Raw genomic sequence first — 72,089 nt, forward strand, 5'->3', positions numbered from 1 at the left:
AGTTCACTTTTCCTTAGCTTCAAGTGGCGGTGATAGCATCAGTATAGGTCCATCTCAGGAATACCAGATTTTGCCGAATAACTCCTTTTCCCATGGAGCATTGGGATGGTTTCCCATGTTGACAATGATGTCTAGATGCAAGTTGTACTGGATTTATATTCTCGTGGTTTCAGTCACATTGCAGCTGAATGAATATAAACCCAATTATCCACATAGAATCCCTACAGTGCAGAAGTAGGCCATTCGGCCCATCGAGCCTGCACTGACAACAATCTCACCCAGGCCCTATCCCCGTAACCCCTGTATTTACCCTTGACACCAAGGGGCAATTTAGCATGGCCAATCCACCTAGCCTGCACATCTTTGGAATGTGGAAGGAAACCGGAGCACCCGGAGGAAACCCATGCAGACATGGGGAGAACGTGCAAACTCCACACGGATAATAACCTGAGGCTGGAATCGAACCCGGGTCCCAGGCACTGTAAGGCAGCAATGCTAAGCACTGTACCACCATGCCGCCCTATCATGGACAATGAAATATACCATACTAAATAAATAGAGAATACAGGTAGATTGCAGCAAATCCAGCTACATATCCGAACACCAGCAGTGTCCAAAACTCCGATATTTTTATAATGGGCTGTACATTCATTTTAAATGAGTAAAATTAAAAAGTAAACTTAACTGGGCAATTTGGCTAGGCACTGCATTAGAATCAGAGAATTATAGAATCCGTACAGTGCAGAAGGAGGCCATTTGGCCCGCTGAGTCTGCACTGACCCTCTGAAAGAGCATCTTACCCAGACCCTATCCCGTGACCCCAAGTACTTACGCCACTAATCCCCCTAACCTACACATCTTGGGATAATCAGATGCAATCTTGGGACAATTTCACATGGCCAATCCACCGAACCTGCGCATATTTGGACTGTGGGAGGAAACCAGAGCACCCAGAGGAAACCCACGCAGACAGGGGGAGAATGTGCAAACGCCAGAAAGACAGTGACGTGAGGGCGGAATTGAACCCGGGTCTCCAGTGCCTTGAGGCAGCAGTGCTAACCACTGTTCCACCGTGCCGCCCGGACTCACAGCGGAGATCACTGTAACTTTCCAATTCTGATCAAATACCTTTTTCTGGATGTGTCACCTTCTTAGCTTTTCTTTTCCCTGATCTTGCAATTCCAAGCACCCCTTCATTTGCCTTATAATCCATAAATAGAATTGTAAATCATGTTGAGAAAGGTAAATAATGAGTTGTGGTTGTGGTGTCCCTGTTCTCTCACTGTTAATATTCTAGATTCCATTGCAATTTTTAACAATAACAGAATGTGCAGAGCATGATTATTCAGTGGAAGAACACACTGACTGAAATGGAGTTTGTGGACACAACGTACCAGCCCAATGCATAAGAAGTATCAAAATATTGGGGCCTGGAATGCGCTGCCAAGTAGGGTGGTGGAGGCAGACACGCTGGCATCGTTTAAGACTTACCTGGATAGTCACATGAGCAGCCTGGGAATGGAGGGATACAGACGAATGGTCTGGTTGGACCAAGGAGCGGCACAGGCTTGGAGGGCCGAAGGGCCTGTTTCCTGTGCTGTACTGTTCTTTGTTCTTTGTTCTATATCAGAAGCCACTAAATAAAAGCAACCTGACCATTCGAGAATGAACTTCACGTGTTGCTCAGTGACAAGACACAAGTGCATTCTGACCGCTCTAAGCAGTGCCGTAATGATTGTTTTACAGGTTGTTGAGGGCCCATTTCTCGAAGAAGCCATGGCACCACAGCTCCAGTCTGCACCCCGGCTCCCTCTGAATGTGGTTCAGGGGGATCTGAACGCACTGAGCTCTGCAGTGAGAGACTTTGTCGAGGAAAGTGCAAAGCTGTGTCAACCAGACAGCATCCACATCTGTGACGGCAGTGAGGAAGAAAACAGGCAGATTCTGTCCCTGATGGAAGAGCAAGGGATGATCAAACGCTTACGCAAGTATGAGAACTGGTGAGTATCTTTCTCCTCTCCACGTTTTGGTAAAGTTTTATTGCGCTTGCCAATTCTAGGCAGCAATGTTTCCGTTTTGCATCAGCAACAAGCACTCCCAGCTCAGGTATCCCAGGGTAACATGCAGAGCACACTCGCTCTACAATGTCCCGCCAACATGCATCAGCAATAGCTTCAGAAGACTATTTGCTGCTCTACCAGTGCAGCGCTTCCATTCACCAAACCTGCTGCTTATATCTCCTGGGTGAGATTGCTGGGTCAGTGTGCAGACAATTCACTGTGCACACATTCATTTCTTTTGCCCTTAATGGCACAAAAGGTGAATGGACGGAGAACCTGGCACCTGCAACACAAGGGAGAGATTTCCTGTGACTGTAAAATGACATGAAGGGCCACACAAATCATTTAACTGTATAACAGTGGATACAAACCAGAAAGAAGCGAATTAATTTAGAAGATTCAAAGCTGCACTATGATTGTAAAATAATTTAAAGCTATAGCAGATTTCTACAGAGACAATCAGAACTAGTCCAGGACAAACACACTGACACACACACTGACACACACACAGACACACGCTCACACACATGCACACACTGACACATACAAACACACTGACACACACACATGCACACACTGATACACTCACACACAAACGCACACACTGACATACACAAACACACTGACACACACACATGTACACACACTGATCCACTCACACATACATGCACACACTGACACACACAAACAAACACACAGACACACAAACACACATACACAAATCCATTACACTCAGTCTCGGTCAGTTTGGACACATGAAGTAACTGGTCTAAGTTCCAGCCTCCAATTCTGAATCACCACACACGGCCTGGATGTATTATTGAATTGTGATGATGACTGACATCTTAAAGCTGGACTCACTGTGACTGAATTGGATTAATTTTTGTTCTTTCCAGCTGGTTAGCTCGCACAGACCCCCGGGATGTTGCTCGTGTGGAGAGTAAAACTGTGATTATAACCCCTGAACAGAGAGACACCATTCCCACAGCAAAGAGTGGAGTTAGCCAGCTCGGACGCTGGCTGTCGGAGAAGGAGTTTGAAAAGGCATTCGATGCCCGATTCCCAGACTGTATGAAAGGTACAGACATTCATTCAATCTGGGTTATTTCTGGGCTATTCTATCTGCACACAGACTTGTGAGTGATTATTTAATAAAGGTGTGGTGATTATATCACAGTTATTGACTCCTCAGTGTGGACCGTATCACACTAAAGTTATCCAACCATTCTGTTCACCTGCTTCTCACGCTGTACAATACCTTAGCCAGGGGTTCCTGAACTATTGAGGAGGAGCCAGGATCTCTGCTGTTAACTGTGACAGCTTCTGACTTAGTTACATTGCAGACAAACCTCCTATCTGCACCATTCAGCTGTCCTAACTACAGTGCTGTGGTTGGCAGACATGCCCATTCCGGGGAGTCGCAGCAGCTGGCATGAACAGTACACAATGCAGATCGTAGAATCATAGAATCCCTACAGTGCAGAAGAGGCCATTCGGCCCATCGAGTCTGCACTGACTCTCTGAAAGAGTGTTGTACCAGGCTCTCTCCCCTGCCCTGTCCCTGTAACCCCACACATTCACCATGGCTAATTCACCTAACCTGCACATCTTTGGACTGTGGGAGGAAACCGGAGCACCCGGAGGAAACCCACACAGACACAGGGAGAACGGGCAAACTCCACACAAACAGTGACCCGAGGATAGAATTGGACTTGGATCCCAGGAGCTGTGAGGCATCAGTGCCAACCACTGTGTCACCGTGTTGCCAGCAACCGAAATCAAAGGAACTTTTATCCCCGTCTCTCTGTCTCAGTACGGGTTGTACAAATGAGAGGTGGAAGGGAGCTTGGTGTTTGGATCATAGGTGGAAATTCTGAACTCCATTCTTATGGTTATATCCTCATCCCAATCCATTGGTGAGATAACTATCTTGGTGTTACTCAGGATATTTGTTATTCCACCTGTATTGCTGTAAATGCTTTAATAGTCAGTGTCTGGGCTGGGTTGATGACAGTATCTGAGTTTAATTTTGAATTTATAAGGATTTAAAGAGCAAGCAAATTCCATCCCAGAATAGTCTCAGCAACAATTTTCTTCCTGTCAATCTTTAGGCCGAACAATGTACCTGATTCCATTCAGCATGGGACCTGTGGGGTCTCCTCTGTCCAAGATCGGGATCCAGCTGACCGATTCACCGTATGTCGTGGCTAGCATGAGAATCATGACCCGCATGGGATCATCTGTACTGGAGACCCTGAGGACTGGCCAGTTTGTCAAATGTCTTCATTCAGTCGGATGCCCCTTACCGCTAAAGAGTGAGTTTGGATTCAGCATTTTGGAATGAATGATAGTTCTGTGCGTGCGATGGGGGGGAGGGAAGGGGAGAGGGGGCTTTTCCTTTGATCCAGCAGATTTTTATCCAGCTTTGGGTGACAATCCATCTCTTGTCCTTAGGGCCACTGGTCAATAACTGGGCCTGCAATCCCGAGCTGACACTGGTCGCCCACATACCTCAGCGCAGGGAGATTATTTCATTCGGGAGTGGTTATGGAGGCAACTCGCTGCTGGGGAAGAAGTGTTTCGCTCTGCGCATCGCCTCCAGGGTTGCTCAGGAAGAGGGTTGGCTGGCTGAGCACATGCTGGTAAGAATACAGGAGTTACTCTTTACTGGATCTTTAACAGCTGCAGTTGTAATAAAGCTCTCGCCCATGAAAGAAGCAAACTTCTGAAATAAGACAAATATCAGATTTAAGCTCTGCATTGAGATGTCAGCCTTGCTGGATTGATAAAGGTAAAGTTTTAAAGTTTATTGTCACAAGTAAGCTGACATTATCATTGCAATGAAGTTACTCTGAAAATCCCCCAGTCGCCACACACCGGCGCGTGGTCAGGTACACTGAGGGAGAATTTACCACGGCCATTGCAACACGTCTTTTGGACTGTGGGAGGAAACTGGAGAACCCGAAGGAAACCCACCCAGACATGGGGAGAACGCGCACTCCACACAGGCAGTGACCCAAGCTGGGAATTGAACCTGGGTAGAAGCAAAAGATGCTGGAATCTGAAACAGAAAAGAAATGGACACTTTTATCACCTCTTTCAGCCATTATTTACATTCCTTTTGTCCTATTACAGCCCCCCTCCCCAAACCTCATAGTATAAATCTTTTTTGATTTTCTTTGCTTTTAGCTCTGACAAAGGGTCATCCAGACTCAAAACGTTGGCTCTATTCTCTCTCCACAGATGCTGTCAGACCTGCTGAGATTTTCCAGTGATTTCTGTTTTTGAGTTGAACCTGGGTCCCTGGCTTTCATGAGGCAGCAGTGCTAACCACTGTGCCATCATGCCATCGCTCTGATACTGATAGAGGTGATAGTTCTCGTACCTCCCATCGGAGGCGAATGATCCAAGTTTCCCCTCCAGATACTTGAGGACATAATCCGGGTTTGACAATCCAGTCAGTACTGTAGGAGTGCTGCATAGTCATGGCTGACATCTTTCAGATGAGATATTAAACTGAAGCTATCTCTGGACTCTCATGTAGGTATAAAAGATTTCACGGCATCATTTTGAAGGATAAAGGATGAATTTTCTCATCCTGTTTATCTGGTAATATTTATCCCTTAACCAATGTCACTAAAACTAGTTGATTTGGCCATTCACTATCTGTTTGTGGGATCTTGCTATGCACTTACTAGGTGCTATGTTTCTGATATCACATCAGTCACTATGCTTCAAAAGTATGCCAGTTTCTGGAATGTTCTTTGGGCCATCCTGAGGTATTTGAAAGGTGCTATATAAATGCAAATTCAGCCACTGACGAGTCGCTAGACAATGATTCATGTTTCTCAGTCTCACACAGAGCTGAATAATGTTTGAACTTTAGGTTAAATGAAGCGTTTCAGGTGCATCATTACTGGAAGAATTTAAATCATTTGGGATCAGCCATGCGAGATAAAGGGTGAGGCAGTGGTGTAGTGATAATGTCACAGTGCTAGTAATCCAGAGACCCAGGGGAGTTCTCTGGGGACCCATGTTCGAATCCCACCACAGCAGATGGTGAAATTTAAATTCAATTAAAAAAAGGAATTAAAAATCTATTGGTGAGCATTGAAACTAGAAACAGGCCTGCTCCACTATTCATTTTGTCATGGCTGATCATCAAATTTAATATCCTGATTCCACCTTCCTCCAAATCCCTTCAGCTCCAAGAGCTATATATGTTTTCTTCTTGAAATCACACAGTCACATTGTCAATTGTCGTAAAACCCCATCCGTTTCACTAATGTCCTTTGGGGAAGGAAATCTGCCATCCATACCAGGTCTGGCCTACATGTGACTCCAGATCCACAGCAATGGCCTACTCTCTGAAATGGCCTAGAACACATTTCAAGGGTATTTAGGGGGTGGCAATAAATGCTGGCCCAGCCAGCAACACCCACATCCCTGAAGGAATAAAGTAAATGGTGCAGAAATACTCAGCAATGCTAGGTTGTTCCTCCTATGTCAGTGTGAACACACACACTGCGTGTCCCATGCTGCACGTATGAGAAATGTAGATTAGACTGTAGGGTCAGCGAATGGACATCATTTGCTCATCAGCTTCTCCTCTCCCTCCCCAGATCCTGGGAGTGACCAATCCCAAAGGTCAGAAGAAGTACATTGCTGCTGCCTTCCCCAGTGCCTGTGGGAAAACAAACATGGCCATGATGAATCCCACATTGCCTGGCTGGAAGGTAGAGTGTGTGGGAGATGACATTGCCTGGATGAAATTCGATGAACAAGGTTTGTTTCTCTCAGCTTCTCTCTATAGTTTAAGGCAGATGTGAAATGATTCAATGAGGAAAGTGATTACTCTGTATTGAAGGTGCATTGCCTGGTGAAAGCCCAGTCACTTTATTAATACCTCCCTTACGGGACCTTCCCACAGGTAACCTGAGAGCAATCAACCCAGAAAATGGCTTCTTTGGTGTGGCGCCCGGAACGTCTGTCAAAACAAACCCAAACGCAATGAAAACCATCAGCAAGAACACCATTTTCACCAACGTAGCAGAGACCAGCGATGGAGGGGTTTACTGGGAAGGAATCGATGACAATCTGCCCCCCGGCGTCACCGTGACTTCATGGAAAAACAAAGCGTGGAGTCCAGAGGATGGAGAGTCATGTTCGCACCCCAACTCCAGGTTCTGTACTCCTGCCAGACAATGTCCGATCATCGACCCAGACTGGGAGTCTCCTGAAGGAGTTCCCATTGAAGGGATTGTCTTTGGAGGACGCAGGCCAAAAGGTACAATAGTGGAATGTATAGAACAACACAGCTAAATATTCGGGTGTTAGATCGAGTCAGCTGCGCTGGTGCTGTGTTGGAAAGCTGCTCAGGGAGCTCAGGAAGTCTGGCAGTAGACATTTAGTGAAATGCTGTAACTGGGATGGCTGCGTAACAGTATTAAAACATACGTGTGATGTGAGCAGTGGATAACAGACTGTTACATAGGAATCACATAGTACTTACAGCAGGCCATTCGGCCCAACAGGTCTATGTTAGTGTTGATTCTGCACTAGTCTGCTTCCTCTTCACCCCCATTTCACCCCCATTTCACCCTATCAGCAGATTCATGTCTGCTTCGACTCTGGCAAGTGCTTACATAATCTTAAAAATCCCTGTGTTTGGACATCCCTCATTCTTCTATTGCTTAACAAAGGAACCTCAATCTTTTCCATCTTCCCTGATAGCTACAACCTCTCAATTCCACTATTGTGTTTGTAAATCTTGTTTAAACATCTCTGGTGCCTGTGTCCTTTTCATAAAATGGAGACTGGAACTGTGTCACAAAAACAGAAAATGCTGAAAATCTCTGCTGGTCAGACAGCATCTGTAGAGAGAGAGAGAATATAGCCAACGTTTCAGAGACCATTCAGCCCATCAAATCTGCACTGACAACAATCCCATCCTATCCCTGTAATCCCACGTATTTACCCTAAGGGGACACTAAGGGGCAATTTAACATGACCAATCCACCTAACCTGCACATCTTTGGAGTTTGGTAGGAAACCGGAGCACCCGGAGGAAACCCACCCAACCACAGGAAGAACATGCAAACTCCACAAAGTGGTCGGAATTCTACTGCCTCGCCTGCCCCAGCATCGGTGAGGGCGAGGCTTGCAGAATGGCATTCTCCATTGGCCTCAGGTGGAATCGTACGAACCTCGGGCAGGCAAGGCGGTAAAATTCTGGCAAGACAGCCCCCCGAGGCCAGAATTGAACCTGGATCCCTGATACTGCGAAGCAGTAATGCTAACCAGTATTACTGGTTAGTATTACTGTGCCACCGTGCCAGCTTGTTTCAAGTCTAGATCACTCTTTATCAGCTCTGACAAAGGGTCATCTAGCCTCAAAACGTTGACTCTATTCTCTCTCCACAGATGCTGTCAGACCTGCTGAAATTTTCCAGCATTTTCTGTTTTTGTTTCAGATTCCAGCATCTGCAGTATTTTGCTTTTGTCTCACTGGAACTGTGTACAGTATTCCAGTTATGGTCGAACAAATCCTCTCCCACTTTAACATAACTTATCTGCTTTGCAGTTCTATCCTGTTAGTAACTAACCTCAATGCCCTATTGTTTATTTTGATCAGATTAAACTGCACAACTGCCGTTTGGAATTTTGTAAACATGTCTCTCAGTTTAGTGCTTATTTTCCAAAGAGTGTGAAGCTTTCTTTAGTCTGCCTCTACTAAGATATACTCATTCACACTTATGTGTATTGAAGTTCATTAGTTCAAAGACATTCTTGGTCATTCTGTTCCAGGCGTCCCTCTGGTTTATGAAGCTTTCAACTGGCAGCATGGTGTTTTCATCGGAGCAGCCATGAGATCAGAGGCTACAGCTGCAGCAGAACACAAAGGTATGAGAGTAACACTGGGAAACAACACTGGCACACTGGGGAACAACACTGGCACACTGGGAACAACACTGGCACACTGGGGAACAACACTAGCACACTCGGGAACAACACTGGCACACTGGGGAACAACACTAGCACACTGGGGAACAACACTAGCACACTCGGGAACAACACTGGCACACTGGGGAACAACACTAGCACACTGGGGAACAACACTAGCACACTCGGGAACAACACTGGCACACTGGGGAACAACACTAGCACACTGGGGAACAACACTAGCACACTGGGGAACAACACTAGCACACTCGGGAACAACACTAGCACACTCGGGAACAATAATGGGACACTGGGAAACAACACTGGGACATTGGGAACAACATTGGCACACTGGGGAACAACATTGGGTCACTGGGGAACAACACTGGACACTGGGAAACAACACTGGACACTGGGAAACAACACTGGGACACTGGGAAACAACACAGGGACACTGGGAAACTCAACGCTGGGACAATGGGAATACAAGTAGATGGGGAGTGAAAAACCTGCTAACATTCATTATCTACATGAAACAGAAAGCAGTCACTTTAGATTTGAAGTGAAATGGGCTGCTTAGGTTGTGGTGTTGTTTATCTCCATACAAACAAACGGTTAACTTGTGTAGTTCCTGTGTCACCCTCAGCACCAGTTCTTCATTGCTCCTTTTGTCATTGTTCCTCAGGGAAGGTCATTATGCACGACCCTTTCGCCATGCGGCCTTTCTTTGGGTACAACTTTGGCAAGTACCTATCGCACTGGCTCAGCATGGAGCACAGGAGCAACTCTAAACTCCCCAAGATCTTCCACGTCAACTGGTTCCGCAAAGATACTCAGAGCAACTTCCTGTGGCCGGGCTTCGGGGAGAACTGCCGAGTCCTGGAGTGGATGTTCCGGAGGATCGAGGGGGAGGATTGCGCCAAGCGCTCTCCTTTGGGCTTCGTTCCTGCAGACGGCGCCCTGAACCTCAAGGGCCTCGGTCAGGTCAACATGGGCGCACTCTTCAGTGTCGAGAAAGAATTCTGGGAAGAGGAAATAGAAGCAATCAGAAAATATTTTGAAGACCAAGTCAACACTGACCTTCCCAGCGATGTGGCCAATCAGCTGCTGCAGTTAAAACAAAGAATCAGTCTGTTGTAATGAGGGTGTCAAACAGATAAATAAGGATGCAACGCCTCTCCCCATGTGTCATCTGGTTCAGGGAGTGAGTAACTAATTTGCACAGGCTTGCAGCATCGACATCCCCAGGCCAACCATTGATCTGTGCTGGGTAAATTAATCTGACTCTGACAGATATCAGGGGCTGTCTTCCTTAATGTCTCATGGGTCAGGGAGGGGAAACTCGGCCAGATTTCCTGCTCTCAGTTGTTGCTTAATGATGTCTACTGCACAGACTCATTACTGTGTGTGTGTGTGTGTGTGCATGGCTGAGAGCGTGTGAGCAAGAGTGTGCGTGAGTGAGAGTGGTGTGAGTGTGTGTGAGTGTGTGTACATATGTGAATGTGAGCAAGCGAGTGTGTATGTGTGAAAGAGTGGGTGTATGTGAGTGAGTGAGTGAGTGAATGAGTGATTGTCTGAATGTACGTGTGTCTGTGTTTGCTGAATTATTCACGGTCAAGGCTCCTGTACAAGCCTGAAGTGGGATAAGGGGAGGGGAAGGGAAAGGGGTTGGGTGAGGGAGAGTAAATGGGACAGAGGGAGGAGGTGGGAGTGGGCCAAGTTCGAGCCAGGAGCATTCTCTGATTATCATTACACCTATAAAGATTGAAAGGATCATTATTCTGATTTAATTTTGGAGTATAATCAATGTATTTGACGTGGTTCATATAGTTGCATAGAATATTGTTGAAACGTGAATAGGAATTAGATTAGAATCAACTTTGCTTTAGTTTTGGAACAGCAGTTACAGCTAACTCTTGTTGAATATTACTGTAAACTCCAAAGGATTATGACATTTTGTTACTGGTCTCAAATTAATTCTTTTATTTTACATCAGGTTGTGCTTTGTTTTTGTAACTTATTATTTTTATTACCTGCATATTTTATAATATCAATGCTTTATTTAAGTCCCATTCATTAAAAAAAAACATTTTTACAACAGAAATGTCTTCTGTGCTCAGTACTGGAATGATAAAAGGTCTATGATAATCAGCAAAATATTTTCCCCTTGCCTGAGGCACTGAAATTGGTCAGCTAAGGATTAAGTCCTGTATAACATAAAGATCGCAAGTGTGAGGAACAATAAATGAGTTAGATTAATTACATACAAAATAATGAAACAAAAATAGACATCTTGCCCCATAAATACATTGATCTTCCCTATCATGGACTCTACCCCATCCATGGGTACAATGAATGGAAAGCTCGGTCAGTATATAAGGGCAGAAAGAATAAATGCTGATAAGATTTGGTGGATCAGTTTTTTTAAAAGTTTACTTAGTGTCACAAGTAGGCTTACATTAACACTGCAATGAAGTTACTGTGAAAATCCCCTAGTCCCCCCACTTTGGCACCTGTTTGAGTACACTGAGGGAGAATTTCACATGGCCAATGCACCTAACCCACACGTCTTTCGGACCGTGCGAGGAAACCAGAGCACCCGGAGGAAACCCACACAGACATGGGGAGAAAGTAAAGTTTAAAGTTTATTTATTAGTTACAAATAAGGTTTACATTAACACTGCAATGAAGCCACTTTGAAATTCCCCTAGTCACCACACTACGGTGCCTGTCCGTGTCAATGCACCTAACCAGTGCATCTTTCAGACTGTGGGAGGAAACTGGAGCACCCGGACGAAACCCACGCAGTCACAGAGAGAATGTGCAATTCTCCACACAGTGACCCAAGCCGGGAATTTAACCTGGGTCCCTGGCGCTGTGAGGCATCTGACAGGTGATTTTATAGAGGTGCAGGAGAAGGTTAAGGGAATGGAAAAGGTTAATCCTTTAACTAAACTGGATAAAGAGACACAAGTTCAGGTGAGTAAAATGCAATATTAGTCCTGATATCAGGAAGCTTTTCTTCATGCAGAAAATAACTAACGAATGGAAGTGAAACTCTGGAATGAAGCAAGGTTCGATTGAACTGTGTAATGGCAGGATGTTAGGGTTATTTGAAATGGATGAACAGAGATCATTGTCCTGCCAAATTATATCATTACAACTCTGGATAGGAGTTTAAACTATAGAGAAAAGGGAAGGAAATGTAGAAATCTAAAGAGAAAAGTTAAAGCAATTGAGCAGTTTAGCAAAACAGGGTTGAAACAGGAAATGACAGAGGACAGGATTTTCTGGCCGCGCTCGCCCCAAGACTGGAAAATCCCGCCGGGGTCAATGGACCTTTGCATAGTCCGCCCTGTCCGGTATGATTCACGTGGCAGGCCGGACGGGAAAATTCCACCCAGAGAGTTTAACAGGAATAGTGCATCAGCCAATGAAGTCCAAGCAAAGAAATGTGGTAAATAAAAATGATCGGCTCTTTATCTGAAGGCAGCAAGAATTTGTAATATGATAGATAACAAAATCTGTGCAGAATCTGCATGTTCCCCCTGTGTCTGCGTAGGTTTCCTAGTCACAAACTAGGAATGAATGGGTTTGATATCATTATGTGGAGATGCCGGCGTTGGACTGGGATAAGCACAGTAAGAACTCTCACAACACCAGGTTAAAGTCCAACAGGTTTATTTGCTACCAAATAAACCTGTTGGACTTTAACCTGGTGTTGTGAGACTTCTTACTTTGATATCATTGCCATTAGAAAGACATGGTTGCAAAGTTTCCATTTGGGAACTAAATATTTTCTAAGACTGCCCAAAGCCTGTCCACCATCTACAAGGCACAAGTTATGAGTGTGATGGAATACTAACCAGCACGTTTTTCGGACTGACGGAAGAAACTGGAGCACCCGGAGGAAACCGACGCAGACACAGGGGGAACATGCAGATTCTGCACAGACAGTGACCCAAGCCGGGAATCAGACCCGGGTCCCTGGCGCTGTGAGGCAGCAGTGCTAACCACTGTGCTGCCCATACATTACTTAAAACAGGGTTAATTAGTAATCTGACAGAGAAAGGTCCTCCTGGTGAAAACGAGCATAATACAATTAAATTCCATGTTATTTTTGATAGGAACATATTGTGATAACCATTGACTCAGAAACAGTAACAGAAATTAACATATGTAATTCTTTCAATCGTTTTGAAAAATAAGTATTTTTAATATACTTTTATGAATTTGCATCACCTGTAAAGGAATTAATTATAATTTTGGATAATGAGAAATACTGGTACTTGCAACCTGGTGACCTGTGACCTGGAAACAATATCAACAGGAAGAAGTCAAAAAAAGGAGGCCATGTTCCAGGCAGGCACAGAGAGGAAAGGGACAGTCTGGAGAGAGGAATGGGCCAGTGAACCGAGTCAGAGATCTGTATTCCTGAGTGGTTAGAAAGCTTGTTTCTAACTATTGCTGCTATTTCTACCATTTCTGAGTGAAAGATTGAATGCACAGAATTGGCCATAATGTAAAAAGGTAAATATATTTCTGGTGGATTCACGTTAGCAAAACTAATGGGAGCTGAGAGTTGAGAAGATTCTGGAAAGAAGTTTGCAATTGTGTAGAAGATTACACTGGCAGAATCTTGTTTATACCAAGTTGCTGCCTGTGGTAAATCCACTAAATCCTTGAAAGAAAGGGACAGGAATTCTGCCCAAGGAGGATCCAAGTTTGGAAGAACTTTGTGACTGAAATCAGTGCCATACAAGTGGAGTAGACTGCTGAGTAATCCCATTGGATATCATTGTTGTGTTATTCTAGATGTAATTTCGGGTTTATACCAATCATGATGTGTCTGTTAATTTATGTTTAATTTATATTGATTCTGATTTGTGTTGAAGTAAAAGTTACAAAAAGTGAAATCTTCTCCAGTAATTTCTTGATGGGGCGGGTGGGGGGGTGGGGGGGGGGGGGGGGGAGGGGGGGGAGGGGGGGGAGGGGGGGGGGGGGTGGGGGGGAGAGGGGGGGGCGGGGGGGGTGCAGTCATTCAGCAAATGTGTTTTTTTTTGGGTTACGGGTATCCACAGGGTTCATAACAATATTCAAATCCAAAACATAAGTCTTAAACTTCAAAAAAGCCAAACACACAAATACATAAAAGATACGTTGGTAAATAAGAAGTGAGAAACATTGAAGGAAATGATTCAAAGGGTGGGATTCTCCAGCCCTTCCCGCCAGTGGGATCTTCCTGTCCCTAAAGTACATCAGTTAACCAGATGGGTTTTTCTGACAATTGACAATGGTTTCATGGTTATCAGTAGATTCTTAATTCGAGAATTTTTATGGAATTGAAATTCCACCCTTTGCCATGGTGGGATTCGAACCCGGGTTCCCAGAATATGATCTGAGTTTCTGGATTAATAGTCTGGCCACTGCCTCCCCCTGCTGGATGGAACACCATGTGCTTTGGAAATAAAAGTTTGTAACCAAAAGCTTGTGCCTCACTACCGACTCTCCAAAGAACCAGGATTTGAAGCTAAAATCTAACAGTCTGAAGCCAGAATCCAACACAAGTCTATAGAAAGGAGCTAAACTAAATGTTGGTCTCTGCGAGGCAGAAATTATCATCACAGTTTAACAAATATTTTGGATGGAATTTAATGCCCTCCCTCGAGGGGCGTTTGGTAGTGGAGGATTTAAATGGTTGGGAGGGTGGTGGGTGAGGACCCCGCTACCTTTCCACCCCTACCCCGTATAATTCCGGGGTGTGAAGGCTCATGAACGATCTTTCTGTCCCGCTGCCGATTGAGACCCTTAATTGACCATGAATGCTCTTTTCTGAGTTTCATTCCCCCACTGCTGGGTTTTATCCACTGGCGAAGGGGGCTTGCCATGTAAGAAACCCAAAAACCACCCCTGTCAGGGCTTATTGAGGGCTTCTGGTGAGGTGGGGTGAGGGGTACCTGAATGAGTGACCCAGCATCAGGAACAAGGGGGGTGCCTGAGGAGAAACACCCACTTCCCATGCTGAAGACTCCCATCCCATGATCCCATCGCACCATTCCCCGCTGCCCTTAGCAATCCTGGGCCTCGCCAACAGCGCCACCACTCCTGCTGGCACTGCCAAGAAATGATGTGGAAATGCCAGCGTTGGACTGGGGTAAACACAGTAAGGAGTCTGACAACACCAGGTTAAAGTCCAACAGGTTTATTTGGTAGCAAACGCCACTAGCTTTCGGAGTGCTGCTCCTTTGTCAGATGGAGTGGAAATCTGCAGATTTCTGGATTATCTGCAGATTTCCACTCCATCTGACGAAGGAGCAGCATTCCGAAAGCGAGTGGCATTTGCAACCAAATAAACCTGTTGGACTTTAACCTGGTGTTGTTAGACTCCTTACTGCCAAGAAATGCATAGCTGCTGCCCTCTGATGGATTTCTATCCTGATTTCTGGGCAGGTCCACCACTGCCTGATTAGTACTTAATATAACAGGCCTTCCCAAAGCGAGTGACTCAGGACTCTCGCTGGCTCTCCAGCAAGACCCTTAACAATTCATCAAGAAAATAATCGCATGGGGAGGAGGCATGGAGGGCGAGGCAGTGGCACAGTGGTATTGTTACTGGACTAGGACTGGTCCAGAGAGCCAGAGCAAGATCTGGGGACCTGGGTTCAAATCCCACACAGTGGATGGTAACATTTGAATTCAATAAAAAAAATCTGGAATTAAGAATCTACTGATGACCATGAAACCATTGTCGATTGTCGGAAAAACCCATCGGTTCACTGACGTCTTTTAAGGAAGGAAATCTGCCGTCCTTACCCGACTTGGCCTACATGAGGCTCCAGAGCCACAGCAATGTTGGTTGACTCTCAAATGCTCTCTGAAATGGAGGGCGGTTAGGAATGTGCAATAAATGCTGACCCAGCCGGCAATGCCCACAACCCATAAATGAAAAAAAAAGCACAGTCAGACATAATTAATGTGATGTTTCAAAAGGTCAAGTCATTTGAAATATTTAAGTTTTTTGAGGATGTAACTAGTGGAATAGATTGAGGGGAACAAGTCGATGTGAATACCTGGATTTTTAAGATTCATTTGATAAGGTGACATAAATGGTTAATATGCAAGATAAAGGATTATGGAGTTGAGGGTACTATATTGGCATGGATAGAGGATTGGTTAACAGACAGGAAGCAGAAGAGTAGGCCATTTTCAAGGTGCCAGTCTGCGACTAGTGGAGGGCCACATGGATCAGTGCTGAGTTCAACTATTTACAATCTATATTGATGACTTGAATGAAGAAACCATGAGTACCAAAGAACTGAAGAAGAATAAAACTGGCCAGCCAGCCAGCATTGACCTAGGCATCAGAAACAAGATAGTAACTGTGTTCCAAAATGGTTGTGCCTTTCCTATAGTATAACAGTGACTGCACTTCAAAAGCAAATCTTTCCACTATGTTTTAACTGATGTGAAGATGCTGCCATTGGATTGGGGTGGATATAGTAAGAAGTCTCACAACACCAGGTTAAAATCCAACAGGTTTATTTGGAATCACGAGCTTATGGAGTGCTGTTCCTTCATCAGGTGAGTGAAGGTAGGTTCACATTCCAATCTGTAATTGTGTTGCAATTTAGTCTCCGCCTATATATGCCGTGTTTGTGAACCTACCTCCACTCACCTGATGAAGGAGCAAAAGCTCGTAGAAATCATAGAAATCATAGAAACCCTGCAGTGCAGAAACAGGCCATTCGGCCCATCGAGTCTGCACCGACCACAATCCCACCCAGGCCCTACTCCCATACCCCTATACATTTGTCCGCTAATCCCTCTAACCTACGCATCTCAGGACACTAAGGGGCAATTTTTTAGCATGGCCAATCAACCTAACCCGCACATCTTTGGACTCGTGATTCCAAATAAACCTGTTGGAATTTAACCAGGTGTTGTGAGACTTCTTATTGTGTTTTTATTACTCTTGACTAACTTCTGTTCTTTCCCTGCTCCAGACAGATTGGAAAACTTGCTCCTGGGCGTCTGTAACTCGAACTCTTGTATCTGGTCTGGGATGGTTTGCTCCCAATGTTCCTGCCTGTAGATTTAAACCACATGAAGGATATCAAACATCTTCACCTTGGCCAAGTTAATACTGATTAACAAAGAACAAAGAAAAAGTACAGCACAGGAACAGGCCCTTCGGCCATCCAAGCTGTGCCAATCATGATGCCCTAACTAAACTAAAGGACTTCTGCCCTGACTCGGACTGCATCCCTCTATTCCCTCCCTATTCATGTACCCTCTGTAGAAATTAAGTTACAGCAACTATGGCAGACAGCTCTGTCAGCAAGAGTGGAAAATGCTTATGTGTAGACAAGGCCTGAGTGAGGTCAGCGGTTGCTTATTCAGAGAAGTGACTAATGCAGTCAGTTTCTTAAATATTATGTTCCTGGCCACAGGGACCAAAGGTAAGTACAAGAACTCATACCAAAAACAAGATATGGTGACATGTTATGCTAATGATGGATTAGAAGGAAATGGTTTTCTATTGGATAAGAAAGGACAAAAAGCGACACTATGATTTGGTGGACTATGTATGTAAATTAAGATTAGAAAGTTGCTTGTTTCTCATTTGCTGTAATGAACTATAACCTGCAATACATCTGTATGAATCGACAGGACACCTAGCAGTGTATCCCACTGTATATGTGTTCTTCTTGTGCACCAGTAATAAAGCTTGGAAGTTTGATTACTCTTATTGCCTCGTGTTGTTTGAACCCAAGTCGACGACACCTCTTAAATGTTGCTAATGTGCCTGCTTCCACCACCTCCTCTAGCAGAGCACCTTCCAGGCACCCCACACCCTCTGCATGAAAAACTAACCCCGCACATCTATCTTAAACTTTCTCCCTCTCACCTGATGCAGAGAGTATTTCTGTAAGAGGTGAATTGTCTGACATCGGGTACGTTTTAGGGAATGGGTTAAAGGAATGTTCACCTCGGATAGTAGAGAAAACATTTGTATTCCAGCAACCTCCACATATGGAACATGACTGACACAGTGGTCTTCAATTTAAGGGGTTTGCTTCTACTCTCCTGCTTGACCTCAAGATGGATTTATTTGGCATTGACTCTTGACTCAATGGTACCATTCATGTCTCAAGGTCCAGAGACTCCAAGGCCCATATGCACTTTCAGGTGTATATATAGGATCTGTTGGCACATTTTAAAGATTACATGGGATTTCTCCCAGATTAACTTTCACCAACAAACATAACCAGAGCCAGGATTAATTAATACTCGTAATAAAAAACTGAATAAATTGGAAATACTCAGCAGGTCAGGCAGCATCACTGGAGGGAGAAACTAGTCAATTTTGGTTCTTCAATCAGATTCTGATAAAAGGCCACAGAACGTGTGGTTCAGCACACTTTGCTGCTGTTGAGGCCCGCTGTCCCCGAACATATCAACTAGGTCTTGTTTTACAAGTTAGGCCGACACGGTGGCACAGTGGTTAGCTCTGGGTTTGATTCCCGGCTTGGGTCACTGTCTGTGCAGAGTTTGCACATTCTCCCAGTGTGTGCGTGGGTTTCTTCTGGGTGCTCCGGTTTCTTCCTACAGTCCAAAAATGTGTAGGGTCGGTGATGGGGAGTCACGGAAGCCAGCGATGGGGGGGCCCAGTGAGGTGGGGGTCCAGTGCACATGCACCGATCTCCTCACTGACAGATTGGCGCATACGCAGTGGCCCACTCAGCGTGTTATTGCCGTCCTCTCAGGTGAGTTCAGGCTGCGCCTCCCCCCCCCTTACTGGGGTGAATCGCGTTACAGACTCTGCGATGTATGAGATTCATTCCACTCAGCTCGTCCAGAAAATGGGTGGGAAAAACTCTCGTGTTCCTGCCTGTTGGGTCTTAGTTTTTTTTCAGGAGAGTTGCCCCCGTGGTTTCAGCATCAGTATCTAGGACTCCTGGGTCAATGAGAATGAACAGAGTGCACAATGATCCTGGTAAACAGCCAGTGGTTTCTGACACTCAGTGTGTGCTGGTGTGGTACCCGGCCAAAAACTCAGAGTCCACTCCATGGGTCAGAGATTGGATCTGATTAGTGAGCTCACTCACACTTTTAGTGAGAGTTCACTGGGTTTGAATCCAGCCCTTGTCTACAAATCACCTCCCAAAACAAACACTAGGCCCTGTTCCAGCTTAAGGAATGTTCTGGAACATTGACTCAATAATATGCCAGATGGCAATGTCCCCATCACTGTCAAATTCATTTCCCCTCCCGATCAGGCCTGGGCAATCAGGATGACATTTTTCTATGAAAATAGGGAAGCTCCCAATGACTTGAGCCTTTTTACGTGTGGAAGGTGGTGTAGTGGCATTGTCACTGGACTAGTAATCCAGAGACCAGGGTAATGCTCTGTGGACCCAGGTTCAAATTCCGCCATGGCAGATAGTAAAATGTGAACTTAATAAAAATCTGGAATTAAAAATTGAATGACTGTTGTAAAAGAAAACCCATCTGGTTCACTAATGTCCTTTAGGGCAGGAAATCTGCCATCCTTACCTGGTCTGGCCCTGCATGTAACTCCAAAGTAAGAAGTCTCACAACACCAGGTTAAAGTCCAACAGGTTTATTTGGTAGCAAATACCATAAGCTTGCTGCTCCTTCGTCAGATGGAGTGGTCTCTGTTCTCCAACAGTGCGCAGACACAGAAATCAAGTTACAGAATACTAATTAGAATGCAAATCTCTACAGCCAGCCAGGTCTTAAAAGGTACAGATAATGTGGTTGGAGGGAACATTAAACACAGGTTAAAGAGATATATATTGTCTCCAGACAGAACAGCTGGTGAGATTATGCAAGCTCCGAAAGCTTATGGTATTTGCTACCAAATAAACCTGTTGGACTTTAACCTGGTGTTGTGAGACTTCTTACTGTGCTGACCCCAGTCCAACGCCGGCATCTCCACATTGTAACTCCAAAGCCACAGCGATATGGTTGATTCTGAAATGAAGGGCAGTCAGCAATAAATGCTGGCCCAGCCAGTGAAACACATGTCCTGTAAATTAATTTTAAAAAAAACCTGTAATGAATGAAATCCCATCGAGTTGATGAAATTGTTAGCACCTTCAGATGGACCTAGTTGGCACACAGACAATGGCACCCTGCATTTCAGGAAGATGTTTCTCCTCATCATTGCGCATGTCAGAGCAGCTTATTCACTGCTGGTGGCTACTGACACCGGAGATCACTTGCCGGTGTATGTGACTGCTGTGCTGGTGTCATCTCCACAGCCACAGACAAGGCAATGCTGAAGATGGAGAAAGGCTGCAGGTCAGCTTCCAACAGTTCAGTGTCTCAGTTCCAGAAGGAAACTGATATACAGCCATGAAGGTGATGGGGAATCGATGGTGTGGCACGGTGGCACAGTGGTTAGCACTGCTGCCTCACAGCGCCGGGGACCCGGGTTTGGTTCCCGGCTTGGGTCACTGTCTATGCGGAGTCTGCATGTTATCCCTTTGTCTGCGTGGGTTTCCTCCGGGTGCTCCGGTTTCCTCCCACAGTCTGAAAGACATGCTGGTTAGGTGCATTGGCCATGCTAAATTCTCCCTCAGTCTACCCGAACAGGCGTCGGAGTGTGGCGACTAGGGGATTTTCACAGTAACTTCATTGCAGTGTTAATGTAAGCCTACTTGTGACACTAATAAATAAACAAGCAAACATTTTTAATAGGTCTTCCCGTGGGGTACGAGCTGTATTATAGAGCGAGTGGAGGCTCGCCCAATGGGAAGCAGCCTGCCGGGGTTCTTATACCTGTAACTTTACCCAGACCCCAGTTGTAGGTTCCGAGGTGAAGGTGACCTAACTGTAAACCACAGCAGCAGCCGTTTGCTTTGGTTAATAATAACGGGAGTTGGTGACAGAAACCGGCATGTAACTGAATTACTACATTGGTGACAAGGAGAAAGATTATTTTCTTCCTCCATCTTTCTCTCTGGATAACCTCTGAACGTCAAGAGTTTCTCTGGGAAGAGAAAAGCCATTGTGTCTCTTTTTGGGAAACTCAAGCCCTGTGACTGCAGTGGGGAAGACTGGGCCCAATACACTGATCGCATGCATTACTTCTTCCATGCGAACAACATTGAAAGAGATGAAAAGCAAAAAGTGATATTGTTGACAGCAGGCGGGGCTCCGACTTTCAGTGTGATAAGAAGTCTGACTTAACCGGATGTTCCAAAACATTTAATGATCTGGTAAACCTGGTAAAAAGCCACTGTGACCCAAAGCCCCTAGAATTCTCCAGGGATATTGCTTCAACATGACTGGGAAAAGCCCTGGGAAACTTGTCACTGAATCACTAGGTTGTAGAAATTAGCTGAATATTGCAAATTTGGACCACCCCTTAAAGAACTGTTGCGGGACTGATTAGTATATGGCATAGATGACATAACCATCCAGAACAAGCTGTGAGCAGTACCCAATTTGGATTTTAAAATTGCCGCTGAGATAGCCTTACCACTTGCAAACGTGGAAATAGGGGCTCAGGAGATACAAGGGGCATCAGGCAGCAATGTCCTACAATTAAGGGGAGGGACCTCATGTAACCAGTCCTCAATGGAGAGTGCTTGTGTCAATCAGTTACGAAAGGGCCCCATATAGAAACCCTACTGTCACCATCAGACAGTCAAGGAAAGGCAGTGCCCAACACTAAGACTATTAAAGAATATACAGAAAGGCTTGGTTGCCAGATGATGGATTACTGCAAGCACTGTCAAAGGACACAGTCACAGCGATGCTTCAGGAACAGTCAAAATGCGTGTCACCCAAGACGGAAGCTGAAGCTGGAACCTGAGCATCCCATGCAGCTATCCCCTCTTTCAGAGACAGGGACACTACAGCTGAACCTTATTGTAACAGCGAAAGTTGCCCTGTTAATGGTGGAATTACTTGTAATTGGTCATCCCTTAAAGATGGAGGTGGACACGGGAGCCGCAGTCTCTGATTGGAGAACAGAAGGACCTCCAAATACGAAGACCAGGCTCACTGCCTACACTGGGGAAACCTTTACAAATAAAAGGCATTGCAGTGGCCCCTGTGATGTACAGATAAGTCAATTCATCTCCCACTCATTGTATGGGGTCATTTCCACTCGAAGAAAGAACTTGGTTTGAAGTGTGACGTTTCCCCTGTGAAGTTGGTGCGGTGCTGTCACATTGCTGGAAAGACACAGAGAAGCCCATTGCTAATGCCTCCAGGACCCTTTCAGATGCAGAGGGACCATATTCTCAAATTGAGAAGGAAAGTTGACGGATGTATTGGGTGTTAAGAAGTTCCATCAATACGTCTACAATCAATGTTTTTTTACAGTTGCCAACCCAAAAACCCTTACTGAGCCCCTTTACCACTGCTCAGATACAGCACTGGGCATTGTTATTGGTGGTCCATGAATACATTCAGGAACAGCACCCTGGAACCCAGATAGCTAATGCTGATGCACTGAGTCGCCTCCCATTGCCCACAAGCCCGGCTCCTTTATCAGCATTGGAAGAGGTTGTGATGGGTCTGATGTTTCTGGAAACCTTGTCAGTGTCAGCAAGGCAGATTAAAGCCTCGACCCAAAAAGATCCAGCCTTATCCAGAATAAGGCACACAATCATACACGGTGGATTCCAAGGACGACCCTCCGAAGAAATGAAACTCTACCTCATTAAGAAAGCTGAACTTAGTGTTGAAGACAGGATCATTCTGTGGGGGTCCTGAGTAATTGTTCCACCCCCAGAACAATGTCCAATAGTAACAGAACTAAATAATGGCCACCCGGTGTATCAAAAATGAAGATGGACGGCATGGTGGCACAATGGTTATCACTGCTGCCTCACAGCGCCAGGGATCCGGGTTCAATTCTTCCACACTGTCTGTGTAGAACTTGCACGTTCTCCCTGTCTCTGCGTGGGTTTCTTCCGGGTGCTCCGGTTTCCTCCCACACTCTAAAGATGTGTCATTTAGGTAGGTTGAAATTGACCAGGTGAAATTGTCCCTTAATGTCCCAAGATATATAGGTAAGGGGAATTAGCGGGTTAAATATATGGGATTACGGGGATAGGGCCTGGGTAAGGCCTGGGAGAGTCAGTGCAGACTTGATGGGCTGAATGGCTTCCTTCTGTCCTGTAAGGACTCTATGATTCTAAGATGTTGGCAAGGAGTTACGTCTGGCGGCTGGGTCTAGATTCCGACCTCTCAGACTTGGTAATGCAATCTGACCTGTGTCAGATGTTAGGTGTTAGGTGTTAGGGACCAGATCAGAAACTCGATCATGAAGTTTGCCTAAACCTGAACATTTCTTTTTGATTTTGGCATTTGGGTGAGCATAAGGTAATTCACTCCAGGTATGATTCGATTGACTAACTAAGAAGCCTTTATCAAAACAAATTTTGTTGAAGGACACAGTTAGAATATAACAAAAAGAATTAGCATAACTTTTACCAATTAAAAGATTCAGACATAGCAAAGTATAATTCTTAACTAGCAATCTGTATAATTCCAATTTAAAGCAATATCCCCATCGAAATACACCATTCTTCAGAATTACACCTCCCAGATCAGGAGGAATATGGAGCAGGTCAGCTGTACTGTGAAGCAGACCGGGAGGAGTGTAAAACAGGGTCAGGATCACTGTGAAGCAGACCGGGAGGAGTGTAAAACAGGGTCAGGATCACTGTGAAGCAGACCGGGAGGAGTGTAAAACAGGGTCAGGATCACTGTGAAGCAGACCGGGAGGAGTGTAAAACAGGGTCAGGATCACTGTGAAGCAGACCGGGAGGAGTGTAATACAGGGTCAGGATCATAATGAAGCAGACCGCGAGGAGTGTGAGGCAGGTCAGAATCACTGTGAAGCAGACCGGGAGGAGAGTGAAACAGGGTCAGGATCAGTGTGAAGCAGACCGGGAGGAGAGTGAAACAGGGTCAGGATCACAGTGAAGTAGATCGGGAGGAGAGTGAAACAGGGTCAGGATCAGTGTGAAGCAGACCGGGAGGTGTGTGAAACAGGGTCAGGATCACAGTGAAGTAGATCGGGAGGAGAGTGAAACAGGGTCAGGATCAGTGTGAAGCAGACCGGGAGGAGTGTGAAACAGGGTCAGGATCACAGTGAAGCAGATTGGGAGAAGTGTGAAGTTTTGCGATATCATAACTGCCGAGTATAACAATCGGTGAACCTGCAGCCATCTAGAAGGACAAGAGCAGCAGATCTATGGAAACACCACAACCTGCAAGTTCTCCTCCAAGCCGCTCACCATCCTGACTTGGAAATTATATCACCGTTCCTTCACAGGAACTGGGTTAAAATCCTGAAACTCCCTTCCTAACAGCACTGTGGGTGTACCTACACCACATGGACTGGAGTGGTTCAAGAAAGCAGCTCACCCAGCACCTTCACAAGGGCAATTAGGGATAGGCAATATATGCTGGCCCAGCCAACGACACCCATATTCCGCGAATGAATAAGAAGCGTTGTGTGTCAGAATGCCAAAAGGGTTAATAATGCTGAAGAGGCAAATCTGTTCATCTTCCAATCAGAAGGCACAGTCTGAACTTTAATCATAGAGTCCCTATAGTGCAGAAGAGGCTATTTATCTGACTGAGTCTGCACTAACTCCCCCCCTCCCCCCATCCCAGTAATCCCACATATTCACAAAATCCCCCAAAGCTACATATTTTGGGACACTAAGGGACAATTTAGTACCATACTTTCATCGAATCCCGACAGTGCAGATGCCTGCACAACAATCCCACCCAGGCCCTATCCCTGTAACCCCACGTATTTACCCTGACACTAAGGTGCAATTTAGCACGGCCAATCCATCTAACCCCCAGATCTTTGGACTGTGGGAGGAAACCGGAGCACCCGGAGGAAACCCACACAGACATGGGGAGAACGTGCAGACTCTGCACAGACAGTCACCCAAGGCTGGAATTGAACGTAGGTCCCTGGCATTGTGCTAACCACTGTGCCACCCCAATTTAGCATAGCCAGTCCACCTAAGCTGCACATCTTTAAGTTAATCAGACGTAAAGTTTGTGAAAGTGGCTATATCCTTGGGGCTACATTTCCTCACCATAATATGCAGTATACACAGATAAAAATGCAATCAGTTCTTGATTTGATAATCCTTTAATCCACTTATCCAACTATTTAGAGCATTTACTTAAATGCAAAGTCGCTGGAAAGTTTCTGATTTCCCCACCAGCGATGAATGGTGGACTCTGGCCGGTGGGTTCTCTGAATCACTGGATCCCATCAGCTGTGGGCTCGCAGTCCATGAAACCATTGCAAAACGTGTGGGTTTGAGATAAACAAGGCACTCCACTCCACAGTGGCAGACTCTGACCAACTCCCATCAGATTATACTGGTTACATTCTGGTGATGCAGTAGGTTGTTTACTCTGCAAAGCTTTAGTTCCCGTGCACTGTAGGTGACGCGGTGACCTTGGCCAAGGCCCAGAGGAATGCTATAAATATGGCCACTGACAAGCTGTTGTCCAGTTCAACTTCTTACAACCTACTTGGTTAAAAGCCAGCAGTACCTTGTGTCAGATTTTATTTATTTGTTCTGCAACTGTTTATTTGTGGACGGACAAAATGATCAATGATCCCAGTACACACGGGCCTGTCAACTCTGTACCAGTTCTTACTGATTCCCAGCTGAAACTACAAAGGGTTGTGAACGAAGCCCAGTCCATCACGCAAACCAGCCTCCCATCCATTGACTCTCTCTACACTTCCCGCTGTCGCGGAAAAGCAGCCAGCATAATCAAGGACACCACACACCCTGAACATGCGGTCTTCCACTTTCTTCCATTGGGAAAAATGGTACAAAAGTCTGAGGTCACATACCAACCGACCCAAGAACAGCTTCTTCCCTGCTGCTGTCAGACTTTTGAATGGACTTACCTCGCACTAGGTTGATCTTTCCCTCCACTCTAGCTATGACTAGAACACTACATTCTGAACTCTGTCCTTCTCTATAAATGGTATGCTTTGTCCGTAGAGCGTGTAAGAAACAATATTTTTCACTGTATACTAATATAATAATAAATCAAATCTAATCAGCTATCAGTTTCAACCCCGTACCCACTTAGAGTTCGACTGCTAGCTTTCGATTCCTCTGCATTCATCGTGCTTACGTTTGTGGGCGGTACGGTGGCACAGTGCCTCACAGCATCAACGGCCTGGGTTCGATTCCTGGCTCGGGTCACTGTCTGTGCGGAATCTGCACAAGTGTGTCTGCATGAGTTTCCTCCGGGTGCTCCGGTTTCCTCCCACAGTCCAAAAGATGTGCTGGTTAGGTGCATTGGCCATGCTAAACTCTCCCTCAGTGTACCCGAAAAGGTGCCAGAGTGTGGCGACTAGGGGATTTTCACAGCAACTTCATTGCTGTATTTTTGTAAGCCTACATGTGACACCAATAAATAAACTTTAAAACTTTAGTGGTCGCTCTCACTGCCACTTAGGATCACTGGGGAAGGTAGGGGTCATTACAAATTCACAACAGGTTGTGTCTAAGAGATATGAGTTTTTGAGGGTATCTCTTGGGCAGTGGATGTGGGAAACCCAGTGGACATTGTCCACCTGTACTTTCCGAAAGCCATTGGCTTCACACTTGGTCACCTCACAATTTGGAATTTTGCGGTATTGTTAGGAAATTGGAATGCTGCATTAGAAATTGGCTGCAATTTGCCAGCGAAATACTAGAGTTAATGGGCGAGGTTCAGTTTGAAGAGCTGTGAATTGAGAGGCCTCCCAGCCTTTAGTTCCTAAACCCACTACTCTTCTTGGTCTTCATTAATGACCTGGACTACAGCAGTAAGATGTAGTTGGTACTAAAATCTTTCCAAGTTGAGGAATGTTATAAAATGTAAAAAGGGTTCAGATGGCCTAGGGGAGTAAACCACATGACAAATGGCATTTAACTTAGTTACTGCCATATATGTTGGTAGGGCAAATTTCTTTTTAAAAAATTCATTCATGGGACATGGGTGTCGCTGGCTGGCCAGCATTTATTACCCATCCCTAGTTGCCCTTGAGAAGGTGACGGTGAGCTGCCTTCTTGAATCGCTGCAGTCCATGTGCTGTGGGTTGACCCACAATGCCCTCAATGTTAGGGAGGGAATTCCAGGATTTTGACCCAGCGACTGCGAAGGAACGGCGATATATTTCCAAGTCAGAATGGCAGGCAGCATACATGCATCATTTACAGGGAACAAGGCTGAAAGAAGTGTTATTTAGCGCAGGTAATTAAATGTTTATGTCCAATGTAGAGAAACTGCAACTGAAACTAACAGAGTATTGGGATTGTATCAATAGAACCATTCTATAAATCAATTATATCACTTCTAATTTGCTGATGACACCCAACTGGGTGGAAATGTAAGTTGTGAGGAGATTACAAGGAGGCTTCAATAGGACTTCAACAGGATAAGTGAATAGGTCACTTCAGAACATGGCAGATGAAATATAATGTGAATAAATGTGAAGTTATTCACTTTGATAGACAAAACAGAAAGGCAGAATATTTTTCAAATGGTGAGAGATTGGAAAGTGAGGGGGCCAAAGGGACCTGTTCATGAGTCACTGAAAGCTCACATGTAGGTGCAGCAAGCAATGGGAAGGCAAATGGTATGTGGGCCTTCATTGCAAGGGGATATGAGCACAGGAGTAACAATGTCTTGCTGCAGTTGTGCAGAGTCTTAGTGAGACTGCATCAGGAGTATTGTGTACAGTTTTGGCCTCCATATCTAAGGAGTGCATGAGGTTCACCGGATTAATCACTGGGATGGCAGCATTGTCTTAGCAGGACAGATTGAGGAGAATTTTGCCACCTCGTCTGCCCTAGGATCGGGGCGGGCAAGGTTTGCAAAACGGCATTCTTCATTGGCCTCAGGCGGGACCTTACGAGCCTCGGCAGGTGAGGCGGTAAAATTCCGGCAGAGGTCTGTATTCTCTAGAGTTTCAAAGAATGAGAGGTACTTCATTGAAACTTATAGGACGTGACAGGGTGGGTGTACATAGGATGTTTCCCCAGGCTGGTGAGTCTAAAACCAGGAGATAATGGGTAGACCATTTAAAACTACGATGAGGAGGAATTTCTTCACTCAGAGGGTGGTGAATCTTTGGAATTCTCTACCCCAGAGAGCTACAGAAGCTCAATCATTCACCATGTTCAAAACAGAGATTGATAGATTTCTGGAGCTAATGACATCTCGGGATATGGAGATCGTGCGGGAAAGTGACATTGAGGCAGCTGATCAGCCATAACTGAATTGAATGGTGCAGCAGATGCAACGGGCCGAATAGCCTACTGCTGTTCTACAGTTAAAAATAAGGGGTGTCCCATTTAAGGCACGGATTAATTTTTTTTCTCTGAGGGTGGTGAATATGTGGAACTCACTTCCCCGGACAACGGTAGAGATACGGTCTTTGAATATTTTTAAGTCAGAGGTAGATAGATTCTTGACTAACAAGGGGACTCAAGGTTATCAGGAGTAGGCAGGGATGTGGATAATCAGATCAATCATGATCTTATTGAAAGGTGGAGCAGGCTTGAGGGGCCGAATGGCCTACTCTTCCGAATGCGTATGTTCAGATGTCACGAACCTTTCAAAACTTTATGTATAAAACCTATTTTTTGAAAGAAAAATATTGTCACGTGTCAGCTAAGATCAGTGGAGACTTTCATTCCATCACTTCATGTTGGAATGAGTTTGAACTCAGGCTGAGGGAAACTGTCTAAGATAAACGACAAACTGAAAAATCTGGGCCGCGATCTTACCAGCCGCTCATGTCACACTCCCACTGCAGCAAAGTCGGAGAATGTGGAGCCAAGCCAAATCTCCGTTCACTGCAGCGGGATGGGAAAATCCCGCCGGTGTGGACACTCGGAAAATTCCTGCCCACATCAGAAAACTTTAAGATTTCACCAGCAGCCTCCACTTACAGGAAGAGAAACACAGGTGTGGTAAACTACTGTTAGCTTATTACCTGAATATGTGACATGCCTGGACACATCCCTGCCGGCCCTCCCCGAGACTCCTCCCCCCCCCGGTCCAGGCATAAAGGCGACTGCTCCCCACCCCCATGGACCAGTTCATCGGCATGGGTGTGCTCCAAGTCTTTTGCTAATAAAAGCCTATTTGTTCTTGCATACAAACTAGTCTTTGCTCGATTGATGGTGCATCAATTTTATTAGCAAAAGGTTTGGGATGGAGCAGATACTAAAACCTGATAAACTCGAACTGGACCCTCAAGCTGAAGGAGCCTCTAACAGCTTCGATCACTGGCTGCGCTGTTTCAAAATTTTCCTCACGTCCTCCTCCGTCATCCGGACCGGAACCGACAAGTTACACGTGCTCCACGCCCGGGTAAGCGATCAAGTATTCACGATGATTAGAGACGCTGAAACTTACGAGGATGCAATTGAACTTTTAAAAGGCCAGTACAACAAACAGTCAAATGAAATCTACGCCAGACATCTTCTGACTACTCGCAGACAACAGCCAGGAGCCCTTGGCAGGGCCTGAAACTGCAAGACCGTAACAGCCGCCTAAAACACTGAGGACTTAATCAGAGATGCCTATGTCGCAGGTATCAGGTCAAACTATATCCGACAACGACTGCTGGAACAGGGTAGGCTGGACCTACAAAAGACGGTGGCGCTTGCCGACTCGTTAGAGGTGGCCTTCCATAATCTCGAGGCCTACACCCCCGACCACGGGGATGCATCGTGGACACCGTGGCTGCCGCCACCTCTGTACTCGGGAGGGCTGCAGGCCTACGCCACGACACGTCCCACCAATGACCCGACCGCTGCGGCAGTCTCCGGAGGCCCAAAGTACTACTTCTGTGGCCTGGGGAAGCACCCCCGACAACGATGCTCCGGGTGTGGAAAGAAGGGCCATTACGTGAAGGTATGCAGAGCGAAATCGACCTCCAAGCCCAGTAGCGCCATGTGCGACCCGCGGGGGCTGCCATCTAGGGCGCCGGTAGCCGCGTGTGAACCGTGCGGGCCACCATCTTGGACGCCATCAGCCGCGTGTGGGCTGTGCGGGCCGCCATCTTGGACGCCGTCAGCCGCATGCGACTACTCGCAAAATCCAACGGTGGCTTTGATTACAAACAAAGAACAAATGAACAAAGAACAATACAGCACAGGAACAGGCCCTTTAGCCCTCCAAGCCCGTGCCGCTCCCTGGTCCAAACTAGACCATTCTTTTGTATCCCTCCATTCCCACTCCGTTCATATGGCTGTCTAGATAAGTCTTAAACGTTCCCAGTGTGTCCGCCTCCACCACCTTGTCTGGCAGCGCATTCCAGGCCCCCACCACCCTCTGTGTAAAATATGTCCTTCTGATATCTGTGTTAAACCTCCCCCCCTTCACCTTGAACCTATGACCCCTCATGAACGTCACCACCGACCTGGGGAAAAGCCTCCCACCGTTCACCCTATCTATGCCTTTCATAATTTTATACACCTCTATTAAGTCTCCCCTCACCCTCCGTCTTTCCAGGGAGAACAACCCCAGTTTACCCAATCTCTCCTCATAACTAAGCCCCTCCATACCATTACGCTGGACCAATCCACGCCTCACCAACTCGCCAGGTCCATGATAGACATCGAGGTAAACGGTCGCATTACAAACTGTTTGTTTGACGGTGGGAGTACGGAGAGTTTTATTCCCCCTAACACAGTGAGTCGCTATGCCCTTTCAGTACTGCCAGTGATGCAAACGATCTCCATGGCTTCAAAGTCCCACTCGCTGGATGTCCTCGGGTACTGCGTGGCGACCCTGACTGTACGGGGCACAGTGTACAGAAATTTCAGGCTCCTCGTGCTGCCAAAACTCTGCGCTGCCGTACTCCTGGGGCTAGATATCCTGTGTCACCTTAAAAGCGTCACCATGGAGAATAATGGGCCTTTTCCCCCGCTCTCCGTTTGCAATCAGCAGTTCTTAGATCGCCCACCGCGCACCACCTGCAGCCTCTCGACCCTTAAAGTCGCCCCCCCCTCACTGTTTGAAAATCTCACCCCCGACTGCAAGCCCATCGCCACCAAGAGCAGACGGTGCAGTGCTGGAGACAGGGCTTTTATCAGGTCCGAAGTACAATGGCTCCTAGGGGAGGGGATCCTTGAGGCCAGTACCAGCCCCTGGAGAGCCCAAGTGGTAGTTGTTAAGACTGGGGAGAAACATCGCATGGTGATTGACTACAGTCAGACCATTAACCGCTACGCGCAGCTGGACGCGTACCCCCTTCCCCGCATGTCTGACATGGTTAATCAGATTGCGCAATATCGGGTGTTCTCCACCATCGACTTAAAATCTGCATACCACCAGCTCCCTATCCGCCCAGAAGACCACCAATTTACTGCCTTCGAGGCGGATGGCTGCCGCTATCACTTCCTTAGGGTCCCCTTCGGCATCACCAACGGGGTCTTGGTTTTCCAGCGCGAGATGGATCGAATGGTAGACCAGAACGGGCTGCGGGCCACCTTTACGTACCTGGATAACGTCACCATCTGCGGCCATGATCAGCAGGACCACAACGCCAACCTGCACAAATTCCTCCACACCGCCACACTCCTAAACCTGACCTATAATAAGGAGAAGTGCGTATTCCGCACGCGCTGCCTCGCCATCCTTGGTTGTGTTGTGGAAAACGGGGTCATCGGTCCCGATCCCAACCGCATGCGTCCCCTCCTGGAACTCCCCCTCCCCACTAGCCTCAAAGCACTGAGGAGATGCCTGGGCTTCTTCTCGTATTACCCCAGTGGGTCCCCAATTATGCGGATAAAGCCCATCCGCTCATCAAATCCACCTCTTTTCCCCTGACGGCAGAGGCCTGCCTGGCCTTCGACCACATCAAAGCAGACCTCGCGAAGGCCACGATGCACGCTGTAGACGAATCCATCCCATTCCAGGTGGAGAGCGATGCGTCTGACTTCGCCCTAGCCGCCACCCTTAACCAGGCGGGCAGACCCGTGGCCTTCTTCTCACGAACCCTCCAAGGCCCTGAAATTCGACACTCCTCTGTCGAAAAGGAGGCCCAAGCCATTGTGGAAGCTGAACAGCACTGGCGCCACTACTTAGCTGGTAAACGATTCACCCTACTCACGGACCAACGGTCAGTTGCATTCACGTTTAACAACACGCAGCGGGGCAAGATCAAAAACGATAAAATATTGAGGTGGAGAATCAAGCTTTCCACCTACAATTACGACATCTTATACTGGCCCGGGAAGCTCAATGAGCCGCAGACGCCCTGTCCTGGGGAATATGTGCCAGCGCACAACTAGACCAATTGCAGACTCTCCACAACGACCTCTGCCACCCGGGGGTCACCAGGTTTTTTCACTTCATTAAAGCCCGTAACCTGCCCTACTCCATTGAGGAAGTCAAGTCTATAACCAGACACTGCCAGGTCTGCACAGAGTGCAAGCCGCACTTCTGTCGGCCAGACATAGCACACCTCATAAAGGCCACCCGCCCTTTTGAACGCCTAAGCGTCGACTTCAAAGGCCCCCTCCCCTCGTCTGACCGCAGCATATACTTCCTCAACGTCATTGACGAATATTCACGTTTTCCCTTTGCTATTCCCTGCCCGGATATGACCTTGGCCACGGTCGTCAGGGCCCTGCACAGCCTTTTCACCCTGTTCGGTTTCCCTAGCTATATCCATAGCGACCGGGGATCCTCCTTTATGAGTGATGAGCTGCGACAGTACCTGCTCTCCAAAGGCATAGCCTCGAGTAGGACCACCAGCTACAACCCCAGGGGGAACGGACAGATAGAGTGGGAGAACGCGACAGTCTGTGAAGTCGGGAATGGGTTAATGAACTTTGTCACACTTAAGCATTAAGACCCGAACTCTGTGATTTTGTTGAGAACACTGCAGAGTTCATGTTTTCGTCAGAGTTCGGTGTTTTTCATGTCTGTGCCAGATAAGAGGAACAGCTATTTTTTGCTGTCTCCACTGTTATTCAGAAATGCGATTAACCCAGCTCGAAATAAGCTAAACAGTCTCCATTTTCATGTACCTTTGTTTAACACGATGGAGTTGACATGTGTGCCTTCTGTCTTTGAATCACCATAGATTCATATATATATATTCATCATACGTTATTCATCTTATCCTGATATAAAGTATTATACAAACCTGTATGTATATTAGTTAACTTGTTTGTGCAAAACCTGTGATGTTGTTTCAAGGATATAAATGACGAACAATCATGGCCTTGGAGATCGAACAAACTACGCAGAGGAAGATACTGCTGATACAACAAGAATCTCACCATGAACAATGACAGACATCTTAGAGAATTGCAATGTAATGAGGGCGGGGCCAGGGACATATATAAACTCTGTTCTTACTTGTGTTCGATGAGAAGGCTGGGGGTCCACTGTTAGGAACCTCACTTCTCCCACAATTGTGAAAATAAACACTGCATTTTGAACCACTAATAGTGTCAGAGGTTTTTTACCTACAACAATTGGGGGCTCGTCCGGGATAATCTGTTTACGGTCCGGTTGAATGGCCACGACCGGGACACCGGAATAGATTATCGAACTCTAAATAGAGTGGGTCAAAATGCAGTGGGTAATCATCTGTGATAAGAGTGTGTGATGTTTAGACGTGAGTGAGATAGAGACTGTCTGCGTGATCGCCGGAGGTTGAAGGAAAAGCCTTCATGTATAAGAGTTAGAAGGAAAAGCCTTCTGAGGAGAAGCCGGCTTAAAAAAAATAGTATAAGCGGTGGTACGGAGGGATCTGATCGACCCTTACAGGCATCACCGGACTCCGATAAGAGCGACCTGGGAGGGGGAGAGCGAGAAGGGAGAATAAGTCACTCCAGGTGGTGAGTATAAACTTATCAGTGTTATGGCGGGACAAAGACAGTGGGGACCCCCTGGGTCCCTAATAAATGAATTTATGATTAAGAGGGACAGACTCATAAAACAGATGATAAAAGGGAGATGGGATTTAGACCATCCACTAGACCAACAACGAAAATGGTTGGAAAAGGAAAAGAAAAACAAAACTAAGAAAATTGGAGTTCTCTTAGTTCATCAATTGGCTGGATTAATTGAACAGGTTTCAGTCTCGGGTAAGAAATGGGCTGATGTCAAAGAAAAAATTAAAATGTTAAACAACAAAGGGGTGAAAGAGCCTATGAATTTGCAGAGCGACTCTTTAGAATATACCAAGAATGTTGGGGAGTACCCGAAGCTGCCCAAACAGATAGAGCCTTTTTACAAGCATTTAAAGATGGGCTGTCGCCAGCTCACCAACAAATCCTTAAAATGGGAGTTCTCAATACCCAGACTTATGATGAATTAGTGGAACGGGCATCTGGAATTAGAGATGGACCAGATGAGAAACCATACTTACAAATAAAACAGGAAAATGTTAGTGCAAACAGTGGAGGAGCTAAACCAAGGGGTGCGTGCCATAATTGTAGGAAACTGGGTCACTTTGTCAGGCACTGTAGGGCTCCAAAGGGGGGTAGTGAAGTCTGCAAAATGGCAGATAATGAAGGACAAGGGGATCTGCAGGTCCTCTCATTGACGTGTACTTATCAAAGAAAAAAGCATTAATAAAGAGGATGCAAAAGGATGGCTGGGATACGTCTCAGACCTTAGAGTAGCAGAAAACGTGGATATATAAAGAAAAGAGAAACAAGGCAAAGAAGTTAGGAGTATTGTTAATGCATCAGTTAGCTGGACTAATTGAGTAAGATAAAGAAAAGATTAGAGAACTAGAATTCAGAATAAGAGAATTGGAGAAACGAAACCAAGTCTTCGAAGAAAAACAATGGAGAGGGGAAACTGTTCCTCTACCTCCTAATGAGTCCACACAGGGACCAACCGCTCCTCCTGAGGAGTGGGAAGTGCTAGAATACAACTCAGCACCAGTAACCTGGAGGGGAACTGATGCACGGCCAAAAGCAAAATTATAAACCCGTCACCCAGTGTAAAACAGAGATTCAGAGAGTATTAGGGAATGCTCCCACTTATTGGAGCAGAATTACCACAATAAAACAATTAAGAGGGATCAGTGATTGTGAGAATCAAAGGAAAGATAAAGAGGTATCTGGCTTGCCAATGTTGTTCCAAAATCCCAATACGAATGAACAGGAGTGGTGGAAATGACCCAGTGTAGATAATCACCAGACGGCACTATACTCAGTCCTGAAACACTTAGACGAACAGGGACTAAAGGCGAGCCCCAGGAAGGCCCAAATAGGGAAAGCGCAGGTGTTATATTTGGGACAACTGATATCCCAGGGGACCAAAGAAATGCCATTGGACAGGAAAACAGCCATACAGGAAATGCCAAGACCAGTAACCGACCGAGGGGTAAGGAAGGTTTTGGGGTTGTTTAATTACAGCCGCAACTTTATACCAGAATTTGCAAGGCTCGCCGAACCAATACAAAGGCTAGTAAAAGGGGGGAAACCCGCTCTAGAAGTTATAGAATGGGGATCAGAACAGGAAAGGGCATATAGTAAACTAAAAGTGGAACTAATGAAGGCTCCAGAACTTGGACTGCCTGACGCTCTTAAAGATTTTCATATCTATTGTAATAACGAAGGGGGGTTTATTCGGCAGTAGTCACACAGGTCCATGGGGACAAACAGCGACCCGTGGGTTATTATTCCACAGCGGAGGGCCCCATAGTAACCGGGTTACCCAGATGTATAGCCACACTAGATTGCGCGGTATGGGCAGTAAAGGTCAGCGAGCCCATCGTCATGACGGTGTTTTACACGATATTGTTTTACACACCAAACATACCTTGGTGGAAATGCTGAACACAGGAAAATTGCGGTCTGTCTCAAACATGAGAAGGGCGAAGTGGGAGGCAGTGCTTCTCCCACCCACTAAGTCCACCACCATTGTACGAGACATGGGAATGAACCCCGCAGAAGGAATGTTAGGTGAAGGGTCTCCCCACTCATGTGGGGACGTAGACGAAGAGGTAGAGGAGAGTAGAATAAAAGATGTGCCCCTGGAGGCACCAGATTTGGTCCTGTTTGTGGATGGATCACGGAAATATGCAGATATAGGCCCATTACAGGATAGGATTAGACGATATGTATTAGAGTTAAGCTCCCAATTAAAAGATATGCGGAAAACAGTACGGGACAAACAAATAGTGATAGATGAGCACAATAAACGAGAACAGACCCCGGAGGTACCCCCGGCGGGCAGCAAGGTTATGGTAAAAACACTACCAGGAAAACCTGGATTTGCCCCCAAATTGAAAGGCCCCTATGAGGTCATTATCAGTGGAGACACCTGTGCCTGCATAGATATGCAAGGTAGGGGTGTCTGGAAGCATTGGACTCAGTTAAAGGAATACACCAATTACCGCAACAAAACAGTTAAAAGGAGAATAAAGGGTTAAAAGAAAACAAACAGGTTGTAAGTTTCTCTCACTCGAGGGAGGGAGAGAGAGAGAGAGAGATGTAAGATGTAATTGCGATCGAGAGCCTCATGTGGTGGAATGGGGTATAGCAGATCAATGCGAGTTTCATAAATTACGTTCCCCAGTAAACTTTACGATAATGCATCGGACAGAGATTTGGGGAATGTGGGAATAATAACATGAGATTACATCTGAAGAGTCGTAAGGAGAGTTACTGCATCTGCCTGTGTAAAGATAATTATTTTAGTAGGGATATTTAAAAGTGATAAAATAAATGGATTATTTGGATCAGGCTTTGTTAAATTTGAAAATGTATTGTTGATAGAACTGAAGTTGAAAAGATAAATAGAATTATTCCTGCGTATTTGAAATGATGATTAATCACTTGTTTATGTTCCTCTGAGTTATAAGACTTGCAGTAATTTTAAGATATAGTCAAAATTTAACAGAGAAGGGAGTTACATAAGGTAGAATGTGAGTGCGTGTGTCATACTGGGAATTATTATACTGCCATAATGCATTCTAATTAAAATGTGTTACATGGATCAACCATGAAACTGTATTAAATGACAGACAGGCTAAAAGGGAGTGCCCGCCTATAATACCAAATTGACAAATCAATATAATTAGAGATGAGGGAAATAATTCAGTGGAATAATGAGATAAGAAAATGCTGGGCAAGTATTTGTTACAAATGGTTAAAGATTAAAGTGATAAGATTTCATGAATTTACTTCTGTTTTGAGTTGAATTACAGCTTGGAAGGCAGCAGCATAAAAGCGACTGTTAATCAACGGTCTGTATTCTTAAATGTTTTACTTCCATCCCAGTTTAAGATGTTAAGTCTGAATAAATGTTGGAAGCTTCCATGTGTATCTGTGTGTTTAACAACGTGATTGCGTGAATGTTTTGTTGTTGTTCGTTTTAATGTTGAGAAAGGAGTTAAACCTTGGAAGGACCATGTGCTCTTTCCTTGTCTTGAAGTTGAAATTATAAGAGTGTAGTTGAGAAGTTAAAAAAAAAGTAATTTTGTGAAAAATAGAAAAGCAGGAACAAAAGAATGAGGTGAATATACTGTCTATGAGTCAGTTTAAAGTCTATCAAATCAATGAATCGTAGTTCCGATTATCTCAATTTACAGCAGGAGATTAATCAGTTAAAACCTCAGTTGTTAATACAAATAAAGATGTTGTCCTTGAGTATTTTTAATTTGCATTTGATGCCAACCATTGAACACCATGAATTATTGGAACTTGTGTTGCCAGTTAGTTACCGATATGAAATTCAAGACTTGTGTGATGTTCCGATAACATGCAACAAATTACATCATTTAAATCATCTAACATTGATGATAGTTCTGATAGTGTAACTAGTTAAAATTATATACTGCCGTTGGAATTGTTCCATCTATTGTTCAAGGTTTTCCAAATCTAAGAACACTGCAAAGCTTAGAACCTAGCCAGCTAGGAAGCAAACCAAAACATTTCTAATCAAGTAACTCTTGTTATTGTTACATGTATTGTGCTTGTTATCGTTCTGAAAATGAAGGAATTCTGATCTGGAGCTCAGTTTAAAAATGGAAACAGATTAATTTAAAAATTAAATTAAGAGGGTTTTGAGATACCCGATATAATATATATTGTGTATTGATAAAAACATAAGTCTGTGAAAAAAAGGCGAGTTATTCCAAACATGTAACCATTCTTTGCCATAATTTGTAATAGCTTGCACAATTAATATTAACATGACAGGAAGTGAAACCGGATTACTTAAGAGAGAGAGAGAGAAAAAGAGTTGGAGACTGGCTTTGCAGCCAGACTCAAAAATCTTGCAGCATTCGACTGCACACAACAAACGGCTTATTCGGTTATCTGTGTTTTTAAAAAGCTGCGTCTGGTAGCATAAACTATTGGCATCTATGACCACGAAACACTGGTGTTTACCTTATGAGACAATCTGTCTATAGAAGGATCATTTCTGCTTAAACATTGCACTTTCAAATGTGGACAAACAAATGATCAAATTAGATATAATGTAAGAATACATCATACAAAGATCGGAGTTGTATGGTATGTGATTTAAATGAGAAAAGCGATGTCTTTTGACAGAATGTCCGGCTGCAGCCAGTGCAAAGTGTTGTGTGATTCGCACTAAGCCAACTGAAGGGTCTGTTTATTTCTTCAGAATAAACTTGATTGATCTGAAGTAAATATGCCTTTCTTTAAGCATTGTTTTCGAAATAACGGTTATTTTAAAGAAAGGAGAGAGAGAGAGACCAACCAAAAACCAGCGCTGAGATTAAAAAAAAACAAAACATCTGTTTCTAAAGCATAACTAAATTAGATATTATTATTACATACAAGCAGTCTCCAGCGACATCAACAACTTGGCCATGAGAAAGTTTGTTTACCTTACATTGTACTATCAGAGAATGTAGCTAAGTTTCTAAGTTGGACTCAGAATTCCAAGCTGCTGAGGCCAAATTAGCTTAAATTAACTTAAAGCATAGCACAATTAATTGCATTGGGCAAAAATACTTTGCACTGGCGAAAGCCATACAGACATCAGGAAAAAAAATGTGGATGAAGGTATTGCCCACCATACTAAATGAGATTAAGGGTTGCTACAAACCAAACAACCGGATTAACCCCTTATGAGCTAATGACAGGACAGACAACGCAATTACCAAAAAGCATCATAACAGGTGGGACCGATGTAGGTCCACTAAAAGATAAAATCAGGAGATATGTTTTGGAACTAAGCACCCAACTAAAAGGGATGCATAAATCGGTAAAAGACAATCAAGAAATAAGAGATGCAGAGAGAGCTTGAAATGCTCCCTGACAGTCCCAACAGTGGGATGTCCTAGTAAAAATATTACCTAACAAATCAGGGCTTGTACAAAAATGAAATGAGCCGCATTAAGTATGATATCTGTGTCTGGATATACTCAGTTGAATATGCTGAAATTAATTGGAAAAATATGTGATATACTCCAATTGCAGATATAAACAAACAACAACTGACCTCCAAGCAAGCTGAACGGGCGCGCGGAAACTTTGCGCGTGGGCGACATAGCCTTTGGACCATTGTATAACGGTCGCGCAGGATATTAGTAAGTGATAAGATGCTTTTCATGCTGACACTCACGACCCTGGCCCTGTTAGCCATAGCAGGAGAATATAAATTGAATTATGAGGAGTTAGGGATGAAGCACAGTGATCATCTCTGTAGCGATGACTCTGTCTATTGTATGAACACCTTTGTGTATATGTCTTATCTGTATGCATCACAATCGAATCTGAGCAAGTGCTGGGTCTGTTCACACATTCCCACGCACGGAGGAAAGGGAGGAATTCCCTTATTTCCTATCCCTTTATCAGCTCCAGAAGTAATTGAATGGGTTTTAAATAAGGAATGGAAGCCAGAAAGGGACAAGGCAACTGACATTTAAAACCCTATCGGGTACCACTATGCAGGGTATCAGCAGCAGTGATGTTGTTTCAAGGCTAGGGGGCGGAGGGTGCACTTTATCGTCCTTTAAGAAGAATTACCAGCCCAGCTACGACAGATCAGATTCCCCACCCTACTTCATTGTGAAAAATAAACAGAGGGGATCTATCTGATAAGAAATGGAACCATACCTGTTGGCCGTAGCTACTGTATACAGCAGGTTGATATCACTGATGATGCTGAGGCCATGATACAGGTCACAATCCAGTGCCCCAAAGCCACCGTCCCAGTTAGCCTCTCCTCCGCTTATGTAAGCGAGATGACTGCATATAATGGTACCTATTTTGTCTGTGGAAACAATGCCTATCCGTGGCTTCCCTGGAATTGGACAGGATCGTGTTATTTGGCATATGCGGTGCCTTATATTCACCATTACACTGATTTACGGGACCACCCCGAAATACACCTGCTTAGGGCTAAGCGAGCCATTAGTGAGACACAACGATTCTTCATGATAGCCTACCCATTTTTTGGGACAGCAAAGGCAGCACAGGAACTTATACGATGGCCTCAACCCTAGAGAAAGTTGCAAATAAGACTAAGGATGGGTTCGAGGAGGTGAGCACGGCCATCTCTGAAATGTCAGCAGAGGCCGTAGCTATTCGGACTGTGACATTACAGAACTGATTGGAACTCGATTATGTGCTCGCCTCCCAAGGTGGAACATGTGCCATAGTTGGCTTCGAATGCTGTACGTATTATTCCCGAAGCTTCGGAGAATATAACTCGCTTAGCAGATCATATTAAACAAGTAGCAAAAGCAATACAGGAAGAAGGGAACCAATATCATGATTATAACCCTCCGGGATGGCTGAGGCAATGGTTCGGGTCGTGGGGTTCATACCTGATGCATGGATTGATTGTATTAATTGTAATTGTAATCACTTGCTGTGTTTGTATGGCATTATTGAACACCTGTTGCAAAACAGTAACAGCGCGAATTATGACAGTTGCAAGTGTACAGGCGGAGGGGGCAGACCTCCCGACTAAGGAGCTAGGCCCATTCCCCGATAACATGTGGTTCTGAGTTGGTCATAGGTGCCATGTTTGGACCTGGCATCCGACCAGAAGGGGGGAGTGAAGTCGGGAATGGGTTAATGAACTTTGTCACACTTAAGCATTAAGACCCGAACTCTGTGATTTTGTTGAGAACACTGCAGAGTTCATGTTTTCGTCAGAGTTCGGTGTTTTTCATGTCTGTGCCAGATAAGAGGAACAGCTATTTTTTGCTGTCTCCACTGTTATTCAGAAATGTGATTAACCCAGCTCGAAATAAGCTAAACAGTCTCCATTTTCATGTACCTTTGTTTAACACGATGGAGTTGACATGTGTGCCTTCTGTCTTTGAATCACCTTAGATTCATATATATATATATTCATCATACGTTATTCATCTTATCCTGATATAAAGTATTATACAAACCTGTATGTATATTAGTTAACTTGTTTGTGCAAAACCTGTGATGTTGTTTCAAGGATATAAATGACGAACAATCATGGCCTTGGAGATCGAACAAACTACGCAGAGGAAGATACTGCTAATACAACAAAAATCTCACCATGAACAATGACAGACATCTTAGAGAATTGCAATGTAATGAGGGCGGGGCCCGGGACATATATAAACTCTGTTCTTACTTGTGTTCGATGAGAAGGCTGGGGGTCCACTGTTAGAAACCTCACTTCTCCCACAATTGTGAAAATAAACACTGCATTTTGAACCACTAATAGTGTCAGAGGTTTTTTACCTACAACAGTCTGGAAGGCCGTATTACTAGCTCTGAGATCTAAAGGTGTTCCAGTCAGCTGCTGGCAAGAGGTCCTCCCTGATGCACTACACTCGATTAGATCACTCCTTTGCCCAGCTACCAATGCTACCCCTCATGAAAGAATGTTTGTTTTCCCCAGAAAGTCCTCCTCGGGAACCTCACTACCGTCGTGGCTGACGTTCCCAGGCCCTGTCCTGCTCCGGAAGCACATGAGGACCCATAAGTCGGACCCCCTGGTCCAAAGGGTCCAACTCCTCCACGCCAACCCCCAATGCGCCTATGTGGCGTACCCTGACGGGCGGGAGGACACGGTCTCTATTCGAGACCTGGCACCCGCAGGTAAATTGGGGAAACCATGCAGACTCTGCGACAACGGATGAATGAACACCACGCGACAATCACCAGGCAAGACTGTTCTCTTCCTGTTGGGGAGCACTTCAGCAGTCACAGGCATTTGGCCTCTGATATTTGGGTAAGCGTTCCCCAAGGCGGCCTTCCCAACACACGACGGCGCAGAGTCACTGAGCAGAAACTGATAGCCAAGTTCCGCACACATGAGGACGGCCTCAACCGGGATATTGGGTTCATGTCACACTATTTGTAATCCCCACAGCCTGCCTGGACCTGCAGAGTTTCACTGGCTGTCTTGTCTGGAGACGATACACATCTTTTTAGCCTGTCTTGATGCTCTCTCCACTCAAGTTGTTTGTATCTTAAAGACTTGATTAGCTGTAAGTATTCGCATTCCAACCATTATTCTGTAAATTGAGTCTGTGTCTTTATATGCCCTGTTTGTGAACAGAATTCCCACTCACCTGAAGGAGGGGCTTGGAGCTCCGAAAGCTTGTGGCTTTTGCTACCAAATAAACCTGTTGGACTTTAACCTGGTGTTGTTAAACTTCTTACTGTGTTTACCCCAGTCCAACGCCGGCATCTCCACATCATGACCCGCAGGTGCCCCAGGGACCACTACGACCCACAACCCCACACCACCAAACCCCCAACGTTGTCCACACAGCACCAGGGCCACAGCTCCCCTAGCCCCCGTATTCAGCACGCCTGAGCTCCAGGAGCCGCCACCACGCACCAACAATCTGAAGGGACTACAGACGACTTGAGCAACTACGGCCTGGCGCCTGAACCAACACCGCGGCCACCTGAACCGACACCACAACCGGCACTACGGCGGTCGCATCGGCAGATCAAGTCCCCAGAGAGACTAAATTTGTAATTCTGTAAATATCATTCCACCCACCTCACCCCCGCCGGACTCTTTTTTAAACAGGGGGTGAATGTGGTAAACCACTGTTAGCTTATTACCTGTATATGTGACATGCCTGGACACATCCCTGCCGGTCCTCCCCGAGACTCCTCCCCCCCCCCCCCCCCCCCCCCCCCCCGGTCCAGGTATAAAGGCGACTGCTCCCTACCCCCTTGCCTCAGTCTGGACCAGTTCATCGGCATGGGTGTGCTCCAAGTCTTTTGCTAATAAAAGCCTATTTGTTCTTGCATACAAACTAGTCTTTGCTCGATTGATGGTGCATCAATGGGCCAGATTTTTCAAAAATCTTTTAAGACAAAAAAACTCCGGGGACCAACTTTTAGGCTGATTTTGGAAGTTTAAAAAGGATAAAGACCCAAATGGTGAAATGGTTAAATGAAATTCAAAATTCAGACGGCAAGGAATTACAAAAGGTCGTCAATGTAGCCCAATCCATCTCGCAAACCAGCCTCCCATCCATTGGATCTGTCTACACTTCCTGCTGCCTCAACAAAGCACCCAGCATAATTAAGGACCCCACGTCCACCGGACATTCTCTCTTCCACCTTCTTCCATCATTCTGCATTCTCTTGTTTCCTTCTCTATGAGTGGTATGCTTTGTCTATATAGCACGCAAGAAACAATACTTTTCACTCTATGCTAATGCATGTGACAATAATAAATCAAATCAAAATATTGAAAACAACTGAATAACAATTTATTTTAAAAAAACACATACAAACAATAAAACTTTCCAGCAGAAATATTTTGAACAATAGCATACATAAACTTTGTTACAGAATATTTTGAACAATAGCATACATAAAGTTTGTTACAGAATCATAATTTAGAATTTGAACAAATTAAGATTGGTCAATGATTTGAATTTTTACCCAGTGTCAAACCCCGTGCATGTGTTGTTTGACGTATTCATAAATCTGACAAGCCACAGGCAATTGACAACCGATCAATTCCATTACTGTGCTACTGGCTGCATCCTGTCCACAATTGATACCTTTATTGCATCTGATACAAAAAAAACTAAAGCTAACAGTTCTCAACTTAAAACCACATTGCCCCAATATGTTCACCTCACTGCATATCTTTCCTGGAAGCTGGTAGGAATTATATATGTCCATATATATATATATATATATATATATGCTTGTTCCTGAGGTTTGAAGGACTCTTCAGTACCGTTCTGCTAAATCTCAAAACAGGAATAGAAATGTGCATTAAATGATAATATTTGCAGGCAATCAGAGCACTCTTGGAAATGTTTGAACAAATAAATCTTCTCCCCTTGCATAAACTATGCCTTTCCAATTTAAATCAGGATTCCAGTTTTGATTCAAGTTGCCCCCAGATCTTTGTAACCCCATTACAAAGTTAAAATCACGTGCATCAGAAATGACAGTACAACTTCTGGGGAGTTGCTGAGCGATTACAGGACGTGTTGTGCTGGTGATACCCTTGGCTTACAGAGCTGGGCTAAATTTCATCTCTCCAAAACTCTCCATCAGACTGACTTCTCATTAACAGAGTGAGTTAAAACTGTGTTTCCTTTGCACAGACAGACAACATTGTGTTTTGATATACTCTCAAAATGCAATTCTAGACCATAAAAGTCCCACGGTCATCTTATAGAATTCTATGTTCCTAAAATCTCCTGTTTGAAGGGATATTTTCCTTTCCACCTGAGTCCTTTGTTATCAAGTAAAAACGTGAGTACACAATCTCTAGCATTCCTAAGTGCATGTAATGTTCAATCTAACTCATAGTATCAATAAACAATGAGTTGCAGAATGTCAATGGGGTACAAATGATATGTAATAACCATGGCTTCTTCCTTGCTGCCGATTTGTCCTTTGTTACACCCGACTGATTCTTTGTTTTAACTGCAGCAGCTGATTGGCCACATCGCTGGGAAGGTCAGTGTTGACTTGGTCTTCAAAATATTTTCTGATTGCTTCTATTTCCTCTTCCCAGAATTCTTTCTCGACACTGAAGAGTGCGCCCATGTTGACCTGACCGAGGCCCTTGAGGTTCAGGGTGCCGTCTGCAGGAACGAAGCCCAAAGGAGAGCGCTTGGCGCAATCCTCCCCCTCGATCCTCCGGAACATCCACTCCAGGACTCGGCAGTTCTCCCCGAAGCCCGGCCACAGGAAGTTGCTCTGAGTATCTTTGCGGAACCAGTTGACGTGGAAGATCTTGGGGAGTTTAGAGTTGCTCCTGTGCTCCATGCTGAGCCAGTGCGATAGGTACTTGCCAAAGTTGTACCCAAAGAAAGGCCGCATGGCGAAAGGGTCGTGCATAATGACCTTCCCTGAGGAACAATGACAAAAGGAGCAATGAAGAACTGGTGCTGAGGGTGACACAGGAACTACACAAGTTAACCGTTTGTTCGTATGGAGATAAACAACACCACAACCTAATCAGCCCATTTCACTTCAAATCTAAAGGCTTTTCTGTTTCATGTGTGACCTTAGATAATGAATGTTAGCAGGTTCCTCACTCCTCATCTACTTGTATTCACTTTACACTAGGAATTGCAGGATAGTGTCACTGGTGTGCACTGTGTCACAGCATTCCTGTGTTGTGAATCCCAGTGCTGTGTTGCCCAATGTCCTGGTGTTGTGTGTCCCAAGGTTATGTTTCCTAGTGTCTCAGTGTTGAGTTTCCCAGTGTCCCAGTGTTGTGTTCACCAGTGTCGTGTTTCCCAGTGTTGAGTTTCCCAGTATTCCAGTATCATGTTTCCCAGTGTCCCAGTATTGTGTTCCCCAGTATCCCACTATTGTTCCCCAGTGTTGTTCCCCAGTGTGCCAGTGTTGTTCCCAGTGTCCCAGTGTTGTTCCCCAGTGTCCCAGTGTTGTTTCCCAGTGTTACTCTCATACCTTTGTGTTCTGCTGCAGCTGTAGCCTCTGATCTCATGGCTGCTCCGATGAAAACACCATGCTGCCAGTTGAAAGCTTCATAAACCAGAGGGACGCCTGGAACAGAATGACCAAGAATGTCTTTGAAATAATGAACTTCAATACACATAAGTGTGAATGAGTATATCTTAGTAGAGGCAGACTAAAGAAAGCTTCACACTCTTTGGAAAATAAGAACTAAACTGAGAGACACAGAGGGGTCTGGAGGTGCACACGTACAAAATTTCAAACTGCAGTTGTGCAGTTTAATCTGACCACAATAAACAACAGGGCATTGAGGTTAGTTACTAACAAGATAGAACTGCAAAGCAGATAAGTTATGTTAAACTTGGAGAGGATTTGTTAGACCACATTGGAATACTGTACACAGTTCCAGTCTCCCTTTTATGAAAAGGACGCAGGCGCTAGAGAAGTTTAAACAAAATTTACGAGCATGATAGTGGAATTGAGAGGTTGTACTTATCAGGGAAGATGGAAATGGTTGAGGTTCCTTTGTAAAGCAACAATAGAACGAGGGATGTCCAAACAGAGGGATCTTTAAGATTATGAAAGTACTTAACAGAGTCGATGCAGTCATGAATCTGCTGATAGGGTGAAATGGGGGTGAAATGGGGGTGAAGAGGAAGCAGACTAGTGCAGAATCAACACGAACATCGACCTGTTGGGCCGAATGGCCTGCTGTAAGTACTATGTGATTCCTATGTAACATCACACGTATGTTTTAATACTGTTACGCAGCCATCCCAGTTACAGCCTTTCACTAAATGTCTACTGCCAGACTTCCTGAGCTCCCTGAGCAACTTTCCAACACAGCACCAGCGCAGCTGACTCGATCTAACACCCGAATATTTAGCTGTGTTGTTCTATACATTCCACTATTGTACCTTTTGGCCTGCGTCCTCCAAAGACAATCCCTTCAATGGGAACTCCTTCAGGAGACTCCCAGTCTGGGTCGATGATCGGACATTGTCTGGCAGGAGTACAGAACCTGGAGTTGGGGTGCGAACATGGCTCTCCATCCTCTGGACTCCACGCTTTGTTTTTCCATGAAGTCACGGTGACGCCGGGGGGCAGATTGTCATCGATTCCTTCCCAGTAAACCCCTCCATCGCTGGTCTCTGCTACGTTGGTGAAAATGGTGTTCTTGCTGATGGTTTTCATTGCGTTTGGGTTTGTTTTGACAGACGTTCCGGGCGCCACACCAAAGAAGCCATTTTCTGGGTTGATTGCTCTCAGGTTACCTGTGGGAAGGTCCCGTAAGGGAGGTATTAATAAAGTGACTGGGCTTTCACCAGGCAATGCACCTTCAATACAGAGTAATCACTTTCCTCATTGAATCATTTCACATCTGCGCTAAACTATAGAGAGAAGCTGAGAGAAACAAACCTTGTTCATCGAATTTCATCCAGGCAATGTCATCTCCCACACACTCTACCTTCCAGCCAGGCAATGTGGGATTCATCATGGCCATGTTTGTTTTCCCACAGGCACTGGGGAAGGCAGCAGCAATGTACTTCTTCTGACCTTTGGGATTGGTCACTCCCAGGATCTGGGGAGGGAGAGGAGAAGCTGGTGAGCAAATGATGTCCGTTCGCTGACCCTACAGTCTAATCTACATTTCTCATACGTGCAGCATGGGACATGCAGTGTGTGTGTTCACACTGACACAGGCTGAACAACCTAGCATTGCTGAGTATTTCTGCACCATTTACTTTATTCCTTCAGGGATGTGGGTGTTGCTGGCTGGGCCAGCATTTATTGCCACCCCCTAAATACCCTTGAAATGTGTTCTAGGCCATTTCAGAGGGTAGGCCATTGCTGTGGATCTGGAGTCACATGTAGGCCAGACCTAGTAAGGACGGCAGATTTCCTTCCCCAAAGGTCCTTCATGAACTAGATGGGTTTTTTGACAATTAGATTTTTTAATTCCTATTTTTTATTGAATTTAAATTTCACCATCTGCTGTGGTGGGATTCGAACATGGGTCCCCAGAGAACTCCCCTGGGTCTCTGGATTACTAGCACTGTGACATTATCACTACACCACTGCCTCACCCTTTATTTCGCATGGCTGATCCCAAATGATTTAAAATCTTCCAGTAATGATGCACCTGAAACGCTTCATTTAACCTAAAGTTCAAACATTATTCAGCTCTGTGTGAGACTGAGAAACATGAATCATTGTCTAGCGACTCGTCAGTGGCAGAATTTGCATTTATATAGCACCTTTCAATTCCTCAGGATGGCCCAAAGAACATTCCAGAAAATGACGTACTTTTCAAGTGTGGTGACTGATGTGATATCAGAAACATGGCAGCTCGTAAGTGCACAGCAAGATCCCACAAACAGATAGTGAATGACCAAATCAAGTAGTTTCAGTGACATTGGTTAAAGGATAAGTATTGACCAGGTAACCGGGGAGAAAGAAAAATCATCCTTTATCCTTCAAATGGTGCTGTGGAATCTTTTGTACCTACAGGAGAGTCCACAGGCACCTTCAGTTTAATATCTCATCTGAAAGATGTCAGCTGTGACTATGCAGCACTCCTACAGTACTGACTGGATTGTCAAACCCGGATTATGGCCTCAAGTATCTGGAGGGGGCCTTGGTTCATTCACCTCCGATGGGAGGTGAAAAGACTATCAATCCAGCAAGGCTGACATCTCAATGCAGAGCTTAAATCTGATATTTGTCTTATTTCAGAAGTTTGCTTCTTTCACAGGCGAGACTTTATTACAACTGCAGCTGTTAAAGATCCAGTAAAGAGTAACTCCTGTATTCTTACCAGCATGTGCTCAGCCAGCCAACCCTCTTCCTGAGCAATCCTGGAGGCGATGCGCAGAGCGAAACACTTCTTCCCCAGCAGCGAGTTGCCTCCATAACCACTCCCGAATGAAATAATCTCCCTGCGCTGAGGTATGTGGGCGACCAGTGTCAGCTCAGGATTGCAGGCCCAGTTATTGACCAGTGGCCCTAAGGACAAGAGATGGATTGTCACCCAAAGCTGGATAAAAATCTGCTGGATCAAAGGAAAAGCCCCCTCTCCCCTTCCCTCCCCCCCATCGCACGCACAGAACTATCATTCATTCCAAAACGCTGAATCCAAACTCACTCTTTAGCGGTAAGGGGCATCCGACTGAATGAAGACATCTGACAAACTGGCCAGTCCTCAGGGTCTCCAGTACAGATGATCCCATGCGGGTCATGATTCTCATGCTAGCCACGACATACGGTGAATCGGTCAGCTGGATCCCGATCTTGGACAGAGGAGACCCCACAGGTCCCATGCTGAATGGAATCAGGTACATTGTTCGGCCTAAAGATTGACAGGAAGAAAATTGTTGCTGAGACTATTCCGGGATGGAATTTGCTTGCTCTTTAAATCCTTATAAACTCACGATTAAACTCAGATACTGTCATCATCCCAGCCCAGACACTGACTATTAAAGCATTTACAGCAATACAGGTGGAATAACAAATATCCTGAGTAACACCAAGATAGTTATCTCACCAATGGATTGGGATGAGGACATAACCATAAGAATGGAGTTCAGAATTTCCACCTATGATCCAAACACCAAGCTCCCTTCCACCTCTCATTTGTACAACCCGTACTGAGACAGAGAGACGGGGATAAAAGTTCCTTTGATTTTGGTTGCATGTTTGGCTGACATTTATCATGGCTGGCAACACAGTGGCACAGTGGTTAGTACTGCTGCCTCACAGCTCCAGAATCCCATCTTCAATTCTGGCCTCGGGTCACTGTCTTTGTGGAGTTTGCACATTCTCCCCCTGTCTGCGTGGGTTTCCTCCGGGTGCTCCGGTTTCCTCCCACAGTCCAAAGATGTGCAGGTTAGGTGAATTAGCCATGGTGAATGTGCGGGGTTACAGGGACAGGGCAGGGGAGAGAGCCTGGTACAACACTCTTTCAGAGAGTCGGTGCAGACTCGATGGGCCGAATGGCCTCTTCTGCACTGTAGGGATTCTATGATTCTACGATCTGCATTGTGTACTGTTCATGCCAGCTGCTGCGACTCCCCGGAATGGGCAAGTCTGCCAACCACAGCACTGTAGTTAGGACAGCTGAATGGTGCAGATAGGAGGTTTGTCTGCAATGTAACTCAGTCAGAAGCTGTCACAGTTAACAGCAGAGATCCTGGCTCCTCCTCAGTAGTTCAGGAACCCCTGTCTAAGGTATTGTACAACGTGAGAAGCAGGTGAACAGAATGGTTGGATAACTTTAGTGTGATACGGTCCACACTGAGGAGTCAATAACTGTGATATAATCACCACACCTTTATTAAATAATCACTCACAATTCTGTGTGCAGATAGAATAGCCCAGAAATAACCCAGATTGAATGAATGTCTGTACCTTTCATACAGTCTGGGAATCGGGCATCGAATGCCTTTTCAAACTCCTTCTCCGACAGCCAGCGTCCGAGCTGGCTAACTCCACTCTTTGCTGTGGGAATGGTGTCTCTCTGTTCAGGGGTTATAATCACAGTTTTACTCTCCACACGAGCAACATCCCGGGGGTCTGTGCGAGCTAACCAGCTGGAAAGAACAAAAATTAATCCAATTCAGTCACAGTGAGTCCAGCTTTAAGATGTCAGTCATCATCACAATTCAATAATACATCCAGGCCGTGTGTGGTGATTCAGAATTGAAGGCAGGAACTTAGACCAGTTACTTCATGTGTCCAAACTGACCGAGACTGAGTGTAATGGATTTGTGTATGTGTGTTTGTTTGTGTGTCTGTGTGTTTGTTTGTGGGTGTCAGTGTGTGCATGTATGTGTGAGTGGATCAGTGTGTGTACATGTGTGTGTGTCAGTGTGTTTGTGTATGTCAGTGTGTGCGTTTGTGTGTGAGTGTATCAGTGTGTGCATGTGTGTGTGTCAGTGTGTTTGTATGTGTCAGTGTGTGCTTGTGTGTGGGTGTGAGCGTGTGTCTGTGTGTGTGTCAGTGTGTGTGTCTGTGTGTTTGTCCTGGACTAGTTTTGACTGTCTCTTTAGAAATCTGCTATAGCTTTAAATTATTTACAACTATAGTGCAGCTTTGAATCTTCTAAATTAATTAGCTTCTTTCTGGTTTGTATCCACTGTTATACAGTTAAATGATTTGTGTGGCCCTTCATGTCATTTTACAGTCACAGGAAATCTCTCCCTTGCGTTGCAGGTGCCAGGATCTCCGTCCATTCACCTTTTGTGCCATTAAGGGCAAAAGAAATGAATGTGTGCACAGTGAATTGTCTGCACACTGACCCAGCAATCTCACCCAGGAGATATAAGCAGCAGGTTTGGTGAATGGAAGCGCTGCACTGGTAGAGCAGCAAATAGTCTTCTGAAGCTATTACTGATGCATGTTGGCGGGACATTGTAGAGCGAATGTGCTCTGCATGTTACCCTGGGATACCTGAGCTGGGAGTGCTTGTTGCTGATGCAAAACGGAAACATTGCTGCCGAGAACTGACAAGCGCAATAAAACTTTACCAAAACGTGGAGAGGAGAAAGGTACTCACCAGTTCTCATACTTGCGTAAGCGTTTGATCATCCCTTGCTCTTCCATCAGGGACAGAATCTGCCTGTTTTCTTCCTCACTGCCGTCACAGATGTGGATGCTGTCTGGCTGACACAGCTTTGCACTTTCCTCGACAAAGTCTCTCACTGCAGAGCTCAGCGCGTTCAGATCCCCCTGAACCACATTCAGAGGGAGCCGGGGTGCAGACTGGAGCTGTGGTGCCATGGCTTCTTCGAGAAATGGGCCCTCAACAACCTGTAAAACAATCATTACGGCACTGCTTAGAGCGGTCAGAATGCACTTGTGTCTTGATTGTGGCAAAGTATTAACATGGACAGAGTTAAAGAAAAGGAAAGTGTTACTCCAATTATTATTTTCCAGCCTGCTGGCGACACCTTTTAAAATCGTGGATTGGATTTTCACTGTAACTTCATTGCAGCGTTAATGTAAGCCTAATGTGACACTCATAAATAAAACTTCTAAAAACTTTAAGATGCTGGCGGCATCTGTTAAAATTGTGGATTATTGGAATAATTCACCTGGGTAAGTATAATTTAAAGAAATGCTAATTGATGAAATCTGTATTGAAAGGAACATGATTCCCACCATTTAGTTTAAAGTTTTTTCAAGTTTGAAGTTTATTTATTAGTGTCACAAATAGACTTATATTAACACTGCAATGTGAAAATCCCCACGTCGCCACACTCCGGCGCCTGTTCGGGCACACTGAGGGAGAATTTAGCATGGCCAATGCGTCTAACCAGCACATCTTTCAGACTGTGGGAGGAAACCGGAGCACCCGGAGGAAACCCACGCAGTCATGGGGGGAATGTGCACAGACAGTGACCCAAGCCGGGAATTGAACCCAGGACCCTGGCGCTGCGAGACAGCAGCACTAATCAGTGTGCCACTCTGCCCGCCCCGGCTGCACATCTTTGCACAAAAGCTGCACATCTTTCTCAGCACAAGGAAGCGAGAGATAATGCAAGAAAAAAGATCCAAGAGAAAGAAGGTGGAATAAGAATGAAAAAGAAGTACAACTCTCAGTCATATGAAGAAGTAATCTGCGATAAAACATGGTTAAAAGTGTAAATTGCACATGTTGTTCCACACCACCATCTATTTCCATAATCGCTGATCATTACCTTGTATCACACTATATTGAGGTTCACTTACTCAGCTTAAGAGGTCTGTCTCAAGAGTAGCTTCAGGACGATGATTTCTTCTTTATCTTCTGTTGTGCAGCTCGAATTCTGAGGTTCTTCAGGTGTCTGAGTTTTTGCTAAGCCGCCTGTGCCTTTAAATAGAGAATGACAGGACCTCCCACCGCTCAGGGATAAGGGGGCTCGCCACAATCGTCACTGAATGGGAACACACCTCATTGATGTTGCAGTTAATACGTAATCCAGGATGAGCAAGTTGTACTCTGCATATCTACCCGAGCAATCAGCAATCAATAGCTTTGAAAATATGCAACTGCCACACCTCCTCATAGATGCAGTTAATACACAATCTAGCCAATAATCTGTTCCAACAATCAATAACTGTCAAAGTGTGCTTTTTTTGCTCTGTTCAGCTGAGGTAGGCACCTTGCAATGCTTGCTGAAGGTTCTATTGCCAGACTCTGGCCAAGCTCTGATGCAATCTGTGTGTTGTTTTTGCATCCAAAAAGTGCTGTGTGAGCCTTATGGGTGACATTTCCCATTGATCGGACAGGGCCATCGTGGTTGCTGACCCTCCAATCAGTCTTTGCAAAGCCAGGTTACACCTCCAGAGTTGATGGACCGAAAGCATGGGCAGTGTCACTGTCTGATAATTGGTTAGGAATGGGGGCACGACTCAGGTGTGGACTCAACTCCAGAGCAACTGTGGAGCTTAGAATAGAACAAACTGGTGGAAAGAATTACTTCTATCTACTGCCCTTCATTTCCTCAGGATTTTCTAAAGCACCTTATCATCAATTAAGCGCTTTTGAAGTGTTGTAATTTGTGCTGTTGTAATTTAGAAAATTCAGATCATTAAAATGTCATGAACAGGTACAAAAAAAATCCAAAAGTCTAATGCAATGGTGGCCTTTATATCAGAAGAATAGAATACAAGAGTCATACTTTAGCTTTACAAAGCTCTGTTAGATCACTGACCAATTTTTATAGAGGCACCATAGAAAGCATCCTTTCTGGATGTATCACAGTTTGGTACAGCTCCTGCTCTGACCAAGACCGCAATAAACTACAAAGGTTTGTGACTGTAGCCCAGTCCATCACTCAAACCAGCTTCCCATCCACTGACCCTGTCTACACTTCCCGCTGCCTTGGAAAAGCAGCCAGCATAATTAAGGACCCCATGCATGCCGGACATTCTCTCTTCCACCTTCTTCCATCGGGAAAAAGATACAAAAGTCTGAGGTCATGTATCAACCGGCTCAAGAACAGCTTCTTCCTTGCAGTCATCAGACTTTTGAATGGACCTACCATATATTAAGTTGATCTTTCTCTACACCCTAACTATGACTGTAACACTATATTTCTGCACTCTCTCCTTTCCTTCTCCTCTATGTACTCTATGAAAGATGTGTTTTGTCAGTATACCGCGCAAGAAACAATACTTTTCAGTATTCCAATACATGTGACAACAGCAAATCAAATCAAATAAAACACTGAGTAGTTCGGGATGATATTCATTAGCAATGATATTCTGGTCTTGGAGAGAGTGCAGTGTAGATTTAACAGAAGAAAAATTACACAAACTAGGATAATATTAGAGTTATAGAGTGTTACAAGACAGAAAGAGGCCCTTCAGCCCACCATGTCAGTGCCGGCCATCAAGCCCCTATCTGTTCTAATCTCATTTTCTCAGTCAGTAGCCTTGTATGAAATGGCGTTTCAAGTGCTCATCTTAAATGTTGTGAGGGCTCCTGCCTCCACCACCCTTTCAGGCAGTGAGTTCCAGATTCCGACCGCCCTCTGGGTGAAAATGTTTTTCCTCAAATTCCCTCTAAATCTCCTGTCCCCTACCATAAATCTATGTCCCCTGTTTAATGATCCATAGAAACCATAGAAACCCTACACCACAGAAAGAGGCCATTCGGCCCAAAGAGTCTGCACCGACCACAATCCCACCCAGGCCCTACCCCCATATCCCTACATATTTTACCCGCTAATCCCTTTAACCTACGCATCTCAGGACACTAAGGGCAATTTTTTAGCATGGCCAATCAACTTAACCCGCACATCTTTGGACTGCGGGAGGAAACCGGAGCACCCGGAGGAAACCCATGCAGACATGAGGAGAATGTGCAAACTCCACACAGATAGTGACCCAAGCCGGCAATCGAACCCAGGTCCCTATTTACCCTATTTAAGTCCCTCATAATTTTGTATCTTAATCAGATCCGTTCTCAGCCTTCTCTGTTCGAAGGAAAACAACCCCAGCCTAACCAGCCTCTCTTCATAGCTAAAACACTGCAGCCCAGGCAACATCCTGGCGAATCTCCTCTGCACCCTCTCCAGATCAGTCACATTCTTTCTCTGGAATTTAGGAATTTAAAGGGCGATTTGATCAAAGTTTTCAAAATATTTGAGGAATCTGATAGTGTTGACAGAGAGAAACTATTTCCAATGGTTGGGGAGTCGAAGACTGGGGGCAAAGGGCAAAATCTTGCCAAAAAATGGCAGAGTGTTGGGTCCGGCGTGAAAAACAGACAGTTTTGCGCCGATGGCACCGGCGTGTTTTGGGGCTGAATCTTACAGCTCATTAGTATTCATTTCCATTCCCACAAGTTCCTGCTTCTGCAGTGCCTTCACTCTGATTCACCCACTGCGTAACAACATAACTGCTGCAAGCACTGGGGAGCTCTATATAAACAACTCCCCAGCATTTGTTCCACAACGACTGCAGGAGATGGCCAGCAAGAAGGCAGCACTGCCCTTTCCGGGGGGGGGGGGGGGGGGGGGGGGGGAGGGAGGGGGGTGAGGGGGCCCTCACCAGGCTGCTGAGAGGAGTGGGAAACCCCACTCCAGGAGACGGCCGTCCAGCAGGGTCACCAGCCCTGCCTGGGATGCAGTGGCAACCCTGGTCAGTGCAAGCGCACTCCAGCAGAGGATGGAGACGCAGTGTCGGAAGAAGATAAATGATCTTCTTTGCTCAGCCAGGGTAAGTGAACCATCCCCAGTCTCCCACTCCCTCGCATCCCGAACCCCTTCGCTCATTCAGCCAACTTGGCCTTTGCCGAGGCACCAGGTTCCCTCCTCCCTCCCACAATCATCATGTTGCCCCAGTAGCTGCAGTGCTCCTCACACTCCAGTTTCCACCCAAGCCCCACTCCTGCCACCATCGTAAATGTCAACACTCCCACCTACACTCTTCCTCTCTGTGTCATTGCAGGACAAACTCAACCACAACAGGTGTGTGCAAGCACAGCCAGCTGGAGTCACACCCGAGCTGATAATCCTCACACCTTTTAAGAAGCGAACCCTCAATCTGGCCGGGGAGGAGGAAGAGCGTGACTGTGCTGCTGGTGAAGTGGAGGCAGCAGAGAAATGTGAGAATCCTCAACACGTATGCTGTCTTTCCTCACATCTCAAGTGAGTAATTGAAGTGGTTCGCACTGCTGCCTCACAATGCCAGGGGCCTGGGTTTGATTCCTGGCTTTGGTCATTGTCTGTGTGGAGTTTGCACGTTCTCCCTGTGTCTGCATGGGTTTCCTCCGGGTGCTCCAGTTTCCTCCCACAGTCTGAAAGATGTGCTGGTTAGGTGGATTGGCCATGCTAAACTCTCCCTCAGTGTACCCGAACAGGCACCGGACTGTGGCGACTAGGGGACTTTCACAGTAACTTCATTGCAGTATTAATGTAAGCCTACTTGTGACTAATGAATGAAAACTTTTTTAAAAACTTAATTAATGTTTCTTCCACATTCCTTCTCTTGCAGGCCGGCCAGCAGAATCTACCAGACTTCAGCAGTTCAGAGGGGGATTCTCCAACCCTACCACTGAAGAGGCGTCACAGCTTCACCCGCACCTGGCACCAGCACAGGTACTCACATCTCAGTGGGTCCAATAAGTAGACAGGCTTCTGGGTCACTCACTGATGAGTGTGTCACAGCTGAAGATCCACAGCAGGTGGAGGCAGGGATGTCCCAAGGAATTGGCACTCAAGGAGATGCTGGAGGCCTGGTCTTACTGAGCCCCTAGCCGATGATGTGCCTCTGGGCCCAGTCATCCCACAGCTGCTGGAGCTGCAAAGGCAGAGTTGTGAGCATCAGGAGTGGATAACAGCATCCCTCCGCAGGCTGACTGGAGGAGTCCCATTGCTTTATGTCCGAGGAGATAACTTCAGCATACCAAGGCCAACACTGTGAGAGTGGCATCCGCAGTGGAGACCTTGGTGCAGGATTTACACTCCATGGCAGGAGATGTCGCACCATGGCTCAGCTCATGATCTCCATGATTGAGGGCACGAGCTCCATGGCTTCAAATGTATGGTGCGGGCACTTGTGGGAATCCACGAGTGTCTGCACCAGAGGATAGTGGGCCTTCTGGACCTCACTCCAGCTGCCCCTGTATCCCATGTAGGACCACCGAGCCCACTGGGCACCTGAAGGGATGAGGATCATCTGGTACACAGCCTGGGGATTGGCACCCCAGAGACCCTGGGGGTGTCCTGCCTATCTGAATGCCCCCCTTTCTGTGAGCGACCCACCTCCAGCCCCACATGACACAGTGGCACATGGTTAGCACTGCTACCTCAGGGATTCGGGTTCAATTCCCAGCTTGGGTCACTGTGTGTGTGGAATTTGCTCGTTCTCCCCGTGTCTGCATGGCCATGCTAAATTCTCCCTCAGTGTACCCGAACAGGTGCTGGAGTGTGGCAACTAGGGGATTTTCACAGTAACTCCATTGCATTGTTAATGTAAGCCGACTTGTGATTAATAAATAAACTTTTATTTTACTTTACACGCTGATGAGGGCAACACTGCCAAACCCGTGCTGCCCAAAAGCAGGCCAGGGCCCTCAAGGTTCAGATCCCCCCGGGGACCCCTGCCAAGGTCGTCTCAGGCAACAGAGCGTGGAAATCAGCCCATCACCTCAAACTCAGCTGCGGATCGTGGGGAAGCACCAACACGTACTGGGAGGGTGAGGAAGATTATGACGCGAGAGGCACTAAGTTGGCACGGGTGAAAGTAGGCGTTAGTGTAGAGAGGTCACCGCTGTATAACGTTACAAATAATAAATCAATCTGTTCACTCACGGAGCCTCCACCCTGTCCTTTCATACTGCTAAACTCGACCAATCCACACACACACCCAGTGCTTCATCCCTGTGGAGTGTGAGGATGGCTGTGCGAGGTCCCTCCCACACTGAGGACAGAGTGAAGAAGCCCCACTGCAGGCAAGCCCCACCCTCCAATCCCCATCCCCACCCCCTCAATCCCCATCCCCACCCCCTCAATCCCCATCCCCACCCCCTCAATCCCCATCCCCACCCCCTCAATCCCCATCCCCACCCCCTCAATCCCCATCCCCACCCCCTCAATCCCCATCCCCACCCCCTCAATCCCCATCCCCACCCCCTCAATCCCCATCCCCACCCCCTCAATCCCCATCCCCACCCCCTCAAACCCCATCGCCACCCCCTCAATCCCCACCCCCTCAATCCCGACCCCACCCCCTCAATCCCCATCCCCACCCCCTCAATCCCCATCCCCACCCCCTCAATCCCCAACCCCACCCACTCAATCCCCACCCCCTCAATCCCCACCCCCTCAATCCCCACCCCCACCCCCTCAATTCCTATCCCCGCACCCCCTCAATCCCTATCCCCAGCCCCTCAATCCCCACCCCCTCAATCCCCATCCCACCCCCTCAATCCCCATCCCCACCCCCTCAATCCCCACCCCCAGCCCCTCAGTCCCCATCCCCACCCCCTCAATCCCCATCCCCACCCCCTCAATCCCCACCCCCACCCCCTCAATTCCCATCCCCACCCCCTCAATCCCCATCCCCACCCCCTCAATCCCCACCCCCACCCCCTCAATCCCCATCCCGCACCCCCTCAATCCCCATCCCCACCCCCTCAATCCCCACCCCGTCAATCCCCACCCCCTCAATCCCCGGCACTCTTCCCGAGATCCCGTTCAGGGAAGGATAAAGCCCCCCCCCCCCCCCCCCCCCCTGGATCCAGCCATCGGGACCACAGCAGTTTCATTTTGCATCTCTTCACCTGAGCGGGATTGGCCAAGGGGCTGTCGAGGTGCTGATTGGCTGCCCACCTCGGGGTTAAGATAAAAGTGAAATCCTGGTCAGATATTCAGAGGGTCCGGCAGTGCCTGAGACCATCATTCCAGCTTTGATAAACCCCGTGATGTTCCCGCTCATTGGCACGGCACATGCAGCTCTCTGTTAGGCAGGAGTCAGACATATTGCTGAGGATGAGAGAAGCTTTGTCCTCGCTGCAACTCATCATCGTTCTCCTGCAGAGTCAGGCCAATGGCTGCAGGTCCCTGCCATTGAAACCATTCAACCAAACGGTTAGATAACGGTGGCACTACATCGTGAGCTTGACCTTGCAGCCATTGTGGGAGACTTCAGCACCAGCAACTCCCGCTGGCCCCTGAAACCAGAGGCAACCAGGGTATCCCTCGCTTGACGGCTAATTCTGGCCCTGTCCCTGCACAGCGTTCTTCCTCCTCCCCCTCAGCATCATCAGGCCCATCACCCTCCTCAACATCCTCCACATTTGGTGTTCGTCCACCTCCTCCGGCTCGAGCTTCTCTCCGCGTGGCAGCGCCATGTTGTGGAGAGCACAGCAGAACACAATAATGCGGGAGAGCCTCTGCGGGCTGCATTATTGGGTACCCCTGCACCCCCTCCCACCCCTGACTGGAACCACATCTTCAACAGCCTAATTGCCTGCCCCACTATCACACGCATTGCAACATGAGCATCGTCATAACGAGTCTCCACTGGTGTTTGTGGCCTCCGTCATTAGCCACCTCCTGGGTGGGTACCGCTTGTCTGTGAAGAGCCATCCCTCCAGCTGCTGCTGCTCTCCCTCAAAGGCAGCTGGGATTTGTGAGCGGCTCAAGGTATAACTTTCATGGGCGCTTCCCGGGAAACGGGCACAGAGCTGAACAAAGCGCATTATGTGGTCGCAGACAGCTCGAATAAAGGTCTTTGTATCGCAAAGTGTATTAGAGAGAATGCGTGACAAGAAGATCTGCATCCTGATGGGACACCTCAGAAGAGCTGCCGGACAAGATATTAAACAGGGGGAGTGGTGCCAGCTATCACCAGCCTACCTTGCCAGGGGGTTCTCCACACTGCGAGCTGTGTACTGCTGGTTGTCACAATATGCGGGCAATTGGGACTAGCTTAGGGGTTTAAAAAAAGGGTGGCATGGACAAGTTGGGCCAAAGGGCCTGTTTCCATGCTGTAAACCTCTATGACTCTGTGACTATAAGTATTTTACCAATGCCAGGTGAGAAGAGGGCATGCTACAGGGGCAGGCCACCAGTAAAAATGGACACCCACCCTCTGCAGCAATGGCAAGTGCTGCCCACAGATCTCACCTCTCCCTCACAAATCAGAGGACTACTCCCCCCTCACTGGGGTCTGCCTGATTGCTCCTGGTGAGTTTCGACCCCACTTACCTTAAACTCAGGGCCTCCCCAGTGATCGCTGGCTGCAGGACTGCAGGGGTGTCCACCATTCCCGGTGGCTGCTGGGACTGAAGAGCTGCCAGCCTACTGACTGGCGGGCAGCTCTTGGAGGTTGCAAGTCCTGTCTCAGAGGCCTGGAAGTCATAACTTCAGGCAATGGACTGCATGAACAACGTAGAGGTATGGGCTTCCAGCACTGGCAGAGGCAGGCTGACACCCAATTTTCTAGGACACCTCCTCCGTGTCAAATCCCAGTCATTGTGGGAATAGCAGAGTAGCCAAGCTTAAACCTATCATAGAATCATAGAATTCCTGCAGTACAGAAGGAAGCCATTCGGCCCATTGAGTCTGCACCAAACACAATCCCACCAGGCCCTATCCCGTATCCCCATGCATTTACCCTAGCTAGTCCCTCTTACACTAAGGGGCAATTTAGCATGGCCAATCCACCTAACTGCCACATCTTTGGATTGTGGGAGGAAACTGGAGCACCTGGAGGAAACCCACGCAGACGCGGGCAGAACGTGCAAACTCCACACAGACAGTGACCCAAGCCGGGAATTGAATCCAGGTACCTGGGGCTGTGAGGCAGCAATGCTAACCACTGTGCCACCATGCCGCCCCATCAAACTCTTCCAGTAGGAAATCACAGCTTGGATTTCAGGAGTGGGAACACGTGGGTTTTCCCCACGCTGGGAACATTCAGGTCAGTAAAATCAAACCAGCTGCTGGTGCAGTTCAGACCAGAACAGACTGGGTAAGAAACCTGTTGACTCCTGGCCTGCCTGGCTGGATCAGTTACCGCATTAACCAACTGAGGCATTGAAAACTGAAATAATAATTTGATTCTTTTTGCTAAATCAACTTTTATGTTGCTGCCAGAAATGTTGTTTCTTTGCAAAGCAATCCTGTTTATTTTAAGAGGCAAAGTGTGTCCATTGGCAGAGCAAGCTGCATTTTGCAGATAGCATATATTTATTTTAGCATTTGAATTGCAATGACAGTGTGAGGTGGCAGTTTACAGAGCAACTGACATTTTGCAGATAAGACATTATGTTTTCTTTGGAAAGCCACAACATTCAGGAGGCAAAGTCTGAAAAAGATGAACATTGAGATCATGGCATTTTCTACGGGGTCTCAGATGTTGTCGAGGCCTTTGTGTAAGCTTGCTCAGTGGGAATGCACCAAAGCCGCAGAAAACTAGTCAAGGGCTTCGTTTAAGGACCCGAAGCTTTGCACTAAAGTTTATGAATAGCCTTTTGGGGCGGGAGCTCTGGTCATCTCCAATATTAATGCTTACCCCAATCCAACGCCGGCATCTCCACATCATCTCCAATATCATAGAGTTTACTGGAAACAGGTCATTTGGCCCAATTGGTCTATGCTCCACATGATCCTCCGCCGACCCCATTTGGTTCACCCTATCATCTCCTATTTTCCTTATATAGTTACTTAGATTCCTCTTAAATGCACTTATGCTATTTGCCTCAACTACACCATGTAACTCCACATTCTAATCATTTTCTGGGTAGTTTCTCTGACGTTTCTTATCAGAATTCCGGCCTTTGAATTCTCCCTTGAAACCTGATGTATGGTCAGTGATGGAAGGGAGTGTTGGACTGGACTTCCAAAGCTTTAGAAGCTTTGGTCTTTATCCAATTTTGCAAGTGATTCTTTTACAAGGAGACTGAGCATTATTTCCCACTCTTCCAGCTTGCCTCTGCCATACTCAAACATGGCAAGCACATTACCTGCACCCTGAGTAATATCAGCCAAACAACAGCCTGTGCAACTGTCAGTACCAGTCTGATTTCTCACCTGCAAAAGCAAAGAGGTCACTTTCTACCTATTTACATTCTAAAGCAGTAAGATCGGGCTCTGGGGTTTGTACACATTGCAGAATTCCCCTCCCTGAGCCCATGGTGTCATACAGTGCACATATGTAGCTGTAGATGTTCTTTCCCACAATGTAATCTTTCAATCCATCCTATGAATGTCTGGCTAGTATGTGACCATCAGTAGAATGAGATATATCTCTGACAATGTTTCTAATAGCTGGTGTAGTGGTATTGTCGCTAGACTAGGAAAAGGTAATGTTCTGGGGACCTGGGTTCGAATCCCATCATGGCAGATGGTGAAATTTAAATTTAATAAAAATTCAGAATTAAGAATCTATTGATGACCATGAAACCATTGTCGATTGTCGTTAAAAACCCATCTGGTGCACTAATGTCCTTTAGGGAAGGAAATCGGCCATCTTTACCTGGGTCTGGCCTACTCAAGGTCCACAGCAATGTGGTTGACTTTTAAATACCCTCATGGATGAACAATAAATGCTGGCCCAGCCAGCAATGCCCAGATCTCATCAACGAATAAAAAAACGTCATATATTCCTCCATTATTTAACCTTACATAGAGTCCACAATTTGAGATTTTGGAGTCTAAGGCTCCCCCCTGGCTTCAGATATCTTTTTGAATTCCACATTCAACCGCTGAATGCAGGGTCAATGCATCCCCTCATCAAATAGGGGTCACTGTTTAAATATAAGGAGTCAATCATTTAAGACAGAGATGAAGAGATTTTTTTTTCTCTCAGCGTCTCTGGACTCCCTTCCTCAAAAGGCAGTGGAAGCAGAGTCTTTGAATATTTTTAAGGTCGAGCTCAATTGGTTCTTGATTAACAAGGGGGGGGGGGGTGGTGGAAAGTTATCGGGGGTCGGTAGGAATGTGGGGTTGAATTTACAATCAGATCAGGCATGATCTTGTTGAATGGCAAAGCAGGCTCGAGGGGCAGAGTGGCATACTCCTGCTTCTAATTTGTATGTATGTACGTAAATGGATAATTGGACACAAAATAAATCTCTGATGCTTCAACAAGTATGAAAGCTTCCTGCAACACAGCCCAAAGCATCAGGCACCATTGCACTTTGACGTATTATTCACAATTTTGCTCTACCACAAGGACTAAAGATGGCAGTTGAGGAAAACCGTCAATCCACTAAAAGAAGACTTTGTGACACGAAGTATTCTGAGGAAGCTGTAAGGGCCCAAATATTTTACCCACATGCCAGAACCTCCATCACCATCCATGGGTATGTCCAGTCTCACTAGTTGCGTGGCAACAGCACAGTTGTACACTGTGCCCCTGAGAATCCTTAACAATGACCCTGGACCCCCATGAAGTCTTGTAGCATCAGGTCAAATATGGGCAATGAAATCTCCTAATATTGCCGCTGACTACCTTCCTCCAATTGATGAATCCATTTTCCTCTATGTTGAACACCTCTTGGAAGAGGTACTGATGGTAGCAAGGGCATAGATTTTCCTCTACATGGGGAATTTCAATGTCCATTAATAAGAGTGGCTTAGTAGCACTAATACTGGCCCAATCCTGAAAGACTAGCCCTGTGGCAATTGGGCAAAGAACAACCATGAGTCAAAAAGTCTACTTCACCTGGACCCGACCGGGTCTGTCTTTAATAGCATCGATGAGAGTGATAACAGCACACTTATTGTGGATAAGAAGCCCTGTTTTCACAGTGAGGATACCACCGATTGTATCATGTGGCATCTCTACCGTATTAAATGGGAATGATTTAAAAAAGATCTAGCAACTCAAAACTGGTCATCCATGTGAATTGTATTCAACCACAATATACCCAGAATATACTGCAGTTTGTCATAATCGTCAAGCCAGGGGATCAGTTCTGGTTCAATGATGAGCTCAAAGGGAGTGTGCCACGTGAGCAGATCTGAGTAGGTTCTGCAGATGTCCCTTTCGGTAAAGACTATGCCCATGGAACTCTGGTTGGCTACTGCTCTCAGCTGATGCTAAAGAGATTAAATCCTCAAAGGAAAGAAATAGGAATTTTACCAAGGAAGTTCAGAACTTTAAAGGACTTCGTAGCTGAAATTTTGCCATATATGCTCAGGGAACTGCCTAGCAAATTCTTGAGATCCATCTTGGTTGCATCTGCTTTAATATGTAATTTATAGCACTGTGCCGACACAGTGAGACACAGGTGAGACTTCCTTCCAAGGATGGACGGAAGTCCCAGCCACTGCCAATCAATGGTGAGAGTTGCCGATAGTGCGTTACAGGCCGACTGGAGTCAGTGAGTTCACCATCCTTAAAATCCTATCCTTAAAATCACAGGATAGTTACTGCACAATTTGGCCCATCATGTACCAGTGCTCTGCATGATTAACCCAACCTGTTCATTGGTCTGGCCTACATGTGACTCCAGAGCCACAGCAAAGTGGTTGACTCTCAACTGCCTTCAGGCAACTAGGGATGGGCAATAAATGTTGGCCAGCCAGTGACACCCATGTCCCATGAATGAATAACAGAAAAGCTGGCACTGATGCCATCCTTTCCTTCCTACCTGATCCTGCATATTGATGTCTGGTGGCTCCCTAGAGGTGCAGATTCCTCCATTAACCTGTCTTCTAAATTACGTGCAGTCAGTAATTAAGCTAGTGACTGCAGCTCTGAGATTGAATGACAGCATTGCCTGATTGTCAGTGCCATCTTTCTAACCCTCCACTATCTGGGCAGCTTCAAGTCCTTGAGTACCTGAAATGAGAAAAAGAATAAGGGTTAGGTTGCAGTAAGGGGAGAGCAGAAAGTTAGAAGTGCACACTTACACTATTTGCAGCTTCTCAGGGTGAGATTGAGAGATGAGGAAAAGGGGAGCTAAAGAAACAGGATTAGGCATGCAAATATGCTCATCATCAATGGCTTCACATCTGTGGGTGTCTTATACTTACCCATCTGTACTTATTATTAATTCGGAGATCAAAGTGCTATGGCTGACAAAGTATACATTTGGTGTTGAAATTCTAGTATAACTTTAGCAGAACCTCCTCTGTTGTCCTCCATCCCTGGAAAATGGTGTGGTTCTAGTTGTATCTGCTGGCAGTGGAAGTTCTGTCTTCTTGCAAGCTCAAGGAAGAGGATCCATGAGTATGCAAGGAGCTATGGAGGACATGGCAGGGACCAGGGTCTAAAGCAACCTCCCCTCGACCCCCGCCTCCCTAGAACGAGTTGGCAGATACTAAAGTTTCTGGCTGCCATGAGCAGAGTTGTGAATGAAGTGGCATTGTGCCCACCTATTCGCTGGTAAAGAGGCATCCTGGTGATGCCTCAACTCTGTCAGAGTCAGCACTGGTGGGCACAATGCCAGTGTAATCACTGAGATCACGATCACTGCATTTTAAGTCCATTGTTGTTTACTGCAGTGACAATGACTACTCCCATACCCTCACAGCCCCTCTTCTCAGTTGGAATTTTACAACTTATGGCACAGGTCTTATATTTGAGGAAAAGTGCTTGGTTCAATTACAATATGTAAAGATATAAAAATAACTTTAAATTTACATCAGCATCTTCCGATCACATCACCCTTCTTCCGTTTGTAGAACACAGGAACAAGAGTAAGGCATTTGGCACCTCAAGCCTACTCTGCCATCCAGTTAAATAATGGTAAAACTGCATCTTCACTCCATTACTTGCCATTGTCTATAATGTATCTTGAAACACTATCATCATTTTTTCACATTTTTAAAAGTTATTCATCAAGTAATTTATTTACTAAAAGCGTAGCCCTCTGCCAAATGTTTAAAATGGACTGTGTTAATATTCAAATTCTTTCTACATCACTTTTCTTTACTGAGAGGAAAGGGTATAAGGATAACTTCCTTGCTTCACATTCACAGAGTCTCACCCTCCGGCTGCACACATTGGAAGATCCACAGCACACTAGGCATGATTTTCCAACTATCTAAGGAACTGAAAATTGGTAAGCTCCCTTAGACCTGTCATTCAGATTGCCCTCAATGTGCTCAACCTAGCTGATACCTTATACCCAAGTGTTAAAAGGAAAAAAATCATTCCCCCTAGTTTTTAATAATTATAATTAGAGTAAATATATTGGCCACAATATTGAGCACCGAGTGCTCATAGTTTTGGCACATAGGAAGACGGCTGTGGTTGTGGAGGGTCAGTCATCTCAGCTCCAGGACATCTCTGCAGGAGTCCCTCAGGGTAGTGTCCTCGGCCCAACATCTTCAGCTGCTTCATCAATGACCTTCCCTCCATCATAAGGTCAGAAGTGGGGGTGTTCGCCAATGATTGTGCAATGTTCAGCACCATTCGCGACTCCTCAGATATTGAAGAAGTCCATGTCCAAATGAAACAAGATCAGGACATTATCCAGGCTTGGGCTGACAAGTGGCAGGTAACATTCTTGCCACACCAATGCCAGGCAATGAACATCACCAATAAGAGACACTCTAACCACCGCCCCTTGACATTCAATGTTGTTACCATCGCTGAATCCCCCACTGTCAACATCCTTAGGGTTACCATTGACCATAAACTCAACTGGAATTGCCACATAAACACATTGGCTACAAGAGCAGGTCAGAGGCTAGGAATACTGTCGCGAGTAACTCACCTCCTGACTCCCCAGAGCCTGTCCACCATCTACAAGGCACAAGTCAGGAATGTGACGGAATACTCCCCACTTGCCTGATGGGTGCAGCTCCAACAACACTCAGGAAGCTTGACGTCATCCAGGACAGAGCAGCCCACTTGATTGCCACTACGTCCACAACCATCCACTCCCTCCACACCGATGTGCAGTAGCAGCAGTGTGTACTATCTACAAGATGCACTGCAGTAATTAGACAGCACCTTCAAAACGCACAACCACTTCCATCTAGAAGGACAAGGGCAGCAGATACATGGGGACAACTGCAGCTGCAAGTTTCCCTCCAAGCCACTTATCTTCCTGACTTGGAAATATCGCCGTCCTTCACAGTCACTGGGTCAAAATCCTGGAATTTCCTCCCTAAAGGCATTGTGGGTCAACCCACAGCACGTGGACTGCAGCATTTCAGGAAGGCAGCTCACCACCACCTTCTCAAAGGCAACTAGGGACTGGCAATAAATGCTGGCCAGTCAGAGACGCCTATGCCCCATGAATGAATAATAATAAAAAGTTTTGGTGCAACGAGTATAGTTTTATTACTAAAATGGCATCTGCATTGTGTGCACACACTTCTAACACTACTCACACTAAATGCCATTGTGATAAGTGCATTAGAACCATAGAACCATAGAAAATTACAGCTCAGAAACAGGCCTTTTGGCCCTTCTTGTCTGTGCCGAACCATTTTATGCCTAGTCCCACTGACCTGCACTTGGACCATATCCCTCCACACCCCTCTCATCCATGAACCCGTCCAAGTTTTTCTTAAATGTTAAAAGTTTGTCAGCATTTACCACTTTATCCGGCAGCTCATTCCACACTCCCACCACTCTCAGCGTGAAGAAGCCCCCCCTAATATTCCCTCTAAACTTTTCTCCTTAACCCATGCCCTCTGGTTTTTTTCTCCCCTAGCCTCAGCGGAAAAAGCCTGCTTGCATTCACTCTATCTATACCCATCAAAATCTTATACACCTCTATCAAATCTCCCCTCAATCTACTACGCTCCAGGGAATAAAGTCCCAACCTATTCAATCTCTCTCTGTAACTCAGCTTCTCAAGTCCCGGCAACATCCTTGTGAACCTTCTCTGCACTCTTTCAATCTTATTTACATCCTTCCTGTAACTAGGTGACCAAAACTGTACACAATACTCCAAATTCGGCCTCACCAATGCCTTATATACCTTACCATAACACTCCATTAGTGCAGGCACTAGGAATGTGCACTAGGTACAGCAGTGTAGCGGTTATGTCACTGGACTAATAATCGAAAGGTCAGGACAAATGATGTTGGCACATGCTCTTTATGTCAGTAGAGGAGAGTTCATTGTGTTTATGAAACAGAGAGAAGCAGGCACTGTTTGAACTTTTGCAGAGTTGGTGCAGACTCAATGGGCTGAATGGCCTCCTATTGCAGAGATTCTATGACAGCGACGTGCCCAGTCACTCACCATGTTCGGGTCCCGTCTCTACATCATCCTCTAAAGGATGCACAGTATATAAGCTGGTGAACACAAGTTTGAGATCGCGTGACTGAGTTTCTTCATCTTCAGTGTCCTGCTCAACTTGGGCTTCAGGGTCACATGCCCCTGACAGGCCAGGTGGCTGATTTGGGTATCGGAAAAGGGAAAGGCAGAGGGTAGGATTGTAGTGAGGGTGGGAGGGGAAAGTAAGAGGGGCATCAGCAGCTTGCATATCCAAATACATTATGGGATGAGGGGGAAAATGTGGATTAGGTGGGAACATAATCATCTTTTATGGTTTCAGCCCCATTGGTTCAAGTTCCTTGAACGTATCTATACTCGAATCATAGAATGGTTACAGCACAGAAAGAGGCCATTCAGCACATTGGCTGGAATTTTACCACCTCGCCTGCCCCAGAATCGGGACGGGTGAGGCACGCAGAACGGCATTCTCCTTTGGCCTCGGGTGGGATATTACTAGCCTCGGGCGGGCGAGGTGGTAAAATTCCGGTAATTGTCTCTGTGCCCAGTAAAATCTTTTCTCTTCAGATAATAATCCAATTTCTTTTTGAAAACAGCAATTGTATCTGTCTCCACCACATGCTCAGGCATTGCATTCCAGATCCAAATGACTGGTTGCATAATGGTTTTTTCCTCATGTCGCCTCTATTTCTTTTGTTAATAACCTTGGTGTTCTTGACCTTTTGATGGTGGAAACTGTTTCTCCCCATTTACACGCTCATGATTTTCAACAGGTCTAGCAAATCTCCTCTCAACTTTCTCTTCTCCAAGGAGAACAATCACGGCAGTGCCAATTTACCACACAACCGGAGTCTCTCATCCTCGGAACCATTCTCATAAATCTTTTCTGTATCCTTTCTAAAACCTTTCCATCCTTCCTCTTGGGGTTGAACGAGTGTTTTATGAACTTACTTTTCTACTCTGTGACCTTATGTATAAAATGAAGGATTCAGTATAATTTATTCACTGCTTTGTCAACCTGCCCTGCCATTTTCCATGGTTTATGCGCATCTATACCCAAGTCTTTCTGCTCTTCCCCTTCTAGTAGAATCGTAGTGCCAGGGACCTGAATTTGATTCCCAGCTTGGGTCACTGTCTGTGTGGAGTTTGCACTTTCTTTCCGTATCTCCGTGAGTTTCCTCCGGGTGCTCTGGTTTCTTCCCACACTCCAAAGATGTCCAGGTTAGGTGGATTGGCCATGATAAATTGCCCCTTAGTGTCAAGGGATTTGCAAGGTAAATACATGGATTATGGGAATAGGGCCTGGGTGGGATTGTTGTCAGTGCAGGCTCGATGTGCTGAATGGCCTCCTTCTGCACTGTAGGGATTCTATAATTCTCTACATTATATTTCATTTGTCATGTGTATGTCTAAATCAGCCTGTCTCAATCTCTTTAAGTCTACCACTAGCCTCCTCACAGTTCACAATACTACCAAGTCTTGCATCATTTTCAAATTTTAAAATTCTGCCCTGTACACCCATGTTGAGATTTTATTTTATTAATTTTTGGGTCATGGGAGTCGCTGGTTGGCCAGCATTTATAGCCGAATCCCTAGTTGCCCTTGAGAAGGTGGTGGTGAGCTGCCTTCTTGAATCGCTGCAGTCCATGTTCTGTGGGTTGACTCACAATGCCGTTAGGGAGGGAATTCCAGGATTTTGACCCAGCGATTGTGAAGGAACGGCCGATATATTTCCAAGTCAGGTAGGCGAGTGGCTTGGAGGGGAAATTGCAGGTGGTGGTGTTCCCATGTATCTGCTGTCCTTGTCCTTCTAGATGGAAGTAGTCATGAGTTTGGAAGGTGTTGTCTAAGGATTTTTGGTGAATTGCTGCAGTGCATCTTGTAGATAGTCCACACTGCTGCTACTGAGCATCAGTGGTGGAGGGAGTGGATGTTTGTACATGTGGTGCCAATCAAGCGGGGCTGCTCTATCTGGATGGTGTCGAGCTTCTTGAGTGTTGTTGGAGCTGCACCCATCCAGGCAGGTGGGAGTATTCCATTACAGTCCTGATTTGTGCCTTGTAGATGGTGGACAGGCTTTGGGGAGTCAGGAGGTGAGTTCTCGCCGCAGCTTTCCGAGCCCCTGACCTGCTCTTGTAGCCACTGAGTTCATGTGGTGAGTCCAGTTGAGTTTCTGGTCAATGGTAACCCCAAGGATGTTGACAGTGGGGGATTGTCAAGGGGCGGTTGTTAAGAGTTTTTCTTATTAATGATGGTCATTGCCTAGCATTTGTGTGGCGTGTATGTTACTTGCCACTTGTCAGCCCAAGCCTGGATATTGTCCAGATCTTGTTGCATTTGGATATGGACTGCTTCAGTTTCTGAGGAGTCGTGAAGAGTGCTGGACAATAGTGCAATCATCGGCAAACATCCCCACTTCTGGCCTTATGATGGAAGGAAGATCATTGATGAAGCAGCTGAAGATGGTTGGGCCAAGGACACTACCCTAAGGAACTCCAGCAGAAATATCCTGGAGCTGAGAAGACTGACTCTCCACGACCACAACCATCTTCCTATGTGCCAGGTATGATTCCAACCAGCGGAGAGTTTGCTGCCTCATACCCATTAATTCCAGTTTTGTTAGATTATAAATATAAGTCAAGTAAAACACTGATCCTTCCATATATCATTCCCCCAGTCACAAGTAAAAAAAGTCTTCTGTAATTCATGTATTTAATAGGATTGAATTAAGTAACTAAACTGTTGCATAATGAAAATCTAGCTATGTTAAGGACTAATGTTTCAAAATACCATATAGTGCAAAATAAAATGCCTAAAGGCGCTAATGCTTATTTCCATAAACAGTATAGTTTTACTGACGGCTGGGGACTAAAATGATTAATACATGGGGAAACAACATCTTAGTAGATTTAGAAATGATATGGCCAACACATTTTCTCAGAGCTCCTGGAACTCAAAATTTCCCATGACACCACTGCTTTGAAGGGGTCAGTGTCCTTGGGTGGAACTTGCCATGGGAATTGTAGCAGGCAGGGGCAGACCAGGCAAAGGTCCATTGGCCTCGGGCAGGGTTTTCCAGTCTTGGAGTGTGCACAGTCAGAAAATCCTGCCCCTTGTCTTTCTAGGTGGTAAAGGTTATGCATTTGGAAGGGGCTGTTGGGAGAAGGTAATGTGGCCCATGTACAAAGTATATAGGAAAACACAGAAGTCCATTTGTGCACAGCACAGCCTCACAACAGCAATGAGATAAATAACCAGTTGATCCGATTTTTACTGATATTGGTTAAAGGATAAATACTGGTCCAGACACTGGTTTAATTCTCTGGTCTGTCTCTTAAATAGTGTCATGGGATCATTGATAGCTATCTGAAAGGATAGATATTAACTTACTGACTTCGTAAGTTAATCGTGATTGATCACATGGAAAATTCCCTCAGTCTTCTCCATTCCATCATTCTGGGAGCATCTGCACAAAACAGGTGTTGGAAGCCTCTTAGTTGTTTGCTGCAGAACCACTTCACTTTTGGTTGATTTTGCGAGTTACGCCTGTTGCTACTTATCATACTGAACTTTGTGCATTATAGCTAGTGCAATATTTACTTCTGCGATTCAGCATTCCTGCAGTAAACACCTTGAGCAACAGCATAACAGCATTCTTCCTGCCATTGGCTGCCTGTCCTAGCTGCAATCCCAATGCTCAGTAAGGGAAATTCAGTGGCTTGCCATTGCCTTTGGTCAGCACAGGAATTGGCCGAGCAATCACCATTCCTCAATGTTGGAGAAAAAGTAATTCTGGGATAGGAAGGATAGGCACTTGTGCCTTGGGCTTCCAGCTGCTGTTACCTCAGAACGATTTTATCTGGCTCCTGTGCAGCTAAATTACACCAGTTCAGTTATAGGACATGTTTTCATTTCAATTTTTAAATGGTCCTTTTATTTTGCAGTGATTGGTGGGAATCAGAAATCAATACACCAGTGGGATCAGTGGGAGAGCAGGTACCAATTTCACCAGACAGAACAATG

The 72,089-nt window shown here is 45.9% G+C and overlaps 2 protein-coding genes across 2 annotated transcripts in view; one reads left to right on the forward strand and one right to left on the reverse strand.

Annotated features, from left to right (window-relative positions):
• Window positions 1-11,096, forward strand: part of LOC144508412 (phosphoenolpyruvate carboxykinase, cytosolic [GTP]-like) — a 12,210-nt gene extending 1,114 nt beyond the window's left edge. Inside the window, exons 2-9 of the mRNA XM_078236297.1 lie at window positions 1,745-2,000; window positions 2,957-3,138; window positions 4,172-4,375; window positions 4,515-4,702; window positions 6,683-6,845; window positions 6,991-7,347; window positions 8,868-8,963; window positions 9,688-11,096. Of these exons, the coding sequence (XP_078092423.1) occupies window positions 1,777-2,000; window positions 2,957-3,138; window positions 4,172-4,375; window positions 4,515-4,702; window positions 6,683-6,845; window positions 6,991-7,347; window positions 8,868-8,963; window positions 9,688-10,142 (1,869 nt within the window). The 5' untranslated portion in view covers window positions 1,745-1,776 and the 3' untranslated portion in view covers window positions 10,143-11,096. The remainder of the gene's footprint in view (window positions 1-1,744; window positions 2,001-2,956; window positions 3,139-4,171; window positions 4,376-4,514; window positions 4,703-6,682; window positions 6,846-6,990; window positions 7,348-8,867; window positions 8,964-9,687) is intronic.
• A 32,729-nt stretch (window positions 11,097-43,825) lies between these two features.
• On the reverse strand, window positions 43,826-52,769 carry LOC144508414 (phosphoenolpyruvate carboxykinase, cytosolic [GTP]-like). The gene is made up of 9 exons (XM_078236299.1): window positions 52,649-52,769; window positions 51,474-51,727; window positions 50,327-50,508; window positions 49,065-49,268; window positions 48,738-48,925; window positions 47,339-47,501; window positions 46,837-47,193; window positions 45,914-46,009; window positions 43,826-45,345 (listed from the first exon to the last, which is right to left on the reverse strand). The coding sequence occupies exons 2-9, from the start codon at window positions 51,695-51,697 to the stop codon at window positions 44,891-44,893; spliced, it is 1,869 nt and encodes a 622-aa protein (XP_078092425.1). The 5' UTR covers window positions 51,698-51,727; window positions 52,649-52,769; the 3' UTR covers window positions 43,826-44,890.
• Window positions 52,770-72,089: the final 19,320 nt, after the last annotated feature.

This window comes from Mustelus asterias, chromosome 20 (assembly GCF_964213995.1).
Source record: "Mustelus asterias chromosome 20, sMusAst1.hap1.1, whole genome shotgun sequence".
NCBI lineage: Eukaryota > Metazoa > Chordata > Chondrichthyes > Carcharhiniformes > Triakidae > Mustelus > Mustelus asterias.

Coding starts and splice junctions, on each gene's coding strand:
- LOC144508414 (XM_078236299.1), bottom strand. CDS start 51,697: ATGGCACCACAGCTCCAGTCTGCACCCCGGCTCCCTCTGAATGTGGTT. Junction 50,509..51,473: donor TTACGCAAGTATGAGAACTG/GTGAGTACCTTT, acceptor TGTTCTTTCCAG/CTGGTTAGCTCGCACAGACC. Junction 49,269..50,326: donor ATTCCCAGACTGTATGAAAG/GTACAGACATTC, acceptor GTCAATCTTTAG/GCCGAACAATGTACCTGATT.